General features: G+C 40.6%; 3 protein-coding genes and 1 pseudogene across 3 annotated transcripts; 3 read left to right on the top strand and 1 right to left on the bottom strand.

Annotated features, from left to right (window-relative positions):
• Window positions 1-4,923: 4,923 nt before the first annotated feature.
• Window positions 4,924-7,491, bottom strand: mAcon2 (Mitochondrial aconitase 2). Its single transcript, XM_017176681.3, has one exon. It carries the CDS (start codon window positions 7,380-7,382, stop codon window positions 5,028-5,030), a length of 2,355 nt encoding a protein of 784 aa, XP_017032170.1. The 5' UTR covers window positions 7,383-7,491; the 3' UTR covers window positions 4,924-5,027.
• Window positions 7,492-17,669: 10,178 nt separating this feature from the next.
• Window positions 17,670-19,228, top strand: LOC108081501 (UDP-glucosyltransferase 2-like; annotated as a pseudogene).
• Window positions 19,229-22,096: 2,868 nt separating this feature from the next.
• Window positions 22,097-24,267, top strand: LOC108081500 (UDP-glycosyltransferase UGT5-like). The gene is made up of 2 exons (XM_017176719.3): window positions 22,097-22,381; window positions 22,449-24,267. Exons 1-2 carry the CDS (start codon window positions 22,135-22,137, stop codon window positions 23,753-23,755), a joined length of 1,554 nt encoding a protein of 517 aa, XP_017032208.1. The 5' UTR covers window positions 22,097-22,134; the 3' UTR covers window positions 23,756-24,267.
• A 15,448-nt stretch (window positions 24,268-39,715) lies between these two features.
• Window positions 39,716-40,805, top strand: SdhCL (Succinate dehydrogenase, subunit C-like). Its single transcript, XM_017176686.3, has 2 exons — window positions 39,716-39,874; window positions 39,928-40,805. The coding sequence occupies exons 1-2, from the start codon at window positions 39,864-39,866 to the stop codon at window positions 40,691-40,693; spliced, it is 777 nt and encodes a 258-aa protein (XP_017032175.1). The 5' UTR covers window positions 39,716-39,863; the 3' UTR covers window positions 40,694-40,805.
• Window positions 40,806-63,135: the final 22,330 nt, after the last annotated feature.

Here is a 63,135-nt window from a genome sequence, read left to right as displayed (position 1 = left end):
TTGTCATTTGTGTGTGATTTACGTTTATCGCTTCGAGTCAAGCGTGTAATTTTCTTATTGCAGCTGACAAATGGGGAGGTCATTTTCGGAGGGATGATTCGGTTCTTGGTGGTTTCATTTGGCGGTTTTGGGGGAAACTTAAAGCAGTAGTGAAGAAAGACTTTAAAAATTTGGCAGCTTCTTATATTAAGACCAATGTGGATTACCTCATTTTAAATAATAATAAAATATATTCAATAAGCTGGAAGCCTAGATTTTATCAGTATTCGTAAACACCATGGATTAGAAATATTTACGTTGATAGTTTTTTTTTTAATTCAATTGTTTCAAAGGAGATAAATATATATTTGCTTTCAAAAGAATTGCAAATATAAGACAAAGGAAAAAACAATGGAATACATATTTCCAAGCGTAGCACAGTTTAAAGATTAAAAATTTATAACAAAAAACACATCAATCAATAGAAATATTTCTATAAATGCGAATTTGCAAGTCTGTGAAGCTTAAACATTTTCTTTGGATGTACATTTCCCTGCACATTCTTACGATTTAACAACCTTTCTGACAAAAAATTCGAGTTCAATTGAAAAATCCATTATTACCCAGCCAAGGAAATAGAAAATGGGAAAATAACATGTATTTAGGTGTGTGCTTGTGTGTGTGAGTGTGTGCCATAAAAATTGGCTTGAATGTTTCCGTTTTCATCGCTTTATATATCAATGAACTCGTCCTAGATGTGTCTACGCATTGACAAAACATTTTCCAAAAAGCAATTAAAATTTTAATAAAATAAACTAAGCAAGGAACCGAAATAACAGAAAAAAAGGGAGCTGCAGACATGAATGATACAAAGATGAGATGTGGAAAAGCTTCGATACAATAGATGACATTAAAAATCCATACAAAAGATAAACACATTTTTCTGCTTGCTCAGGGCAATACATACATCGAAGAGGAGCATGGAGAAAAGATTAAATTCACTTAAGTGCAAAGTATGCAAATGACAAACAGAGAAGGAGTGGGAGGAGGGCTAGGAGGGTACGGAGCAGACCCGACATATATGAAGTGCCTGGCATGCCATACACACACAACCACATGCCTGCATTTGAAGCCAGAAATATTGTAAATTCAAATTGAAATGCATGTGTGACATTTGCCGTGCACTCACCCACAGACGGGAGCGGATGAGGGCAGCAGGAGATCTTGCAGATTCAGAGATACAAATGCTTGTGGCAGAGCCAGGATACAAAGGAGCTCTGCCTTCCTGCCATCCTGCCTGCCTGCCTGCCTTCCAGTTGGAGCTCTGACAAAATTGAATGCAATTTGACAAAAATCATAGTCTATAATTTCGGGCCGCCAGCTTAGCTGACTTCTTACCAACTGGACCTCTGCCTGGGCCTTCTGGGTCCCTAGCTCCTCGTACTGCTTCCCAGTGCTCCTCCTGTGTCACACACATCCTACCATTACGAGTTAATAATTGAACATTTTTGGTTTTAGGCAGAGCTAAATTGCAATCATTTTTTGTTGGCCTTTTCGATTGAGGCTGTGGCTTCTTTTGGATATACAGTGCGTTTAACGAGTGCAGTGTACTTGTTTTGGGTCAAATTGAAATTTTATTTTATTATTAAAGCAATTTATTATTATAAATAGATGGATTCTAACATAAAGCTTACCATAATAACGAAATATAAAGATTACCATATATTACCATATTCATTATAACTTATTTGTTTTATTTAAGAGAGCTTAAAAAAAAACCTTACTGGAAATTTTTGTCTATTATATTTTTGAATGAGCCTTAGGAATATGTTTTCATTGTTGTTGTTAATGCTAGTTCTATAATGGATATAGCCAGATAATTATCTTTTTATAGCCTGTTTCATTATTCCCCAGGAAATCTTTAGTAAACCTTCCTGTCGAGTGGAAGACAACATTTTTTGAGCTCTATGGTACATTTACGTGCGCCAGAATTCTGACTTGGGAATTTTTAGTATTCAGAGTTGCATCTAAGCCCTACATACAGTACCGAAACGCACTGTAATGCCACATGCACCGCAGTCATGACCCGCTCATTCTGTCGGAGGCTGTGCAAATATTGCCGCAGAGCGAGACAGATACAGATATACACATATACATATGTACATATATAGACATTTTTGTATTTGCTCGTTGAACTTGTGCACTCTGGCTCCAACGTCTCTTTCTGTCTCTCTCATTCTCTCTTGCACTCGGCTCTATGCCCATCTCTCTCGCTTCTTATGTCTCTTTCCCTGGGTGCAATCCCTCCCTCTTTCTGGATTTTGTGAATGACTTTTTGGCACTAATTAAAAGTAGCAAATAATTTTCTATGCCAACTCACATACGCCCTCACTCACGCACAACACACACACACTAGTGCATGCCGGTCGAGTGCTGGAAAGAGAGGGAAAATGCAAATATGGCACAGCCTCGGCTCCAAAATTCCCCTTTCACAGACCGCCCCTGTGACAATGACAATGCATGTGACAGTTTCGGTTGGCACCGTTGATAAGCGTCGCTTATTGCGCTTCTCTCTCTCACCCACGCACCATCCCTTACTATCTCTCTTTCTCTCTCCATATATATGTACAGCTGTGTTCACTGAAATAGCAGTGCGACAGAAAAACAACTTCAAAACGTTTTTTTGTACATATTCCTTTTTGCCAGCTGATATATAGCACATTGTTTTAGTAAAATGGAACATAAAGATAAGAATCGAGAAAAAATTCCGTTAGATTTGCTCTATTTTTATGTTTTATTGATATTTTTTCACATATGCAGCTCGTTTTGGCCGATCACTGAAATAGCAGTTTTTAATTTTCTTTCGCAAAAAGTGCCGAAATTTCTTTTAATTTTGTAAAAAATGAGTTTAATTACGGTCATTATTATAGTTTATACTATAATACACCTTTACAACGCAAAAAAAATTATTTTTGTGGGCGCAGGACCTCACTGCTCCATGAGAGAAAGGTATCAGATAACTTAGCCTAGAAAGAAGGCAAAACATGTAAAGAGTCTCTAAATCTTTCAAATTGTTCTTTTAAAATAGTTTATAAATCATAAAATATGAACCGAACCCAAAAAAACCGAGGTATGATTCGCAAAAACCACAGTTGTACAGGCTCGACGCGTACTTCGCTTCAGCAAAGCTCGTCCTTTTGCATCCTCTAGGGATATATGAGCGGGAATTGGCATGGGAATCAGTCATGGGACCATTCGCCGGGGACTTATTGAATAAATTCTAAATTCGCGAAGACCATGGAAAATGTCACTGCTTGGTTAAAGGCATATCAAGGCCAGATTGGAGTTCGCCAATAGCCACTTGAACTGCCACTATTCAAATGGCGTTATATCCGTTGGACAAATGACTCCAAATTGGTTTTATTTGGTGGAATAGGACAAGATAATATGTCCGTCGACCTCCAAATACATAGTACCCCCAAAACCATACGCTGAAGACAGTAAAATACGGTGGCCTAAAAGTCATGGTATCGGTATACTTTTCATACAACGTTGTAGGTCCTGTATATATGATCTGCGGGATCAAAGACCATTATGTTTATGTCTAAATATTAAAAACTGTCTAGCAGCCGTATCCTGAGGAAAATATGCCATTAATTTGGACATTTCAGCAGTACAGTGACCCTAATCATACCAGCAAGGTAGCCAAAGAGTGGGTTCTTAATGAAAAAGTGGATGCAATGCCATGTCCTGCACAGTCCCCGGATATAAATCCGATCGAAAACTTATGGGGGACATCAAGGGCTACGTATTAAAGAAGTTTCCGACTTCTAAGATGTAGCTTTGGCAATTTGTGCAGGAGGAATGAGGCCATATTCCCCTCAAGCGTTGCTAAGACTTGGTGGACTCCTTGCCACCCATGTATGAGGCTATAATAGCTTCTAAAGGCTATTTAACAAAATATTAGATCATAGTCAATTAGAATTTAAGAAGAAATAGGTTTCTTATACGATATTTTTAAATTTATGAAGAATTTTAGTTTTTCACTGCTATTTCAATGATCGGCATAATATAGACCTTTTTTGTTGTTATTAGCTATATCTTCTAAAGGGTTTATGTTACCTAAATTAAATGATTGTGGTATTGTTAATAATTAAATACACTAAGCCTTTATGAAAAAAAATTTGATGAAAATAGTGTTTGTAATAGTATTTTCCAATCTGAAACGTGCAGGTCGTGTGGCACTGCTATTTCCGTGAACACAGCTGTATGTACATATCCCATTTGACAAAAAAGTTGGGCGGCTTAAGTCGGAAAATTTATTATTATTTTTCTGCATTGCAGGCTGTGTGCAATTTTAAATGGATTTTAATTAGTTTTGAATTATTTCGGTTTTGGTTCTTTGGCATTTCATGTGCCATTTTGGCATTAAACTTTTGCCCATTATAGTTTCCTGTGGTTTATGTAAAGTCGGGTTATTTTTGCAGAATATTAGATTACGAAGATATTAAACTATCACAAATAATTAAGTTGGCTTATTGTCAGCATTAGCCAGTTGTGGGTAAAAGCAAAAAACCGAGACATTTTAGCTCAATATGCTTATGTGAAATATAAAAGAAATAAATAAGTGTGACCGTAATGTGTAGTGTCATAATAACAAAAGAGCAGTCTCTATGTAGAGTTACAATAAAATGTTATTTTAATTTATTCGCTTTCCCACATTTTGATTATTTGTAAAGACAGTTATGTGTTATTAAACTTTTTATTCCCAACTCGTTTAAAAAATATATATTGCCAAGTGTGACCATATTTTAAGATATGGAATAAGGACCACCATATAATTGTAGGGCTAAAATTTAATTGAAATTGAAATGCTTTTTAGCTCGATTTAGAAATCTTTTTAATAATACTTACTTTAGGGTATTTAGTTTTCAATCAAAAAAATCAATTTCATTATTTTAATATTTACTAACTTTTAAATAATTTCCAAAAACATGTTTGTAATTATTTTAAACATTCTATTATATGTCGATACTGGCTAAAATTTGTTATCTCTTATCACCGCCCCCGCCGGCCGCCTGCTCCTTCATGAGATTCAAGGCGCTGCCGGCCCTAAACCAAAGAATCTGCCCTTCATTGAAGGAGTGGTTTAGTTGGATTTTTTCAGAGCTACCGTTGTTCTTGATCTCACAATCCACAGGTTTTCCGGGTGCAAGATCCTTCAAGTTGAGCAGCGATAACTTGCTCGAGGGCTGAATCTTATCATAATCACCCGGATTGGCGAATGTCAGGGCTAGCATGCCCTGTTTCTTGAGGTTCGTTTCGTGAATGCGTGCGAAGGACTTGACGATGATGGCTACGCCACCCAAATGTCGTGGCTCCAGAGCAGCGTGCTCCCGGGAGGAACCCTCGCCATAGTTGTCCTCGCCCACGGCACACCACTTGATTTTGTTAGCCTTGTAATCACGTGCTACTGCGGGAACGGCATCGAATTGACCGGTTTTCTGGTTCTTGACTTTGTTCATCTCATTATTTTCGGAATTGGTGGCTCCGATAAACAAATTATTCGATATATTGTCCAAATGACCTCGATACTTGAGCCAGGGACCGGCGGCACTTATATGATCCGTAGTGCACTTTCCCTTGATCTTGATTAGAACCGCAATATCAATGTAATCCTTCCCGTCCCATTTCTCGAATAGTTCCAGTATCTGCAGACGCTCCGACTTGGGATCCACATTGACCTTGACACTATCAGCGTTCTCCGGCGGAGCCTGGTAGGTGTCCTCTCCAGGATCAAAGCCCTTGGCTGGCAGCTCATCGCCCATGGGCGGTTTCAATTTAAAAGTTTTGCCATCTTTTCCCTCGAGTAGGTCACTTATGGGGTTGAAATCAAGGCGTCCGGCGATGGCCAAGGCTGTAACCATTTCCGGACTGGTAACAAAACAGTGTGTGGCAGGATTCGCATCATTTCGGCCGGTGAAGTTGCGATTATACGACGTCACAATCGTGTTCTTTTCCCCCATTTTGACATCCTTGCGGTCCCATTGTCCGATGCAGGGTCCGCAAGCATTGGCCAGAACCGTTCCTCCGAATTTTTCCAAAACTTCGATGATGCCATCCCTTGCAATGGTGGCCCTAATCTGCTCGGATCCGGGTGTGACATTAAAGGGTACGCAGGACTTGAGGCCATGGCTTAGAGCATCGCTGGCAATGCTGGCACAGCGACCCATGTCCTCGTAGGAGGAATTCGTGCAGGAGCCGATGAGAGCCACCTTGATGTCCATAGGATACTTATTTTTCTCGGAATCTTCGCCTAGCTTGCTGATGGGATGGGCCAAATCGGGCGTGAATGGACCATTTACCAGGGGCTCCAGTGTATCCAAGTTGATCTCGATGACCTGATCGTACTTGCAGCCCTCGTCGGCAGTGAAAAGCTTTTTGAATTTCTCGGCCTCATCAGCGATCTGGCCCCTGCCGGTGGCGCACAAGTAGGTGATCATGCGTTCGTTGAAAGGGAACAACGACGTGGTAGCTCCGATCTCCGCACCCATGTTGCATATGGTGGCCATGCCGGTGCAGGAAATGGAGTCCACGCCTGGTCCATGGTATTCCACAATAGCTCCCGTTCCTCCCTTGACCGTCAGAATCTCTGCTAGTTTTAGTATAACGTCCTTGGGCGAAGTCCAGCCACTAATCTTGCCTGTGAGATTAACGCCAATCACAGTCGGGCACTTGAGCTCCCAGGGAATGCTGGCCATTACATCGACGGCATCGGCACCACCGACTCCAATGCACAGACACCCCAAGCCGCCGCCATTCGGGGTGTGGGAGTCCGTTCCGATCATCAGCAAGCCCGGATAGGCGTAGTTCTCCAGGATAATCTGATGGATTATACCGCTGCCGGGTTTCCAGAAGCCCAGACCATACTTTGCGCAAGTGGAGGACAGGAAGTCGTAGACCTCCTTGTTGAGATCCTTCGCTCGGGCCAAATCCTTATCGCCGCTCACCTGGGCCTCGATTAAATGATCGCAGTGAACGGTTGAGGGAACGGCCACTTTCTTTAGACCCGAGGAGATGAACTGGAGGAGGGCCATCTGGGCGGTGGCGTCCTGCAAGGCCACTCGATCCGGGAGCAGCTTCAGATAGGATTTGCCACGTTCGATTTCCTGCTCCTTCGGCTCATCCAAATGAGAGTAAAGGATTTTCTCCGACAGCGTCAAGGGTCGGTTTAGGCGACCAGCCACACTTTCCAAGGTCTCCTGCATCTTCTTGTAAGGCAAAAAGTGATCTGCTTCGAAATTGGACACCGCCACCTTGCTGCTGCGCGGATATCGAGCCGCATGGAAACGCCGGACCAAGGATCCGGCCAAGAATATATACCTCTGTGCTCGCTGCGCCATTTTAAAGTATCCTTAAATGTTTTAATATGTTTGCGTGTAAAATATTGTTCGTGTGGCTTGAGCCTGAGATAATAATTCCGAGCTCTTTGAGTGTATAATATCGACTCCTTTGATATCTTCAATAACAGCACATACACCAGGCTTGATTGGCACTTCATATTCGAAACTGGATAATTAGGATTTAATTACTACAGCAAATACAATGGAACCAGCGCAAGTACAGCTATTAATTAAACACACGCCCCACTCGGGGTGACCTGATGCACTCATATTTATTGGGTTAGCTCATTGTTCCGTGCTTATTTGATGCGAGCCAACAGATGCAGATACAGAGTGAGATCCATGGAAGAGGTGAGTGTACACGTCAACGGAATTGATGTTGCAAGTGAATCAGGCTTGTGGGAGGTGCGGAGCCATCGATGGCATAGGCCAACTGACAGACGACTAGGGACGGGACTGGCGGAGGCGACGAGGACGAGGACAAGGACTAGCAAACTGGACGAGTGACAAACAGATGGACAAGGGATGCCAGGATACCAGGATGCCCAGAATGCAAGCTGGCTACAAAAGTGTCAACTGCAAGTGAAGCGGGCGACAGTCGCCCGGTGGACGCTGGGCATCCTGCATCATTCTGTGATTGTGTTTGGTTTGCTGGCAGCGCTGGCAGCGTGTCATAATGGACGATGTGGGACAGCGGACAGGGGACTCTCGATTCCGAGCAGCACACAGACGCGGGGGGACAGCGGTAGTTGGCTGCACCACATTCAATTGAAATCGACGTGCCTGTTGGCCACAATGCCACTGACGATCCTCTAGTCCTCCTGGCCAAGCTGATGGCTTCAGCCCACGGTAATGTCGTCCTTCACCACCACCTCTGCCACTTCCTGCCCATCACATCGTTGTCCCTCATAAGTACGAAGCGGGGCGGCGTAACGATGCCAAAAATTGATTGGCAACTACTTGACACACCCATTCTGGACCGCAAAACTATTCCTCCGCTGCCACAAGCACCTTACACTACAAAAATGTGTGGAAATTGGAGCACCAAATGACATTCATTGAAAGTGCTTTATAGCTACAGCATTAACCCTCTTTATTCTTGAACAGCATCACCAAACAGGCCGATCTAGCCATGCCTGTCTACCCTCTGGAAATAGGTTTAAGCAAAGCCTGTCTTCTTATCTTATAATTTTGTTAAGAAGGTACGACCAGATCAATGTTCTTTTAGCGTTCTAAAAAACTAAAGAACTAAACTATCCAAAGAAGAGATTCTTTGAGTGCATTAACTGTTCGCAGTTTGTTAAAGCAGCAAATATTGATTATGACTCTGTATAATTGATGGATTGATGCTTGTTCCGCTTTCAGCAACATTGAATTTCATTTTTAAAACTATGCAGTTATCCTGAGCTGGGCGGAGGGTGTTGGGTCAATTTGCGACTGAAAATGTCAAGGTTGTGCAAGTTTCATCTCAAACACATGGTCATTCAGTTCTGTGCGATGTCATTTGCCATCGCATATTAGATTTTCAATCCCGTGCCACCGTTTGCTCCTCTCTTGGAGTGGGAAAATGCAATTAGCTTGAATATATTTGCGTTTGTCCAGTGGCCTTGGATGGCAAATGGTCGAAGTCAAACTGCTGGCGATACTCATCCGCATTCGCATTTGCTTAAATTATGGCATTCGAGCTCTCAAACTTCCGCCATAAATAATGAAAACTTATGTCCAAAAATTGAGAACTTGCGGCAACCAGAAAAATAGGGACAGTAACATCCAAACATGGTTAGGGGAATCCTAACTAATGGATTGGAATCTGCTTATTTCTTAATATTTAAAAAATTGGAGGTATTGTGACTTTTATCAACTCGTAGTATTTGAGGCCAAAAAGTTCTTTTTATAGATTTGTCTTTATAGATGAATATAGTTCTAAAATGATTTAAATTCAAATTAAAAATGTGACAAATTCTACAATTAACTCTGTAAAAATCTTGAAACTCCAATCCTTTTCGGACCTACTTATATCTTATATCATTCCCTAGCCATGCTAAATGTCGTCCTGTGGTGCGTTTGGAAAATATACCATACTAACCGGCACGCTTCAAAGTTTCTTATACTTTAGTGACTTGTAGTCTGATTGGGCGAATGCCCGAAAATTGCCGGCTAAATTTATGTACTGTCCGGAGAAAGGGTGGGTGAGAGTATGGCCATATGTAGAGCTGATCCAGGGAGCCAGGCAGGGGCAGGAGGAGGAGCGGAAGTAGGTGTGGCTGCTGTGGTGGCAGTGGCCAAAGTTGCAACAAAACTGAAACTTTGGACTGGCAAAAATTTTTAATCCTCGCTTTCTTCTTCTCCTTTTATTATTCCCAGCTCTTTTCCCACTCCTTTTTTTATGTATTTTTTTGTGTTGAGGGTTGGGGGTGGGGCCGGGCGAACAATACGTTGGTTGTTTTTGCAGTGAGCTTCGGCACAGCTTGCGGTAAAACTTTTCAATAATATTCCCAAAAGTCCAGTCCAGACGCCGATGAGCAGGAAGACGAGAGAGAGGGAGAGACACCGGAGCTCCGGAGTGCCCAGTGGCACTGGCAGCGGAAGTGCCGCCATAGTTCGCCATCTAGCCGGGTATAGAGCACAGTTTTTGGCGCACTGGCAGCAATATTGCAATAATACCCGAAAAAAAATGTGAGCACATTTGGCAGCCTGTTCCCAGAAGTGGTTACACTTGGTTAACTCCAATGGAACATTTATTAACATGCATTTATAGATTGAATGACTGTATAAGCTAAATGTTGCAATTAGCTTAGTCGTTAATTTAATGCAATTTGGAAAGTAATTTATTGCCTGTATTATTGTTTAATCAGACCGATTGCCGCAACGAATGCTGTTGATAAAACAAATTTATGTTGCCGTTTGCTTTTTCTATTTTTCTAAACAATATTGCATTGTCATAAATTTGATTAAATAAATTATAATCTAATGAATAATAACTGTTTATTTTTCTTACTAACTAGCGCAGCCATTATTTTACTTGAAATCCTTAATAAATCAAAAATTATTATTTAAAACGTATTACATAGGAACATAGTAGGAACACCACATTGTAACATGTAATGTAGCATAAGTGTAAACAATCAATTATAAATAATAGACACTTATATCGATAGTAAGCAAGGGGGATCGATAGAAAAATATCGGAGATCTGCGATCTCTACTTCTGGTCGGTGTTTTGCAAAATTCTGGTATGTACAAATAACGATAATACTCAAATATAAAAGGCCTATAATAGTATTTATTTATTTAAACTTATTAATTATTTAAATATTTCGAGTTTTAAGGAGAGAGAATACTTAACCGTCACACAATGTCCATGGGAATTATCCAAATAAAAAGAAAATCGGTATCCAGTCGAATGCGTTTCCGGGAAAAGCCCCTCCATAGAGGGAATCTGGCTTTGTTTTAGCGCGCCAAGCAGACAAATTCAGCATTTCCTGCACACGTGGCTTTGGCGATTTCCTTTTGTGCAAACATATTTTACCGCAATTGCGGCACATACTCATACGTACACCGACACCGAGTTTCAGGGCGCCATTGAAGCATAAGTAACCGAACCGGGTCCCAGTTCCCAGTCCCCTGAGCCCAAACCCGATCCGGTCTGGTTCCCTTGTCCCCAGGACCAAATCCCCTGACCACTTCACCGTTCCCTGTCCCATTCATATATATAAATATGGATTTTTGCCGCGCGTCTAAGCCATAAGTTGACCGCTCTTCCGCTGGCCTCGCTCCTTTATAAACCCCGTTGGCTGTCCATTCATAAGCTCAATTCAGGCGCAAGCCCAGCTCAGGGTTTTCGATTCCTTTTTTGCACTGCAGGAAAAATAGTTTTAAGGAGGGATAAATCTTTAGAAATTTAACATTTAAGTCCCTTGTTTTTCAAAACAGATAACACTGACTTGTTTATTATACTTCCACTTTTAAATAGCAAAGATTTTTTGTATACTATCTAAATTTCTTGTTATATTAATAGTTTAATCAATGTTTTCAATGTATTTCCACCGTTTAAAACTTCAGTGTAGCTAAGCTCTTTTGTTTCTTACTTACTGCCCGGTATGTTCCTTGCTGGCCGCGCCACCACCATCGTCGTCGTCGTGGCTCCCTGATGATTTTCCCATTAGGAGCCAACTGGCTGCACTTGCCCACCTGGCCCAGGTCCTGTTGCTGCTTCAGGTGCAGCGGCAGATCCCATTTCCACGACTCGCGACCCTCTTCCCACTTTACTAACCCGGCTCAGTTACTGCGTCGCTTTTGTCTGCATTGTTTCAGTCAATAGACGCATTTGTGCGGGTCAGTTTGGCAAAAAGAAAGCCATGTCCAAGCCCAAATCCGCATTCCCCTGACCCCGCTGTACCCATTTTTCCCGGAAGGGTCGGCCGCACATAATTAGATTTAATTTGCAGCACACGGTGCGATCCAGGTTTCGGAGTCAACTTCTCCTTTGCATGCAATTTTAATGCATAAATTATGCTCAACATCGACGCAATTTAGTGGCATAAGCCTGGCAGCTTAATCCGTTCATGGATGTGCGTGCGTGGCTAAAGTTGTGCCTTTAGAATTGGTTAATGAGTTGTGCTTTATAATAGTTTTCAGCCAGACATGGATTTGGCCAATGGACCTTAAAGCAGTTTGTCTGAAAATAAATAAATACATTTTGCTTTTCATTGAAATTATTATAATAGCATTTGACGTATAATCTGTTTAAAAGACAAAGATTAAGAAGATCTTGTCTTACAGTTAAATAATAAATAAGGTTATTCGACTTTTCTATTTTTCTATTAAAATTAATAAATACTTTTCAGTCCCTATTTGGGCAACCAAAACTTAAATATTTTCAGGCAAAAGGCTTAATATCTTTCTTTGGACTTTTTCATAACTCAGTAGGAATCAGCTCAATATTACTTGAACCTTAAACCTTACTTAGCCATAAGCAACTTTTATAAAGAAAATACCCATTTCTACACATCTTTACGACACACTTAAATAACCTTTTTCGCAACTTTAAAACCAAGAGCGAAAATTTATAGACCATCCATTTTCCATTTACTTTCGCGGGCATCATAATGCCCTCGTCCATCGCGGCTAAACGATAAACCCTCTTGGCTTCCTCGGCTGCTATATTAATATGTACACAATAATTATTCCCCGGATGGATTACAATGTGAACTTGGCCAGGAGCAGCAGCTGGAAACGCAAAGCAAACGGAACACGGAAAAATTGTTGAACTGTGTGCCGTAATGTTGTTGAACTCCCCCAGAGAGGTTGGCAGGGGTAGGTCAGAGGTCGGGCCGGCCAGCAGGGCAGTCAAGCGCAGCGAAATGGACACGAAACAATGCCTGGGCATCTGACCATCTGATGACCCACTGGGCTTGAAGGTGAACCACGAATGCCGCCACGGTGGTTTTCTGGGCTACTTAGAAGCGAGCGCTTTACCTTGAACGTACAATTCTTGCATTCGCTGTTTACTTATGGGAACTGGGCCCCATTCAAACACACGCACTTAATTAAGAGAAAACTATTTCTTTTTTTCTTTTTGGTTTCCTGTACTCTCTGTTCACGCCCCACACTTTTTCAATTTCCTGTCAGTGGCGCTCAAAAATAGTAGAGTCCACTCCTAAATATCCTTTCGAGGCACAGATAAGAGTATTTCGAGGGCGAAAGCAAAGTGGAAATTTTTTGGGGAAAGGACACATTGAAAAATGTGGCTTAAATAAACACTAATACCTTTCTTACCTTTTATTTAGCCATCTACAATCTACTTTTAAATCTGAAATTCAAAATTCCTGTAGGGTACGCAAACTTCGAATTTAAACTTGCAATTCTTGCTTTTTGCTTTTTCTGCTGCAGATATTTTCTTAGTGCTAACCGGAAATTGTGCTTATGCAATTGCACAAGTCCTCCTCATCCAAATCCGGACGAGGTCAGTACGTCGAGAAGGGCGGAGAAAAAAAATGTCAAAAAGTTTTCGAAAGGAGAGGGATAAAGTCCCCAAAGAAGAGAGGGACTTCAACTCCACTCTGGAGCTGAGCTCTAGACAATGCAGTGTAATTTGCTGAAATGTTAAGCAAAACGTAATAACTGAAAGTTGATAAAGTCGATGGTGCATGGGGAAAAAATACAACAAGCTTGGAGGTGAAAAGATTGAAAAAAAATATATACAAGGCAGTTCTGAAATCCTTATTACAACTATTTCAATATAACTGAAATTCTAATAATAAGAGCTAAGGAAATGCCTAAGATTTGACTGATAACTTGTAGTACTTGGCATCAGTGCCACTTTTTTCCCCAGTGTATCCATGCGTTACTTCTTTCTTGTGTTGTTTTTTGCGCTGCTGTTGGTTTCTTTCAACAGCAATAAAAGTCGATTGTCAACGTTGACTTGCATTCTTTGAGCGAAAGAGTGGTGTGTGTGCGTGTGTAGAAAATTTTCAACATTGCATCTTGCCAAGATACAACTTTGGTCCTGGCGAGTGATTTTCAGGTATGCAAGAGCCGGATAACCAAGTCTCCTCCCTGCAAAAGTCCAGGTCTGCCCGTCACTTAACATTTTCTCCAATGATGTCCCAGGGCCGTAAGAGAGATGGAGCGATGGAGTCCGTTCCACAGACTCTGTTGCGGAAACTATGCAGAAATCAAAATGCTTCATAAAACGGAAATGAAAACAAATGAAAAATGATTTTTACTTATGGGCAAATTGTTCCTCAGCCCGGAGCCGGAGCCAGGGTTGGTGTTATTGCAGTTCCTGCATGTGCACCAAGTGCTTGTTGCAAATAAATTGCATTTGCACTTTAAGCACTGTCAATGTGGCAGCTGTTGCTCCAGATTCTTGCCCCCTCACACGTCTTTTTATCTTCGCCGCCCCGGCGCCATGTGTGGGCTGTTTGTAGGTGTGAAGGAATAGAGGACAAGGTAAGCCTGATTAATGTTGTTCAGGCTTTCGCTCTGACGAGACGACTAAAGGCCAACAGCATTTAGTACCAAAGCTAAGTTTTACTCAAGCTTAATCTGTGCATTATGATACACATATATATTTTAGTTGTTTCTTCGTGGCACAGATTAAATACTAATTTATTGTATTCCGAGATTGGAAAATTACACTCTTTTTAGCAGTTGTAGACTTTTAAACTAGTGAAAGAATAAATGGCTCAAGAGATACATGCCTTTTTCTGGCATATTTATTGCCAAACAACTAGTTTAAAGTCTATAACTCACTAGAAATGGAACCTGGGAACCATTTAAGAGACAATGTAAATAAATATATACTTAGAATAAATGTAAATATAAACACACTTTTAAAAGGAAGGTTGGAAACAAATATATAAAAAATATGTTGGACAATCAAAGGAGATAATTAAACATATTGAACGAAATGTAGATGTGTACAAAAGAAAAATAAAAGCCTAAAATAATAATAAAATAAAATTTAAAAGTCTTATTAAAATAAGCGTGACATACTGTTGAATTAGGTATGCTCTACGGCTCATCCTAATTCTCGAGTGCTTGATGTTGGCTTGTTTGCCTTACACTTGGCCATTAGGAAAAGCGCCCTTCCCGGGGTTATCCTTTGAAAAGTGAACAGCCTGTTGACCTTTTCTTAACCCCGGATCAGTTGTTGACTTGCCAAGAACTTGAGCCGACCCCTTTCAGTCCTGGATGATGATGAACCAATACAAAGGGCGGCACAAATTCGCAGCCCCTGCCCCAGAAACCACAAGATAGCCCTCAGTTGAACACTTGTAGAGCTCTCGCCTTACACATGCCTTTTATTAAAAAATTAAAATTGCTAACCAAAGAAAGAGAGAAAGGTATCGCTTTTTTGTAGCTAAAATAATCAGGCAACTTAATTGAATCAAGTTGCAAGGCGATCTGGGGCGGACCAAAGAAAAGTCCCATAATAAACGACAAAAGAAAAGGCCGCAGAAAAGTGGAGGCTGGAAACCCACAAAAAACGAAAAAAAAAAAAACTAAGAGGAAAAGGAAAAGTGGGGTTGAAGAAAGGAGTAAACAAGGTCTAAGGAGTGAAAATGTGCGCAAGAAAGCAAATAAATTGAAGTGAAAACAAATAGCCTGGGCTGTGGCGGTGCTGGTGCCGTTGGGTTGGAAAAGGGGTCTTCGGAAGGGACTGAACGGGACCGGACTGGCGGACATTCCATCAGAAGCCCACAATAACAACTCCACCTTATTTATAAATTAACAGTAACAATTTTTCCCGCCGGACATACACTTAAAAATTTTCGTGCATAAAAGTTTAATATTTTGCCCACTCAGTTTCCTTTTTTCCTTTACTTTCCTGCTGTTTTCATTCTGCCTGTTTCCATTCTTGTTGTTCTTTGTCTGGCTGTGTGTGTGTATGTGCTTTGTTCCGGGAAAAAAGGAAGCTCCGGACAAGGTCCTTTGCCGTCGCTTAAGCAAATAATTTCTTTTCTTAGGCAGCGCTTTGGCTTTTATGCTTCGCCGAGTTCCTGCTCCCAACTCTCCTCTTTTGCCACTGCCCACTCCCAGCTGGCCAGCTGCATTTGGTCCTCGCTTGAGCCTCCTCTGCGCCTCCGTCTCCGCCTCTGTGTCCTCTCCTCCTTCGTTCTTCAGTGCTGCTCCCTGTTGTGCGTTTTGTTTTTAGTTGCCTCCGCCGCTTGTTTGGCCTGCACTTCTCACGCACATTCTTTGGGGAATTTGCCTAGCACTCAGTCCAGTGGACTCCGGTGGTCTCCGCTCCACGGGAAGATCTTTAAGAGCTTGTTGGGTATTTGCCAACTTTAAGTCATTTCATCGAATTAAGGGACTTCTATTAGAAAAGAAATCACAACACATTAGATATGCACCCGTATTTCATTGATGTGATTGTATAACTGAGTTCATTCTAAGATAAAAACTAACCTGGTTGTGCCTTTAAGATAACATAGTAGTATTGGTGGTTAGCCCTTTTTATATTTTGTAAATTTCTTTAAAGAATGAAATATATGGCTTGTAGTTTATTCTTTTGACTGATTTTACTTGGTAAAGCTTTTTTTATCTAATATTGGTTAGCGAAACAATTTGTTTTACCTTCTAATAATGCTGATTATCATAGTTTGTAACGTATTTTCTTTCCAAGTTGAACTCTTCAAATAATGCAAAATATATGTTTGAACGTTTCTAAATATTCAATGGCAAAATAGTCGCGCCGGTCCGTGCCACTACTAATGCCCATATGATACAGTAATGCAGTTTTCATTAATTAGCTACTTCATTAGAACCTTGAAAGAGTCAACTATATGTGTAATTTTGTGTAATTTTGCTTGAATTTTGCTTGGATTATTTTGGTAATACGACTACGGTCACACCGACCGTAAAAGGTAAACAAAAAAAACGGCGGCCTTTCGCGGCGTATTATTATGAATTTCTGAATTCCTTGTCGAAGTATTATTGCATAAATAAATGCAGAATCCTTTAAATTTATGTTTTTAACCTATAATGCTTAAAATTTTTTTAATTATTACAAAAAAAATAATTTTAATTAATTTTACAGCGCAAGAACCTTGCTACCGCAAAACATATTATTTTTGCTAATTTTCTAATATATTTTCAGTTCAAAAAACAAGCGAAATGATATAAAAATAAAATTCTCATTGTGAGACCATACTGTCAATGAACTGGCTAATACATTTTTCAATTACAATTTTCTTCATTAAACCCGTATTTTGTTATCGAGTATCTAGTATATAATATGTAGATCTATCGATTACCGCGGCAATGAAGTAGCTAATGCATTATTCTAATGCATTAGAGCGCCATAGAGTCGTCTTGCTCGCACTTGTGTAAAACGCTATAGCGCTGTCAAATCTTTAATGAAGTCTCTAATTAATGCGGCAGTGTCATCCCACTATAATACCGGAATAAAGAAGACGATTAAGAAGAAATTCAAATCTTTGCCATACATTGGTTCCAACACGTACCAGGAGCGATATATGTATTTGTGGCCCCTTTTTAAATAACAAGTGCTATTTCATTAAAAAATAACAAATCTAAAAGATAATCTTTTACAGATACAAGCCATGTTAAGATGAAAACGCAACTAAACAGAACCTACAAAATACTTGGAGAATACCTAAACGTATTATCTGTGAAATCTATTTTCAAACATGAATAGTCGATTTGAAGCCACCTCAAAAGCTCGCTTGCTCTATCAGATAAGCTCATCACATATATATACAGAGTAGCTACTGCGATCTGCTGTTAGTCGTTGCTAGACCTCGTCGAGTAACAATGAAGCTATTGGCTGTGATCGCGTTGGTGTTCTGCGCTTTGAGCGCTAAACCTCTGGGGACGGAGAGTGCCAAGATCTTGGCTACCTTTCCGTTTTCAGGGCGCTCTCAGTACATTTTTTTGGAAACCTATTTAAAAGCCTTGGCCGCCAAGGGCCACCAGGTAACAGTGATCAATGCCTTCAGAAATAAGGCAACTCCGAACATGAGGTTCATCGAGGCTATGAAGGGTCACGAATTCGCAGACGGTTAGTTTGATATTTAAACTTTGACGTTTTGATATACCATTATTTTCTAAACTTTAGTAATGTTGGGTTTGCTCAATGAACCGTTCTTGTGGCAGCAACTTAAGGCAATGGACTATATTGTGGCTAAATTCACCGAGATAACACTGGAAGATGATGGTGTCAAGCAACTGCTGAACTCCGGAGAAACCTTTGATCTGGTGTTGGCAGAGATGTTTCAAATGGAGCCGCTGTATGCATTTGCCCAGCATTTCAATGCCACCCTGGCTGGATTCTCTAGTTTTGGAACAGACAACCACGTCGATGGGGTCATGGGAAACATATCTCCCATGTCTACGAAACTGTGGTTGAGGAAGTTTACCGGCATTGGGTTCACTTGCCAGCTATGGAAAAGATGTTCAAAAAGTACTTCCCAAACTCCAAGAAAACCATGACTGAAGTCTTGGACAGTTTTTCGTTCATACTGCTGGGCCAGCACTTCTCCCTGAGCCATCCGCGGCCCTATTTGCCCAACATGATCGAGGTCGGAGGAGTTCACATTTCCCACAACCCGAAGCCCCTGCCCGAGGACATAAAACAGTTCATTGAGGGCTCCCCCGAGGGTGTCATCTACTTCTCCATGGGATCCAATGTGAAGAGCAAGGATCTTCCCCAGGAAACTCAGGATACTCTGCTGAAAACCTTTGCGAAACTGAAGCAACGCGTTCTGTGGAAATTCGAGGATGACGAGATGCAGGGAAAGCCGGCGAATGTTCTGATCAAGAAGTGGAATCCCCAACCGGATATCCTGGCCCATCCGAATGTGAAGATGTTCATTACCCATGGAGGGCTACTGAGCTCCACAGAGAGTGTATACTTTGGCAAACCGGTGTTGGGATTGCCATGCTTCTACGACCAGCATATGAACGTGCAGCGTGCCCAGCGAATGGGATTTGGATTGGGACTAGATCTCAATAACCTGAAGCAAGAGGAATTGGAAAAGGCCATCAAAACACTGCTCACGGATCCTAGCTACACCAAAGCATCAGCCTCCATTTCGGAGTTGTATCGGGATCAACCGGAGCCAGCTCTCGATCGAGCAATCTGGTGGACGGAGTATGTTCTTAGGCACAAGGGTGCTCCGCACCTGCGAGCAACATCCCGAGATCTCACCTTCATTCAGCTTCACAGCCTGGACACCTTGGCTGTGCTTTTCGGTGTGCCTCTGCTATTTGCACTCGTCCTCCTGAAGTTAACTTGTAAATTACTACGCGGTAAAAGCCAGAAGTGCCCGCATGCTGATAAGCTCAAGAAGCAATAGAGTCTTTGTCTATAAGGCATGTTTGTTGTTTACAATTCTGATTAATCTTATCGTATACGAATGTTGATTTAATATATTTAATCAATCAGATGTTTGTTTGTTTGTGACGTGTTTGGAACAAATAGTTGGAGAACCCAGCTCCCACTGGAAATTTAAATACTGATTAGCTATCAAAATCGGCTTGATTGTATTTGGCAGCAGGGTTTCTCTTACACCAAGGCAGTGTTGCTCTTTCGAAAGCTGATTTTTGTTTGTAAAGTGGAACCTCACATTATTAAGCAGTTGACTGTCTAATCACTTTTTTGTATTGTTACAATTTGTTTATTTATACTGTTACATGATAAGATACAAGATAAAACTAAACAGATAACATATGATCGCAGTAATGCTGCATTTTAATAATCTGTATCTGGGCCGTTTTGCACTGAATTTACCATAACCCCTTAAAGATTAACCGAGTATAAAAGAAATAAGTGAATGCATTGTTTTAGTTTAATTTTCCCTTTTTTTACGACCGAAAAATATTTAATTTTTATTTTAAAGTTATCTTACCTTAGGTATTTTGTTACGAATTTTCTCTCGTAATAATAGAAAATATATTATATGGGCTTCAAGCGAACTAGAGTTCCAGTTGGCTTGGTTTGTCCAGACGCAGCATTAGTAATTTTATTCCCAGATCTGCTAGAAAGGACAAATATGACAGGAGCACTCTTTATTGGAATCACAGAAATCCGCATGCGCTCCATTACTCAGGTTTCAGGTAACTTTGTTCGTGCTTGATAAATACATGTGGGCTTCACTGCGATCCCCATTACGGTTTTTTTTTTTGTATATCCTAAGCTAAGCTAATCAGTTTGTACTAATAATTTACTTAGCAACCTACTACTTACTACTCTTTGTCAACCTTTGCCTACTGCTAGGCTAATAGTAAAATTGCTGACTTCGCAGCCCGTACTACTCATAACTACAGCTATACTAAAATGCTTTAAATATCATTAAATATTTTCCACCTTCTATTAAATGGAATCACATTCAACCCGATAAAAAGCAGTGACGTAAATAATGAATATTTTTATTTTTAAAATATAACGAGAAAGAAAGCTAACTACGGCACGCCCCTGCAGTTTCTAATAAGATCTTTCTGAATCGATTATGTAAATCTGTTTAAATTAAAAAAAAAAGAAACAGGTGATATATACAAAATATTTATATTTATAAATAGCACATAACAATTTGTTGTATACACTACAAGAAATATTTCACGAGACTTAAATAAAAAGACTGGATATTAATTTACGATTAATACTGAGCGTTGCTTTGTAGCCTTTAAGCAAGAATTTAAAATAATATTGCTAAAAAGTTTAATACGGAACAGTTGAGATTTATTTTTATTTTAAATATTTTATTTTTCCACTTAAATCTAATGATTATCTCTGAAGATTTGATTATCCTATAAGATAAACAGATATTTTGTGAACATTGATTCTGTAATTGCTACCGAGACATATGAAGTTGTCAAGTATTTATTACACATTAACTTATTTTATTTTTATACCCTTGCAGGGTATTATAATTTCAGTCAGAAGTTTGCAACGCAGTGAAGGAGACGTTTCCGACCCTATAAAGTATATATATTCTTGATCAGCATCAACAGCCGAGTCGATCTAGCCATGTCCGTCTGTCCGTCTGTCCGTCTGTCCGTCTGTCTGTCTGTCTGTTTCTACGCAAACTAGTCCCTCAGTTTTAAAGCTATCTGAATGAAACATTGCATATAGTCTTCTATATACTCTCACTGCTATATATGTCGGAACGGGCCGGATCGGACGACTGTATCATATAGCTGCCATACAAATGTTCGATATATTTGTAGAAAAAAAATTATAACTTTGCTGTTTTTCAACATTTTTGCACAATTTTTTAGATATGGCCATTCTATATTATTATAGAATTTTGGTAAAAATTTTATGAAAATCGGACGACTATATGATATAGCTGCCATAGGAACGATCGAGAAATAAATAGGAAAAAAATTATAGCTTCGTTGTTTTCCAACGTATGTTTATCTACTCTGAGATATAAGCTTTTTTTATTATTCTAGAATTATGGTATAAATTTCATAAAAATCGAACAACTATATCATATAGCTGCCATAGAAGCGATCGGTAGATGTAGAGAAAATGTAAAGCTGGGAATGTAAAACTGTAACCGTCAAACTGTAAACATAATAAGTCTAGGTAAAATGTAATAAAACTCTGTTTTGTGTGTGTTTTAAGCATTTAAATTTATAATATAAATATCAAAACCAATCTGCAAGGGTATACAAACTTCGGTGTGCCGAAGTTAGCTTCCTTTCTTGTTAGTTATTTGTATTTAGGAAAAATAAGAAGGACATTTTCCTCAATCTTTATTATTTAATTTTTTTTTAATCTTCTTAAAATATAATTTTTGTTTTGTTACGTAAATATCACCTGATCTTGGAATAAGTCCGAAATCGAAGTACACATTTTTTCAAAAACGCTGCTTCCATCACGTACGAGGAGCGTATGATCAAAGCCCATTTTGTAATATTTCAAACGAAATGTGAAATAGTTTCCTGACCGCTCTAGGAAGTGCTATTTCATCATACAAAACAAACGTGAAGGAGGATCTATAAAGATACGAGCATTGATCGGGTGATATAGCAACTAAACAACAGCTAGAACCTGGACTACCCTAACTTGGGGAACCCGCTCTAAAAGTGCCGACTCTTTCCTATGGGTATCAGCGGTGAGAACGCAGAAATTTATTTCATTCATAAGCATGAATAGTCGATTTTGTAAGCTTCCTCGGACTATCAGTAAAAGCTCTTCCCATATGTTCATATATAAAGATAATTCAGCGATCCGCTCAGTTAGTCGTTGCTAGAGACTCGTCGAGTAACAATGAAGCTATTGGCTCTGATCGCGTTGGTGTTCTGCGCTTTGAGCGCCAAACCTCTGGAAACGGAGAGTGCCAAGATCTTGGCTACCTTTCCGTTTCCGGGTCGCTCTCAGTACATCTTTATGGAGACCTATTTAAAAGCCTTGGCCGCCAAGGGCCACCAGGTGACAGTGATTAATGCCTTTAAGAATACGGCAACTCCGAACATGAGGTTCATCGAGGCCGTGAAGGTTCACGAATTCTCTGACGGTGAGTTTGTTATCATTGTAACGATAAGCAATACAATATAATAATTACATTTGAAATTTACAAATAGAAATGATGGGCCTGCTAAATGAACCATTCTTGTGGGGCCAACTAAATGCAATGGATTTTGTTTTGGCGAAAATTACGGAGATAACAATGGAAGACGATGGTGTCAAGAAGTTGATAAACTCTGGAGAAACCTTTGATCTGGTGCTAGCTGAGATGATCCAAATGGAACCACTGTATGCATTTGCCCAGCATTTCAATGCTACCCTGGCCGGATTCTCCAGTTTTGGAACAGATAACCGCATTGATGCGGCCGTCGGCAACATATCTCCCATGTCCTACAACCCACTGGTCACCTCTCCCCGCACCAATCGGATGACCTTCACGGAACGCTTGTCCAATGCGTACGAAAACCTGGTGGAGGAGTTCCATCGGCATTGGGTGCATCTGCCCACTATGGAGAAAATGTTCAAAAAGCACTTCCCTAACTCCAAGAAAACCATGGCTGAAGTCATGGATAGTTTTTCGTTCGTGCTCTTGGGCCAGCACTTCTCCCTGAGCCATCCGCGACCTTATTTGCCTAACATGATCGAGGTCGGAGGACTGCACATCTCCCACAAACCAAAGCCCCTGCCCGAGGACATAAAACAGTTCATCGAGGGCTCCCCCGAGGGTGTCATCTACTTTTCCATGGGATCCAATGTGAAGAGCAAGGATCTTCCCCAGGAAACTCGGGATACTCTGCTGAAAACCTTTGCGAAACTGAAACAACGCGTTCTGTGGAAATTCGAGGATGACGAGATGCAGGGAAAGCCGGCGAATGTTCTGATCAAGAAGTGGTATCCCCAACCGGATATCCTGGCCCATCCGAATGTGAAGATGTTCATTACCCATGGAGGGCTACTGAGCTCCACAGAGAGTGTTTACTTTGGCAAACCGGTGTTGGGATTGCCATGCTTCTACGACCAGCATATGAACGTGCAGCGTGCCCAGCGAATGGGATTTGGATTGGGACTAGATCTCAATAACCTGAAGCAAGAGGAATTGGAAAAGGCCATCAAAACACTGCTCACGGATCCTAGCTACACCAAAGCATCAGCCTCCATTTCGGAGTTGTATCGGGATCAACCGGAGCCAGCTCTCGATCGAGCAATCTGGTGGACGGAGTATGTTCTTAGGCACAAGGGTGCTCCGCACCTGCGAGCAACATCCCGGGATCTCACCTTCATTCAACTTCACAGCCTGGACACCTTGGCTGTCCTATTCGGAGTGCCTCTGCTAGTTTCACTCGTCCTCCTGAAGTTAACTTGTAAATTACTACGCGGCAAAAGCCAGAAGTGCCCGCATGCTGATAAGCTTAAGAAGCATTAGGGTCTTTATGTATAAATATTTGTACATATATATATTTGTTTACAATTCGAAGTGCCTAGTGTGTTGTTAATCTTATCGTATACGAATGTTGAAATTATATTTTTTATTGGTCAAAACTTGTTTATTTGTGACGTACATAAGGAAATAGCTGGGAAACACCGCTCTCGCTTGACATTAATATTTTTCTTCTGATAACGTAATGTTTCTCTTATGTAAACAAAATTTGTTTATACAGTGGGACAAGCACACTCTAAATCCGCTTTGGCTGTAAGGTAATTTAATTTTTAAAACAATTATGAATATTTCAAAAGCATTTTAAATTTTGTTGAAAATTATAAAAGTGTTAAAATTGAAATTTTATTTTGCCCCTTTAATTTATTAATGAGTTTAGTATAAAATGTTATGGCAAAGACTCAAAAGAGGGATTTTATCTGGTGTATGAATCCGAATGGCACGTTCATATATGGAAGATATGTTTCGTTTCTCCCTAATAAATCTGGTATTATATAATATATAGCTGTTTACTGATATTAAACAATATATAAATTAAAAATTTCAATCGGCTAACGCTACCCAAAGCTTAAGTACATAACTACTATGTAGATATATTATTTCTTATTATTTGATTAGTGAGAATTCACCAGCTGTGTTTTTCGCTTATTAATCTAAATCATAATATAAATTTTTGTTTCTGAAGGGTGTCAAGAGAATATTTAAAATATTAATGGAATTTACTATTAACAAGAATGAAAGCTAACTTCGGCACGCCGAAGTTTGTATACCCTTGCAGATTGGTTTTGATGTTTATATTATAGATTTAAATGCTGAAAACACTTGCAAAACAGAGTTTCATTACATTTTACCTATACTTATTATGTTTACAGTTTGACAGTTACAGTTTTACATTCCCAGCTTTACATATTTTATACATTTACCGATCGCTTCTATGGCAGCTATAAGATATAGTTGTCCGATTTTTATGAAATTTATACCAAAATTCTATAATAATAAAGAAAGCTTACATCTCAGAGTAGAAAACAATACGTTGAAAAACAACGAAGCTATAATTTTATTCCTATTAATTTCCCGATCGTTTCTATGGCAGCTATAAGATATAGTCGTCCGATTTTCGTAAAATTTTACCAAAATTTAGAAATAATATAAAATGGCCATATCTAAAAAATTATGCAAAAATGTTGAAAAACAGTAAAGTTATAATTATTTTTCTAAAAATTTATCGAACATTTGTATGGCAGCTATATGATATAGTCGTCCGATCCGGCCCGTTCCGATATATATAGCAGTTAGAGCATATAGAAGACTATATGCAAAGTTTCATTCAGATAGCTTTAAAACTGAGGGACTAGTTTGCGTAGAAACGGACAGACGGACAGAAGGACAGACGGACATGGCTAGATCGCCTCGGCTGTTGATGCTGATCAAGAATATATATACTTTATAGGGTCGGAAACGTCTCCTTCACTCCGTTGCAAACTTCTGACTGAACTTATAATACCCTGCAAGGGTATAAAAATACCTGAGGTAAAGTTGTATAATAATGTAGAAATTCTCTCGTTGCTTCCATCTAAGTAAGTTGTTGCAGTGTGCCTTACATATTTGTTGTATTATATAAGTATTTATACTAATTATAGGTTTGCATACAAATTATTTTTAGTTACATATATAGGGTAAGGTGGGGTAAAACCGACAGTGTGGGTAAACCCGACCTCCCTCTGTTTTCGAAAATCGGAAGCACTACGCAAACTAATATTATGATGGAAAATGGTGGTATGACAGCATATTATTAGTCAACATTGAGATGGTCAAACGACAACAAGTTTGTTTTCACAATTTTGACTTTCATTTTTGTGCATAATTAACTGCAGGATATTTCTTTTTGTCAAAGTTATCGCATGAAAAGGTAAGTGGATTTAGATTCTTTGAATAAAGTCCTACAAAGTGCACAAGTTTAATTAATTTTTATACCCTTGCAGGGTATTATAATTTCAGTCAGAAGTTTGCAACGCAGTGAAGCAGACGTTTCCGACCCTATAAAGTATATATATTCTTGATCAGCATTAACAGCCGAGTCGATCTAGCCATGTCCGTCTGTCCGTCTGTCCGTTTCTACGCAAACTAGTCCCTCAGTTTTAAAGCTATGTGAATGAAACTTTGCACATAGTCTTCTATATACTCTCACTGCTATATATGTCGGAACGGGCCGGATCGGACGACTATATCATTAAGCTGCCATACAAATGTTCGATAAATTTTTAGAAAAAAAATTATAAATTAGCTGTTTTTCAACACTTTTGCATAATTTTTGAGATATGGCCATTTTATATTATTTCAGAATTTTGGTAAAAATTTGATGAAAATCGGACGACTATATGATATAGCTGCCATAGGAACGATCAGGAAATTAATAGGAAAAAAAATTATAGCTTCGTTGTCTTTCAACGTATTTTGATCTACTCTGAGATATAAGCTTTTTTTATTATTCTAGAATTTTGGTATAAATTTCATGAAAATCGGACAACTATATCTTATAGCTGCCATAGAAGCGATCGGTAAATGTATAACATATGTAAAGCTGGGAATGCAAAACTGTAACTGTCAAACTGTAAACATAATAAGTATAGGTAAAATGTAATGAAACTCTGTTTTGTGAGTGTTTTCAGCATTTAAGTCTATAATATAAACATCAAAACCAATCTGCAAGGGTATACAAACTTCGGCGTGCCGAAGTTAGCTTCCGTTCTTGTTTTAATTCTATTATCTTTTATTACCATTATATAACATAACATTGATTGATTTATCATTGCAAAACCTATATTTAGGTTATATCTGTACTAAATCAACCAATATATAAAGTTGCGCCAAATTCTAACCTTTAATTTGGTATATATAATAACTTGATCCGATGTAAAATAAGCATTTTATAGCCAAAACCATTTACTAGGTCGGCTTTACCCCACCTTACCCTACGTTTTGCAAATGCAGGCACACCCCAATAAAGCTAGCTCTCTCATTGTCTCAAATTCACCCACACCTACACGTCGTATGCGCGATATTAATCAAATTGGCATTGAAAATTGTTTTTGCCGCTGTTCACCCGTATCTTTAACAGCTACATACATATACGTATGTATTAACACCTTCTCTCGTAGCTTGATTAAATGAAAGGCATTTAAGTATATTTATTTAATGAAAACCCGTCGCCGTAACCGCCTTCGGTGCCCTAGCCCAAAGCTACGCCCACTCCCAAGAACTTTGGGCAAAGTACACAAAAATTACCGAGTTAAAAATATCGCAGCAGAAAAAAAAACTTTATCTTAATTGCGGGTTACTTTTTTTAACTGGGCTGTAAGCTACCTGGCCGGAATTTTGGGCCAAGTGGGCGGCGGAGGGACAGGAACTCCGGTGAAAAAAGTGAACCCAAATTTGTGTCCGTTGCTAGCACCAGGACACGCCCTAAATCACTGGCTTTTTATCAACTTCAACTTGAAACGAAATTCAAATGTTTCGCTCGTTTTTCTCCACCTGCGAATGCGACTGAGGCTGACTCGGCTCCGGCTGTTGTCCCTAACAACAGGAAAGGAGGGTGGGAAAGTGGGAAAGACGGGAAAACAGGAGAGAAAAAAATCATATATATGTACACACTGAGAACAAACTTGACCAGTATTTATATCTATTGAATTTTATTTCTTATATGAATGGATACATCTCCGATCCCATCAATTGATCAGCATCAATTCGATTCGATTTAGCCATGTTCGTCTGTACTAATACCTAGTTATACTTACCTGGTTATCCTTCTCAGGAATACTTCTTTATTCGATATTCCCTCTACCTTGTCTACAAAGTATTTTCCAAGCTTTTAATATAATTTTTTGTGCAAGAACATTTTTCCACGTGCATTCAACACACACGCAAGAAGGAATCCTGTCCCTGGCCACTTTGCACTAAGTACTCACACAAAATTCCGTTTGAAGTTTTTGGGTGCCGGTGCCTGGGTTTCGGCCATTGCCGCACCTGTACAGTGAGCACCCTGCCGTCGGCAGTCACCTCTTCTATACACGGTTACACGTGCACGGTCAACGGGCCATCGCTGCTCGGCTTGTAAATTGTATCCGTTTCAGGCACATAAATTGTTGTCAACTTCCGTTGGCTGCGACAACGTCGCCGCCACTGACCACTTCTGTGTCCAGCGATTCACCTGCTCCACTCCGCCGGTCTCCGCCACTGACCCCCTTTTCCCGGAACTAGTTGCACCGTAGCAGCGTATGGCCAGCTTTGACTTGAGAGCATACGCCAGTGTCATGGCGTTTGTCTTTCTCCCTTATTTTCAGGGTTTCATCGGTTGGAGTATTAATCACAATTGTGATTTTTGGTATTTAAAAGTATTGAGTTTATTAAATAATATAAAATTGATGTCAGATTCAAGTTAATTTGACTGGGAAGTGGATTCTTATTAAGGTTATAGTACTCCAATTTCGAAATGTTTTTGAAAAGGTCATTAGCTTTATTTTGCTTTCAAATTTCTTTGTGCTTAGCTAAATATTTCGTAAAATTTGTTACATATTTAATTATTAGGCAGTATTTCAGAGTTTATATAATATAGTTTCGTAAAGGATTATAATAAAACTAAAATAACTACTAGACCCATAAGAGTATTTATAAGATCGGATTCCTTTGCATAACTTTTCTTCAGGTTGTTTTTTGCGATGGTTCAGCTTGGGCCAACTTTTGCTGTCCATGTTTTTTGCCTTGCTTTGCCCTCGTTGGGTTTTTTTTTTCGCTCTTTGCTGCTACTCGATGCAGCTTCCAACTCCAACGTAATTGAATTTTTAATCTCGTTTATAGTCAAGTGATCTCTGGCATACACTACCGGTGTACAACTGCGCATATTTTACGTGCCCGGTGCTTTGGTGTTGGCCATTCGCCGCTCGCTAGCTGCCTTCTGCTAACTACCGCCTTGTCCTGTTCCTGTGCCCACTCCACCGGCTCTGGCTCCTGTTCCAGCTCCTAAGCTACCTCGCTGAATAACAGGGGTCAAATACACACGGCAAATAAAGTTAAGAGCCCGCCCGCCTGTCGGGGACATTGCCTCATAATGAGAACCCGTCGTTATGCTAAATAGTTGGGCCAAAAAATGGCAACTTTTTCGACCCAGAACCACCCCAGACCCGTCTCACTTGCGGGTTAATATGCACACCGAATTGCATATTCAACTTTTCGGGAACGTAATAAAGTATATTTAAAACAATGCTCTGTCTGCGGGCCAGGCGACACAAAAGGACCCGGCATGTGAGCTATACAATGGCCCTGAAAAACTCTGCTTAAATAGAGTTGGGAGACGAAGATCTTACCCAGCAGTGGAAGCTAAACCTGCTCTTCGGAGAGTTAAACAAGCTGGTTTTGGGAGCAGGGTTTTCGGTGTAATCATGCCACGTCAAAGGCGAGCGACGTGTGCATCATTAACTGGCTTACGTGACGACTGCCTCGTTCAATTAAGCCTTAATTATAAGCACTCGCCAGAAAAGTCCTCGTTGCATATATTTTCTGCGGTGACACAGTTTTCTCCTCCTAATTATCGTGCCGCCCTTTCACGATTCGATTACGCATGGTGGCCGATTAGCAAGTGAAGGTAAAGAAATTTGGCTCCCACTTTACTATTTAGAAAGTCAATTTCTGCTCGGGTTTCCTTCTATATTAAAGTTCATTTATGTTTTCGTTAATGCTTATAAAAATCTAAAAGATTAACCTGTTAAAAACATATATATAATAAAATTCTTTAGCTTAAATGTGGAATTATGTTAATAACTTGAAAATGATATTCGTTAAGTCAATAGATTTAAGAAAATGAGAGTAAGTCACACAAAAACATTCATTACACCAATTAAAACAGCAATACTATAAAATTAATTAGTGCAAATCTGAAAACGTGAACGCTCACCACCATTCTGCGGACTTCTGGCATACAAAGACTTGGGCTGTGACCAAGCCAAATTTCTGGCAAAACAATTATGCAAGTAGCCAGGGCAGTGCATGGAGCTGCAGTCGGCCAATTGCAAACACGGTTTAAGCATTAATTAAATATTAACCAGAAGCCGACATGGAGTCTCCAGTTACCACTGCCAAGTGCATCCTGGGTGGCGAACTCTCTGCCTGCCCACTTGTTCTGTGACTGTTATTGTTGCATTTGGCAATTGTTTGATTTTCATTAAAACCACTCAACCGAGTTGCTCATCTTAATTATGAGATTTTGCCATAATATTTGCATTAGATGGGAGCCAATGCAACTGCTAAACAGCAACTGCAACTGCATAATGCGGCAATGCATCTCCACAGCTGATGTGCAGCTTATCTTACTGTGTCGATGCACTAAGAAAAAAGGTGGAGAAAACATTTCAATGAAAGTATTACTAGGGATATTGATTTGGGTAAAGTTTACAAGATAATAGTGTTTGAATATTTGACAGAAAATGTTCAGTTTTCTGCAGGGACTAACTTGGACTTCTAAAACGAGGGTTTAGGATTAGAACAAGAGGGATGAGAAGAGCTCTGAGTTTGCAACAGGAGAAAAATACTATAACTATCTAGCTGATGATATACCTGAGGGATATATTCAAGATCCCTTTTCATTTCTTTTATTTACTATAGTTAAAGCTTAAGATGGATTTCAATTCCCGATACTTTGGGTTGTATTGTGGAAAGCTTCTTTCAGTGCATCTTACTCCTTCATTTTACTGTCTCGGTCAATGCAATGCAAATGTTTGTGGCTTTTGCTTGAATTTTGCTAGGCAAACGTGGCGTATACGTAATTTAGCATATTCAAGTGTAACAATGACCTGACCCACTAGGGAGTTTCTGCAACGGTCAAGGATTGCCAGAGCCATTGCCACCACTATCACCACCGCCTGGCATCGTGCTAAATTTTTTAACTGCAATAATTATACGGCAATTAGCCAAATGTTCAATAATGCAGCACCAGCACCAGCTTCAGCTTCAGCTTCGGTTCCATTTTCCAGTTTCAGCTGCAGCCGTTACAAAATTTTTGACTGCACTCGGGTAAACTTCTAATTGCCATTAGCGCACTTTACTTTTTCCTGCATTTGCTGCTTCGATGGGTGGATGGGGGCTGTGTTGTGGGTGGTTGTGGGTGGCTGGGGTGGTCTCTGGGGTAGTGAAAGTGGGCGCTAAAGGGGAGCTGCAGGTGAGCGCGTAATTAGACCGCGCCGTTAGCTGCCGCTTGGTTGGCTGGCTGTCTGTAATTTAGTACTAATGGCGCACTTAAAGTGCAGGCAATTATTGTAGACCTATGCGGACAAGGTGTGCACTTGCACACCGCCCCGCCTCCGTCCGCCCAGCCCCTTTTCACCTTTATCTGCTTCCTCGGTATATATCCCTATATCCCACTACAGATCTGAAGCTTTTAGCACTCACAGTTTGCGCTCGAGTGGTTTCAATAACAGCGCCTAGTCGAGGAATTTCTATGTATTGAGGACCCTTCTCCTTTCCCCGCATTGTTGTGCATTAGTGTGTGTGTGTGTGTGTAGTATATTCACACACAGGGAAAAAATAATGTTGAAGAAAAAGAAAGAAAAGAGACAAGGGTCTAGAGTTTATAAACAAATTAACCAAATAAAGCAATGTATAAGTTCTCCGATTTATCAATACAATCAATTTAAAGATTAAACTTTTAAATAGAAAACTTTTCTAATGGCTGGTTATTTTTTTCTGTGTATCTGTGAGCTCTCGTGGAGAGGCTTAGGTTGAATGGATGGTTTGGCTGTGTTTCGAGTGGCTCGTGATAGAGTTAATACGCCACCAGACAAAATAACATCTCAGAGCGGCGTAAGCCAACAATGAAAACTGTGCGTTATAGCTCAAGTATCTGCGTATCTCTCAGTATCTGTAGTAGATTCAATCTGTGCAGATTGTTCCGATTCGCTTGTCCCGGCTTGTTTACCCAGGCTCTATAGGTAGGCCCTTGAGGATAATGGCTTACATATTTGCTGCCTGTCAATTGCTTTATAATCAGTAATCAGGTCAAAGGATGATCATTTGTGTAGCTATTACTGCTGAGAAGAGAGAAGAGTCGATAACAAAAAATACAAATATTTACATTGATGTAGAGGAAAAATCTCAGTTTTAATTAATACAAATTCAAAGTCCTTCAAAAACAAACCTTTTGAATAATATTACAATAATACAAAAGATTTACCTACTTATATATTCTTGACAACTTATTTAAGGCAACCTGCAACCCACTTTAAATATATTTAAGCAACTGAAACGTTTGGTCAAAAATCCAACATTTCGAAGGCCCTTTTTCGAGGGGCCCAACTAGGATTGGGAACTGTCGCGCAGTTAAGCTGTGAACAACGGAAAATAAAACACAAGCAAAAAATTGCGGCAGAAATGGACTGAGGGAAGTGAGAGCTCAAACTACATATCAGGAAAAAAGCGAAAAGAATCGAAAATCAAAACTTGTTTTTCTGCACTGTGCCGGGCTTCGCTCCCACCCCGAACTGTCAGTCATATAAATCTTATTGAACAAAAGTTTGAAATACTAACACTTGCTGCCTGCAATAGACAGCGAGGTGGGATGGGGCTCGGGGTCATCCGTCGCTGGGAAGATGGCTGGCAATTTACACGTACGTCGGATAGCGGCCCCGACAATCAGTCCATAACTGTGCTTTTATGTGCCAGTTCACTGGAGACTAATGCCGACGCTATCAGGAATATGCAAAAATCAACTCGGGCAAGTGTTGCTCCAGCCCCGGCAGAATCTGCAGCTGCAACCTCAGTCCCAGGCCGAATCGTAGAGTCGGTCTCCATCACGATTTCTGCTCCCGGTTCCTGCTTTTTGGTCTGCCAAACAACCGGTTAACAATATGCAGGGGCAAATTTTCTTTTTTGATTTGAATACCCTTAAAAAATAGGATCATATTTCAGGATATTTACTAATTGGAATAAAAACGCAGGTTAACTACATATAATCTGTATTTTTGGGAACAAGACTTGAAAAAAATCTATGCCAAAAAAAATTATATAAAAATACCCTTTTTTCCCTTTCTTTTTATTTTAAGATAAAAGCCTGTTTTAATTTGTTTAGAGAAAATAAAAACCTTTTATAATTTCAAGAATATAATTCTCAAGCCATCTTAAGGGTGTTTGATGAGTCGTCTCAACGATATACGGCAATTCAGAGCTCGTTTTTTATAGCAGATTCTTTACAAAAAAGGGAAAACCAAGTTTTGACAAGCTCCTGCACTCGCCCGTGGGCGGTGGTATAAAAACTGGGCGTTGCAGGGGCAAGGGCGGCTGGTAAAACAAAGTGATGTGTGCGGCATGTCTTGATTTGCATAAGCTTCGGCACTGCATACTCATTCCCTCTTTATGCACATATATGTGCTCCTTTTGGGCCCTCACTTTTTATGACAGCGACAATCGATAGTTAGACGGACGGCGGGAGGAGTGAGGAGTGCGCCCGGCTGCGAGTTCCACTGTTCGGGGAGTCATCAATCAAAATTTCATATGGACAATGGCTCTGCCGGAGTCCGGAGGCCAGGCTCAAGCCCCACATAAAGCCGAACCGGAGGGCCAAACCAAAGCAATTGCGGGTTGCGCTTAATTAAAATTCATGCGCTTCGTATTTATAAATAACATTTGGCTGCTGTCAGTGGGGATTAATAAAAATTGATAGGCGATAGGCCCAGACACCAAGGAGATTGACAAAAAAAAAGAAAAACTAGAAAAGGGAACCCCCAAAAGGGCAGCGTAATGTCAGGAAAATTGCCGTTATATCCAAGATATATAGCCATTAAATAGTCGACCCACTTTTTTGGAATTTTTTATATTAATTGTATACGACAGTGTTATATATATTGTTGTTGTTTGAATTAAAATAATAATAATTATTAATAGTAATAAATTTCAATATTATTTATATATTTCACTCTAAATCTTTTCCACAGAAACTTTATTTGTTAACTAGATTTGTGTTTTTATTTATAAATATAAAGATATGTGAGTAAGTCTTAAGTTTAAATTTAAATAGTTTTCAAACTGGCAGAGTAAGAATCAGGATCTATATGAATTTGGCAAACAATACATGAAGTAGACAATCGATGAGCGGGTATTCAGTGGTCGGGACTGCAATGTTTCCCCCTTATTTATTTTTTTTATTAACTTGCACGTTTGAACTTACACTAAAGTTTTGCCTTCAATGTATTCAGCTGTCGATTCTCCGCTGTTTCGGATATGTTCTTTATATTTTTTGTCCATGTGTGTGCGTGTGTCGTTGACGATGGCGGCACCCAAAGCGCTCATAAATCAAAAAAAGCTGTTGTTTGCTTGGAGGCAGCAAACCTCCAGCATCTTTCACTCCCCAACCTCCCATCACCCATCACCCCGCCACCCACTGTTCCTCTGCCTCGTCCAGCATCGCGCTCTGTTGTGTGTTTGTGTGATGTGTGTATAAATCACAAAGCATGTCCTTTGCCAATACAAACACAATTGAGCATGCATATGCAACAGCAGCCAGAGGAGAGAAAAGGAGAGGGAGATGGAGAGACAGAGACGGAGAACAAAAAGTATTCAAAGAAATTGCGTTAAAAAATTTGATTAAAAAGTTTGTCGCCGCCGATGGGTGTGTGTTGTTGTTCTGTACGTGAGCGGTGGTCGGTATGCCTGTGTGTGTGTGTGTGTAACTGTCACAGACACACACTCACCCGAGCGGCCATTGTGCTTATCGATACGCGGCCATTGCCATTCGGACACCGAGCTCCCCCCGCCCCACGGCCATGTTATAAATCTTTCAAAAGCCAAACAAACCGGGCAAGAATTCAATTTTACAAACTGACAACTGAGACAGGGCACAGACCGCAAAAGAAACTCGCCAAACAAGGTGCAGATTAAGGTTCAGATTCAACTCAAGGTGGTACTCTTTGTTATGAAGAGTATTTGGATTTATTAAATTAAAAAGGAAGTTTAACATTCAATGATCAATAATGCATTTGGCTATAAATCTTTACATAATTAGTAGGTAACTTTTTAGCTTAAGACAAAGATGAAGATTTTTAAATAACAACTTATACATATATACCAAAGTGGCTTACAATTTCTTGAGATTTTTATTTTAATAATTTTTTTAATTAAGAAAAAGAACAAAAATTTAATTAAAAAAGTGTTTATAATTAATCAAGAGGCGTTTGTCAAAAAGCTTGTCAATTGCAAATGTTTTTCGTGTGTTTTCTGTGGCCCACTAATTGGGATGGAAATGTTGGAAAAGTTTTGCTTAAACTCACACTCAAACTTACACACACACACTTGGAAACACCTACACCTGGACCCGCACTCGCGCACAACTTGAGCTGCGTTGGCCGTGTCACACCTGTCGTATGCGCAATTAAAAGTTTGCTTTCACTTCAATGTACCTTTTTTCGGTTCTCTTAGTTTTTTTATCCTACTGTCGAAATGTAATTGTCATTTTATATAGGAAAAACGTAAAATGTTAGCCACGATCTGTCCTTGCGCTCATTTACGTGTGTTTGAACTTCTGCTTTCTCTTTTTTCCTGCCGGTTGCCCTAATGAAATTAGCATTGTTAGGGCAAAAAGGCTAGGTGAAGGAAAACCAACAGTTTTCGTATCCATTGCAACAAGTTCAAGGTTCCACACACACGAGATTGTGGCATATGCGGCGCTAACAAGCATTTTCCTACTCATATCCACAAAGGAAATAGGTTTTCCGTTGCATTTGTTACAAAAAAGAGCACACAGTGGAGCAGCAGTGGCAAAGGGAATGTGGAAAAGCAAACTGAAGGCGGGCAGAACAAAAAAAAAATGGCTTTGTGTTGCAGAAGTTCCAAAAACCAAAAGCTTAGGCTGCCAAATGTGGAAAGAAAATCACGTCGCAACCTTGCACCAGCCGCAGAAAAAATGCGTAACTATGGGGTTAACGATAACTTCTTCTAGCTAAAAGCTTCTTTTATACCCTTGCAGGGGTTATTATTATATTTAATTATTTCCGACTCTTATATATAAGTATATTCTTCATCAGAATGAAGAGCCGATATTCAGATTCAACTTGATTGCCAAAGGTAAAGCCTCTTCACAATTGATGGCTCAAGTCCAAAAGCCAAGTGAATTTAGCGAAAAAATCTTTTAGCAAGTTTCTTTTTACCAAGGATCCACTGCTGAGTGCCACTTTAGGGAAGCGATTGGTTTCACTCGGCTTAACCGTCAACCCTCCGGTGCATTTTGTCATTCGATTCATCTCAATCTTTAAAGCGACAAAATATCCAAATTAGAGGTTTACGCCGATGGTTAAAGGCATCGGCGGCGGCGTAGAGGTCAAAATGACTCGGCGGCGGCGGCGTAGTAGTCAGAAAGAACCGGCGGCGGCGGCGCGTCAAATAAGGCAAAAAGGCCATTTTAATGAGTTATTTATTTTTTTTAAAGTTTTATAAAGAACAATGACACTGAAGGCCGCGCTGAAGCTGCGCCGATGCCGCACCAGCGGCGCGCCGCGGCGCGCCGTTATTTTCATAATTTGGCGGCGGCGCGTCAAATAAGGCAAAAATCGGCGGCGGCGGCGGCGTGGCGCGGCGGCGTATATGTCTAATCCAAATGCAAGGTTTCACATGGCAGACACATCAAGGCTTATTACTTTTTGCTTGATTCCCTTCTCCGTTGTTTATAATTTTATTGGACAGCCAAGTATTCAGGATCCTCGATGTCCTGGTATATATATGAGCCATTTTAAAGCCTCTCACTAGACGTTATAGTTACAGTTTCTAAGAAGTGGCATCTGGTAATAAGAGCTTTGACTGCTTGCAGGATAATAAGCTTTAAAAATGTTTCAAATATAACACAATAAAAATCAATTTTCTCTTGGAACTTACTCAACGGCCAAAAAATTTCGACTCCATATCATATTATAGCTTTTTGGAAAGCAGCTTTTTTGAAAATACACAAAATCAAATTCCTTGCTATCAATAGTTCTTAATGCTTATCATAAAACCCATATGGGGATACTTAAGCAATGGGTCTGCCACATGTTTACTTTACTGCCCGAATGGTTGATAGTTTTTATTTTCTTTTAATTAGTTAGCATGTATCGAAACATTTTAATTGCAAACTGCAAGGGCATACGAACTTCGGCGTTTCGAAGTTAGCTTCCTTTCTTGTTTAGAAATCGTTAAGATAATTTTTATTTAAGCGGAATGTATTCTAATAAAATTAAAAATAATCTGCAATCGTACAAACAGAAAAGTTTATCAGAGACTCGCTTTGCAATCTAAGTTAAGTACAACTCATTGACTAAGCATTTTGAACTTTTTATATTACGGCTTTTTAAATTCCGTACTTTCAAGTCATATTACAAAAAATTATTCTTCCAGTTGTTTTTATTTGAAAAAGAGGGTCAGAATCATAGAATACCGTATAAGTCATATGCATCATGCAAAAGAACAACACTTTTGTATTACAATACAACACAATTGTATTATTTAACAATACCAATTAATATTTGAAATTCAAACACATACTAAAATATGTCCTTAGGAAATGCCAAAACCAAGTCAATTTTTCTTAAAATATCTTTTGGTTGTTATAATATACCTAAAAATATAAATTCGTTTGAATGGCATAAGAAGTGCCATAAAAAGTACTCGTTTGCCCCATAGTGCAATGGCGGCGGCGTTAAATATCAGCCGGGAAGTATGCAATGCCAAATAGCAGCCGCCCTATTGGCGAAAAGGGATATCAAGCAGGGGAAAATGGGCAGAAGCTTAGTTTTGCGGCTGGCTTGTGCTCGCTCCTAGCTTTCGGCTTAGCTCGCAAAAGTTGTATGGCTAACTTTTAAGCCTGACTATGTGTGAAGCCATGGCCAAACGAGACTAGAACCAAGTGAAAGGTGGCTGTAGAACAGGTGCAAAAGTATATGCAGAATGGAAAATGAAGGGAGTTTTGGAGAAAGTGAAAGGAAATAATAATCGATGAGGCAGTTTAGAAGTACAACAACTTATGAAAATTATATAAAACATATTTTTATTACACTTGACATACAAATCTTGAGTCAATTCCATAGCCTTATTAAAAAAAAATTTATAATCAACCTATAATTATTTATTCAGCCCACAATTGTGGAGAGTTGATACCCAAAAAAGAATGGAACAATACCTGAACCGTATTCCTTGGCAATCATATGAATTTTCACCGGCACACGTTGTGTGTCCTTGGCTGAGATTGCGTGATATGCAAATAAATTTGCGAATCCGTCAACGGTTTGAGACCCGACTTGTCGCACACCGCGCATAGGTGAGAGCTTTCTCCGAGGAGAGTGCTGTAATTGAAATCGCATCGAGACGTAAAATGAAACGTAAAGTCATCGAATCAATTGAAATGAAAATTAAATTAAATGCATGCGCTCATACATGTATTCATATGCCAGAGACTCGAACGCACACACCGGCACGAGGACTCGTATACTGACGCGAACTCGAATCTTAATTAAACACGGATACGCATATTGAGTTCCTTGAAAGGCAACAGCAATCGTCTGACTTTTCTGTCTGTATAAGAGAAAACGGGGACCTGGCGGTAGCTTTTACGATTTTGCCTTTCAGACGAGAACACTCTTTTCACTCAAATGTGTACATGAACAAAGCACACCCGGCATATTCATATAATCGGAAAATAATGCCAGGCGACAGCTATTTTCAGTTAAAAGATATATTATAAATTTTAAAATTAAGACTACATTTAATTACATTCATCTATATTTCAAATAAAATATGACAAAGTGAAGAAATACAAATTATTATTATTCAAATATAATTAATAAAGTCTGATAAAGCATTTCATATGAAACTTACGTCGCCTGTGCCCTATCATTACATTGAGTATACGTATATAGGCTTAATGACTCCTTGGCATGCTCTTTCACACACACACACACACCAACTTTTCCATACTCGAAACACCAACAGCTACGAAAACTTCAGCTGGCACTGGCCAAGGCCAACTTTATTCAGGTTCTCTGAAGCCGTAATTTATTTTACAATTCTACTGATTCGATTATTTTTAATTTCATCAACCTGCCCTCTGACCGCGTTCGCTTGTGTGCTTTGACGATATTTATTTCGGGTTGTGTATGCGTTTGATTTATGAAATGTTTTCCCAGCAAATGATTGATTGATTGATTGATTGATCGATGGGCGAAAGAGTGACTGAGTGCATGTCTTTGATGTGTGGCAAAGAATAAATTTCGGCTTGGGACGAATGCAACGATAACAGATGCTAATTGAGCGTGAAGTTTTGCCAGCTTTCCGGACTCAGAAATTCATGCGAGCAGAGCCGAAAATGAACATGAAATGTGTCAGGCGGGCAAAGGAGAGCAAACCGCAGCCACGCAAAACTCAAATGAATTTTATTAAATTGAAATGATTTCCAGAGTGTGTGTATAGATGTTCCTGAATGCCTGTGCCCGGGTATGCCAGGGTATGAGTGTGTGGGCTGCTTTGTTGTGTGCGACGTATTTATTTAGGCAAATGATTGCAAAGAGCTGCAAATGAAATTTCAGTGGTTGAAGAAATGCTTTTAATGTGCCTTCCCATTACCAACATCAGACTTCGATTGGCAGCGAGTGAACCCGGGAGAGGAAGGAATATAACCGGTGGTGGATTAACTGCGACGGGATGGTAAATCCAAAGAAATCTAATAAAGCCGCCTGGCCATCAGCAAATCGAATTGTAGCTCATCCAATCGTCGCATAAATTTATGGCATATGCACAGGATGCTGATTTTGCCTTCCAGTTCCTGGTCAGGTAATGCTATTAAGGTGCCAATCGCATTTCCCACATCACTTGTAAAGAAATCACTAAAATAGAATGTAACGTACTCGATTTTAGCTTTGTAAAATATTTTAAGCTGGCGGAAATTTGTTTAAGCCGCCCCAGTCACAGTAACTCTTAATCCTGAAGATTTTTAAACTAAACAATATAACAAATGTGCTTTTCTATACTTGTGTTTCACTCCGTTGACTTTTGATCAACTGGGTTTTTTAGTTCTCCCACAGTGAATTTTGTTTTGAAGATGTACGCAAGGTAAGTAAATAATGTCTTGAAAACCCTTCTATAGCTCTACAATTTCTGAACAGCCGCCTATTGGCTAGAAGTCTGAAGCAAAAAAGTCCCCTACTGAGACAGCTCCTCAGCCAGAAACCGCTGGCACGAACGGGTGGCCTTCCGCTGGAGGCGACTGCTCGTTGGCTTGCAACCAAAGATGACAAGGAAGCCAGGGGAAGCGGACCCACGACAATTGGGCCGGACGGAAATGTTCTTGAACCGCCGGTCATCCTGAAAGTAATACCCTTCCGCCCGGTCCCCGATTTGCCATATGACGACCGCAATATGCTACTGGGACGGGAAATGTCGCCCCACCTGTCTATCTATAAGATACAGCTTACTTCGTTGCTGTCCATCTGCCTGCGTATTAGCGGTTTTGTCCTGGCTATTTTCGTTTGGGCCTTGGGAATAGCCGGACTCTGCATGCAGGGGGACATGGAGGGATTGGTGAAAAAGGTCGAGGATTGCGACTGCCCCGTAGTTATGACGGCCTCGAGGGTCATGTTGGTGGCGCCATTTGCATACCACGCCGTAGCTGCCACCCGGCACATGATCTGGGGTCTGAACAAGTTTCTGACGATCCCCGAGATCTATGCCACCGGCTATGTGGCTGTGGTCCTAGCTATTGCATTTGCTGCTGCCTTGCTGGTCATGGATGTTGAACAGAAGCCCAAGGAGCAGGTGGACCTCTCCAAGCCACCGCCGAAGGGTAAGCAGCCCCCGAAGGGAAAACAAGAGAAAAAGGATACCAAGGCTGATCCAAAAGCTAAGGCTAAGAAACATGATGACAAGCATTAATCTCAAAAGATTTATTTTACATACCGACGTTCGTGAAAACTACATATGTTGGCTTAGGCTTCAAAATTTAACTGTCTAAAATAAACCACGCATTGTTTAGTTGAACTAAAAAGGGCTTACCGTTTGCTATTTCAATATAAATATAAATAGTAAATAACAGATGATAAGTCTTAAGTGTCAACACCAGTTCCTTCAAAATCAAGGAGAAACAATTGAGTAAAGTATTAAGAAATTAAACCAGGCAGAAAGTTGTTTCGACCACGCCAACTTCAAGTCAAAGATGGTAATTAGAGTCCAAGGAAAACTTGGTCAGGCCCCAAGGAAAATATGAATATGTGTTGAGAAGTATGTCTATATGTGCATTTGCAATCGACAAATTATTACACAGAAAATTATTAGATAACACAATTTCATCTTTGTTTTAATGTTAATATCTAATGTTTGTTGAAAACAAAACAAAATATATGTTAAGTAAAAACAAGAAAGGAAGCTAACTTCGGCACGCCGAAGTTTGTATACCCTTGCAGATTGGTTTTTATGTTTATATTATAGATTTAAATGCTGAAAACACTCACAAAACAGAGTTTCATTACATTTTACCTATACTTATTATGTTTACAGTTTGACAGTTACAGTTTTACATTCCCAGCTTTATATATTTTATACATTTACCGATCGCTTCTATGGAAGCTATAAGATATAGTTGTCCGATTTTTATGAAATTTATACCAAAATTCTAGAACAATAAAAAAAGCGTATATCTCAGAGTAGATAAACATACGTTGAAAAACAACGAAGCTATATTTTTTTTCCTATTTATTTCTCGACCGTTCCTATGGCAGCTATATCATATAGTCGTCTGATTTTCATAAAATTTTTACCAAAATTCTGGAATAATATAAAATGGCCATATCTAAAAAATGGTGCAAAAATGTTGAAAAACAGCCAAGTTATAATTTTTGTTCTACAAATATATCGAACATTTGTATGGCAGCTATATGATATAGTCGTCCGATCCGGCCCATTCCGACATATATAGCAGTGAGAGCATATAGAAGACTATATGCAAAGTTTCATTCAGATAGCTTCAAAACTGAGGGACTAGTTTGCGTAGAAACAGACAGACGGACAGACAGACAGACGGACAGACGGACAGACGGACAGACAGACAGACGGACAGACGGACAGACGGACATGGCTAGATCGACTCGGCTGTTGATGCTGATCCAGAATATATATACTTTATAGGGTCGGAAACGTCTCCTTCACTGCGTTGCAAACTTCTGACTGAAATTATAATACCCTGCAAGGGTATAATGACATGCTACATTTCTGATCCCTTTTCTATTCTGAAGACTTCGGTTGTTTTCTGTTTAATATAAAATGGAAATCTTACGATTTTTTTTAATATTATTTGAAAATGTTTTGGTTAAGTTATTAAAACAAAATGACTGTTGTAAGTATACAAATTGAATGATCGGTTTACTTGTTTCGTGCTGATATTAAACCTTGTTTAAATGAAATAAATTGGTAAATATTTTCAGTGCAACTGGCCTTCTAGTGGGGACACGCCCATAGGTATTTTTCTACTCCACTTGGCTGTGGTTGGCCTGTGTGCGTGCAACAATTGTGCGGCCTGGGCAACTTGGCCAACTTTCAGGCCAAACTGCACGCAATGCAGCCACAGCCGGTTGAATGAGTTCAAGGCTTTTTTGGGGTTTTCCCCTTTAATTATGAACCTTTCAACGCCAGTCAAGTGTGGCTGTTGCCATTATTTTTGCTCTAGCTCCAGCATTTCTCCAGCTGCCGCTGCCCGCACTTGCCCTTGAGTTCAAATGGGTGAAAGTTTTAGTTGTGTTGTTTCACTTTTTTTTTTTTGTTGCGCCCCTCTTAAGCGAGCTCTGCCGTCCGTTTTTGTTTCATTTAGGTTGAGGAATAGGGGGATAGTGGGTCTAACCGAATGCGCTGCTTGGGTCGAGCTGGGAAATCTATGCTAGACAGGCCTCATTATGCTGCTAATGGTTTGGCTCAAACTTTTACAGGTAATTATCGACACTTTGCAGGGCATTTGCTGCTTGATCGTTGTTCTTGTTCTTGTTGCCACTGAGGCTTCCATTTGGCGCTGCAGTTGAAAAGTTAAGCACCGCATTCGGGGGGTAGCAGGGTCCTCGCCAATTTACGGAAGATATGGCACAACAGTTTCTGCTTTTTCTGACTTGGCTTTTCGGGTAATTAAGTGTGTGCCAAAACTGAGCATAAAGCGTTGCTAACATGGCGTATGCTTGATATTGTGTCCACAGGGAAGCAGACCACTTGAACTCGCTCAGCTGTAAAATGAGTTATGGAAAGTTTACTGTGTGTGCTTAAAAAACAGGGGCATTTAATTGCTTTAAACTCTGCAAATGACTATATTTAAGCTCTGTTTAAATGCATTTTTAGCTGAGTTTAACCATTGATAATAAGTTCTGAACTGTACTTACTAAATGAATTGATTTAAATATACTACGCGTTTTGATCATCAAAAGTGTATATACAATTTAATTAAATATCCTCCTATTCTTTAATTACCTTTGTAAAAGCTCGAACGAGCCATCTCATTCATGTTTCCTCGTTCACGTCTCAATGAGTCCTCTGTCCCAGCATCACTCCCCCTCCGTTTTGGCAATCGAAATACCTTCGTCTATGAGTCTACTAAATTTTTATGCGTGTCGCTAAAGTGCTGAGCAAATAGCCAGGCAGCGATTTTAATTGAAAAATATTTACCCACACTAAGCTCGCCAGCATGCTTGACATTTTGACGCGGAACTCAATGACCCCACTCCGCATTCTATTAGGTAATTCGATGTCAATGCACTGAGAGTATTCAGGGTAACTTCCAGAGCAAGTACATTGTTTTTTAGTAAAAATTCCCGAATGATCTTAGTATTGCGCTACATAGAATACATTTCAAGTAAAGATTATCGACAATCATACTTTTCTGAAAGCTAACAAGCACAGTTGACCTGGGATATGGAACTTGGTCCGATATAGATAATAATAAAGTATCCTTTTCATTTGTACAGTGTGAATTCAAGTTTAATTAGTGTTCGGCGGGTTAGCTACTTTTTGGTGCTGTGTAAACTTCAATTAATATGCGAATGAAATCCGCTTAAACAAAAGGCAAAGGCAGGAGCGAAATCGGGAGGAAAATGATGCCAATCAAGGACCTCCCACACCGCGTGCCGCCGACCCGAGTGATTTGCGACATTTTGTCATTTTCGCTGATGCAAAGCCGACACTCGAACTCGGCGGAAGAGGAGCGAAGAACGCTCAAGTACACTAATTAAGATCAAACGTTTTGGGGTCCAAATGAGATTCTATCGCAGAGCCGGGCCAGGCCGGGCCAGAAACTACCCTCCAAATGGGGCCATTGTTGTATGTATATTCATATTAAAATCACATAATGAAGTGTCAGCGAAAACGAAGAGCTCCATTGCCATCGCCGTCCGTCGTCCGTTCCCCGTCTCCCGTTGCCCCCTCCAATCAAAGATTAACGTCAAAACTTAGGATGCGAGTGTTCAATCAAAACCCTGGAGTGCCAGTCATCCCCGGGACCCCCATTGTTGTCGCAGTTTGTAATTTATTTGGCCGCAGGCGGCCATCAAAAGGTAAGAAGTGTCTTTAAGTGGTTGCCTTGGCTCGACTCGACTCATTTGGGCTCATCCCGGGGATTAGAGAGGAGCTCCCAGCGCGGAGCGGGTCGCCCCGGTAATTAATGAAAAGTAGGCATCGGGACAGTTGAGGGTAACTAATTAAAGCTCCTTAATAAAGTTAATGGATTTCGCAAAGACAGTGGCCAAGGGTCCAATGAGCTGCGAGCTCTTTTCCCTATTTATAGCCACACTTATTCTTCTACTGCCTCGCTAATGCTTTTGTCCCCTCGTTTTACTTTTCTTTTTATTTTTTGTCATTTTCTTAATAATTTTGCATTTGTATTAAATGAGGTGAGGCTTGGCAGAGCGACATCTAGTGCCCTTGTCAAGGGTATTTGAAGCACGTTCAGAATATTAACTTCGGAGCGGCTATATTTTTTGTGTTTGTTGAAAATTAAAGAAAAAATATATATATATTTAAGCGTGATATTGTTTGCTTGTTCACGTTTTTAATGTCATTACTAATTACGGAATCTTACTGAATGCTAACCTATTTGTATTCTTGGCAAATTAATATTTTCTATAATGGATCTTGCAAAGTAGCGGGGGTTTTATTTTTGAAGTGAATTACTTTCTATTCAATTAAACTTTTAACGCCATATTAAATATAAGTTAATAGTTAATGAGGTTGCCCATCCTAGCTAGCCGGGTTCCGGGTTTGTACAGAAAATTATATAATTGCAAGCTACGAAAGATCCTAGTGAAAAGATAAGTAATTAAATTTATTCCAGTTTTGTTTATGCGTTCCTTTGATTCCTGCGAAGAGAGAATATTGCCTCGTGTCTGCCCGTTGGATACCTTCGTTCGATGATTCGGTGATGGGTGTGGGACCAATTGGGGTTTGGTTACTGCGTACAAAGCCGGGAGACGTCCTAAGCTTGCTCCGTGCTACCCTGTATGCGTTTGGGGATTCCTAATCCCTTTCTACTACCCGTTCCTGAATGCTCTCAGTGCCCATTCTCTTGTACGCCTGTGGTCTAAGAGTCTACTGCCGTGCTACCCTGTGTTTTGTAGCTACCCTGGAGTTGGCAAGATTGAATGCTATCAGGAACTTTACCCTGGCACGTTCCCCTGTTCTCATCAAGATCAGTTTTCCGAAGTTGCACCTTGAAGACTTGCCTAGGTTAGAAAGTAAAAAAAAAACTTAGCTTGTAATTATCTATTATATCTATTATATCTTATAAAATAATGCGAATAGCAAATATTCACGATGCTTTAATATATTCAATATTCAATAATATTATTGTTTACCATATAAAAAGTAAATAGCACCGAAATTTGACATTTTGCAACGCCAAAATGTCAGCCTTAGTTTCAGTTACAGTTTGAGCTTTTTCTAACCTTCACAATGTATCAAAACTATGTGGAAAATTATATTATTTTTGACTGCCCTGCTTTGCTCATATATTTCTACATTTTTTTCGCAACTCAACCGTTTATGACACATTCATTCAGGAGCTAGAAGGCGAAAAGTACATGGAAACATATTGGTTACAGAAAACTCCTAAAAAATTCAAGCACAGTAAGTCCTGGAAGAAAATAAATTGGCAAAATATATGTGTGAATCAATGAATAGTTTTATTATATATACTAGTGCATTTTTCTCTGAATTTCAATACTCTTACTAACTTAAAAATTGTATTTATGGTCTACCATAGCGGTGCTCTACTATATCTTTACATATTTACTGTAGCGTATAGGTATGTGTCTGATTTCCCATCGTAGCTGAAAATTTAAACGTACATAAATATATGAAAAGTTAATTTGAAAAAATCTCTTTTGACAGCGAACAGCAACAGCCAAGGATGCGAGGTGTTGTTACAGCTCCTCCTCCGTTCTATTTGCTGCCCCTGCTGCTTTTGGTCCCGAGTCGCAAGTCAGTCACTTGCAGGATGCTGTCGACCTGCAGCTATACGCCAACACACTGAAAATAATATTACCTCTTTTAAATCAAAATTATAAGTAAATATATTTCTGTAAATTCTAATTTTTTGACTTGTTTTCCTTAGAAAGTTGTAATTGTTTTTTTATATTTAACACGAATTGTCTGTCTTTCCTGCCTGTTATACTACAATTTTTTATAGAACATATTTTTTTTTCAGTGTACGAAACACATCACAAAACACGCACACACACTCGCGCTGTAAACGATGAAAAATGTGCAAAAGCGAAAATATACGCGCTTCTTTGGCCCTTCGAGAAAAGGAGGGAAAAGGGGAGCTGGCCCTGCTGTTCCTGTTCCTGTTCCCGCTGTTTATATAGCCTGGTCTACGTGTATAAATAACGGTAACATTTTAAATCAGTCTAGTGACTGCAGGAAAGCGCCAAAGCGAAAAGCTCAAACCGGTGCCAGCATCTGCCAAGCGGCCCTAGTAGCATCCACAACCCAATCTTGGCATCCCCAGGAACCATTTCCTATTCTGTTCTCTCGCTGACATTGATGTGCATGTTTTCTTAGTGTGTGTTGTGAGTGTGCGTAGCCGCAAAAATTTCATCCTTCATACATTTCCGAGTGTGTGTGTGTGAGCTGGACTTGTCCCATTCGCCCTTCACGTTCACGACCATGTCCACTTCGTGTCTCCTTGTCGCTGTCTCGTTTTCCCAACTCTTTGGCTCCCTTTCATCTTTCAGCTCTGACACTCTTTTCACTTTTTCGTTGTTGTGTGTGTGTTTTTCTGTTTTTTTTTTTTTGGTTGCTCCTTCATATTTTCTGCAAAATTTATGTAATTTTAACCCATTTTTTCGCACCCTGCCATGCTGCCGCTACTGCTGCTGTTATTAAATCTTGTCGCAGTTGTAATTGGTTTTTTAAATTTTAATTAAAAGCCAGAATAAACGATAAGTTCGGACCGTGCGGGTGGATGGGTTTTGTCCTTATACTCATGTGTGATTTATAGCAGTCAGGGATTAACGATGTGTGCGCTGTCTGTATTTTGAAATAAATACTCTAGCAGAAACATATTTGCTTTAAAATACATTCCCAACGTGAGAGAATCGCCTCCAAGCAGTGACTTACAAACAAGAAGCTCTTGTTACACAGGTATATGTTTCCGTATATGTCAGATTAATGGATTATTTAAATTATTTAAAGTAATACGAAATATTATACACAGAAAAAATACCTGCGGTAAATCCAACCAATTTCACAGTCAAAGTGTTCCAGCCCGATATCATGGGTTTATTTTACTGTAAACTACATTATACCAACATAACGCGTTACATCTTATGACTGCTCTACAGTAAATCCAACCACGACTCTGCAGTAAAAAGGGCCAACCCACGAAAATGGTGAAATACAGTATTCTACAGTACAGTTACTGTAAAAAACTGCAGTTTGACCCACGATAACAGCATACAGTTCCGTTAAATACCTTTAATTACCACACAAATAAATTATTTTTAAAATAATAATAAAAATAAAAAAATGTAACATTCTTAATACCAAATGTTCATGCTGAACAAGGGGCAATATCGCCATTGGAGCATCACTGGGGAAAATGTACCTGTCGCCATATTAGTTGTACTTCTCTTTTCTACTCTGAAAATAAATTCCAAAGAAGACGGATCGTTTTGTCCTCCTCATCATCATATCGAACTCTGCCATCTTTTATTGGGAAATTTCTGGAATTGTACTTGCCACGGCCCCCGACAGCTTCACCAAACATTATTCATTAATTAAGTTTGGGTTTTTTCTTTTACCTTGTTGTGAAAGAATTATTTATTAAAATCTGTAATTATAGAGCTACAAATGGTTAATGAATCACTTAAATTAGTATATAAATCTTATTAAAAGCAACTTAACTTAACTTTCTGATCATCGGCCGGGACTCGAAAATTAACAGACCGCGTTTACCAACTGGGCTACTGGGGAAAATTAAACACCAAGGTCGCTAATAATACATAGACCAAAATAGAATGTATCTCTTTCTCTCTTCCTCCCACTTTCTCTCTCTGATCTACGTAAAACTAAAAGTGTCTTAACTGCAATTGACAGTAATTTAGAGTCCCCAAAAAGAACAACAAAAAACACACATCATTTGGAACGTAACGGTTACCGTAATTGGCTGTTACAACTGTTTCGTACAGTTAAAAATCCAACAACAAAATAAATTGACTGTAGTTTTACTGTAATTTAAACCACAAAAATAGTATATTCAACCTACGAACATTTTTCTGTGTAGACTGATTGTATTTTATATCACAATAATTACTCAAGTCTTATTTCCCTCGAATGTCTGCAGATTCCCGAACTTACTCTAACTAAACTATTATTCTTTACAACTTACTATTCACACTGCAGTTTTAGTTAACATTTAACATTTGTTATTTGTTATTTCAATGTGGGCTCCTACAATATAATACAATAATTTACTGAAAATTAAATGAATTATTTTTTGATTCTTGTAACTATTTATTACTTTCCTTGATTGTGATAATTAATGTTTTTCCTAAATATTTAGTAAGTAAATAGTAACTAATTAAAAAACAAGAATAAAGGTTTTCATAAGACCTTCCAAAACTGATTTATAGACGGCAGTGCGACTAATTAGATTTTCCAATGCCCATGAATTTTAGACAGAGACATTTCTGTAGCTATCCTCGTCCTTGTCTTTTCATTGATTTCGGCAGCAATGATTGCCAACTTTGTCATTGCCAATTGAACTACTGCAGACATAAATCAGACGGCCACAGGGCTCTGCAGCTGGAGCTGCAGCAGCTGCCTTTTGTGCCGGGGAAACCACAAAATGTCAGCCTTAAAAATGATCCGGTCCAGCTGCGACTTCCGTTGCCCATTAAGGCGGCTGTCGTGTCCGTGCCGAATAATTGTATTAAAGGTAGAAAAATTACAGGTAGTTAAGCCAGGACACGATTGCCGGTTGCAGCAGCTCCTAGCCAGCCGCCGTCTAATTGAATTTTTCTGCGCAACGCTCATTTATTAATCCGATTTCAATCGGCACAGAAATCCCCAAAACACCCAGTTGTGGGACATTGCAGTTGCCTCAGCGAATTAATGGCATTCATTAGCAGCATTTAGATAGCCATCAAAGCGAAATGGAAACGAAAATGAAAGGGAAAGGTAAGGCAATGGCAATTTTATTAAATGTTATAGAATTTCTTTTAAGATTTTGGGAGTTCTTTAAACTTATTTAAAATACAAGTTTTTGATTTTCCAAAATGTTTTTTGGTTTTCTATAATCTCCATCTTATTGAAAATAAAATTTAACACATTTTTTAACAATAATCCGGTCATGAAAGGGATTACTCATATTGCCACAATAAATTTACTTTGAAGAGTGCCTAAAGGAAGCGCTACTGGTTCTGTCGAAATGACGCATTTTCAACCACAGCCGAAATCTGTAAAAAATGTATTCGTCAAGACATTAAAATATTTAAATTTTACGCAAATCTTTAAGTACAAATCGCCTTTTAAAAAATTCACTTATTTTTGAGGATGTTACTTGGTCCTTGGTCTCTCGCTTGATTGACCAGGCTTGAACTACTTTCTCTGGATATCCAATTAAATTGGGTCAAACATCTCCCACATTTCCCTTTTCTTCCTCATGCGGACGCCTTTTAATTAGCATGTTTATTTGACTTTGCTGGCAGGCGGAAAGTTTTCTAGGGGACTACAGCCTGGGCCTCGTCCTTCTTGGCACACGTGCCGTATGTGTAATGTGTGTTTGGATGTATCTGGGCGAGTCTGAATGTGTGTGGGTGTAGCAGCTGGTTGTGCGTCGAGTGTTGATTAAACAAATTGCAAATGAGTTTCGGATTTTTTTTTTTTTTTTGTGCTCTTGTAGTTCCGTTTTGTTCTGGGCAAAAGTAAATAAACAAAGAATTGGGTAAGACATGCACTTGAACAAACTCTTATAAAACTAAACAAATACACGCAGCAGAGAGGAGCACTGAGGAGAGTAAACTGTAGTTAAATGCACAAATAAAAGGCACATGTACGACTTGTGCAAATGACAGTGAGTTATTTAAGAAATGCAATTTCAATTAAATATGCAAAATACTCAAAAGTCTAATTTAGACAATTCTCAATGCCGTCCGGGAAGGAGAACAGCGGACGTACGGCGAATGGCAGCAGCAACAATGCGCAGATACTTAAATATTTATATAACCGAAGGGACCGAAGGGTGCCGGTGGCGCTGGTGGCAAGCGGAAGGCGGCTAGAGGGTGGCCATGAAGCTGCAGCAACAAAAGTTTGTAATCAACAATTTGCATATTTGCTTTGGCAACGGCAAAAACTCTCCCAAGCCTCTCTCTCCTGCACCTTGCGCGCACTTCCCATTGTTCCTCCTCTGGCAGAATCCCTACTTGCCACACCAAGTAATCAGAGAAAAACTAGGGTATGTTGAACATTAAAGCGTGGAGTCGCAAGAATACACAGTTTTTCTCGATTGAAGGAAATATAGAACAAGGTATCGATAACTTTGGCTTTCTCATCATACCATCATATTGGGTAGAAAATGGTATTATTAGGTAAAGATTTTATTAAAGTATCTTATTTAACTTAATCACTTCTTCCTTAGGTATATATTCATTAACATTGTTAATTTCTTATATCAAATTTAGCATAACAAAAATCATTTTAATTATAATCAAAACAACATTTTCTCAAGAATAAGTGGCGGGTATCTTAAGGTCGGGACTCGTTCATATTATCATTCTTACATGTTATTTTTTTTTGTTTTATTTTATTTTTTTGTGTGTTAACAGTTGTTAGTTTTAGTTGTAGTTGTTGTTACTGTACTTTACACAGTTGTTTGGCTGCTTTTTGCACGCTTTTAAGCATTGCGCGGGCAAGAAACTTACTTCATTTGCGTTTATGTGATTTTCTGCTCTAATAACTTTAAGTAGAGAGAAAGGCTTACCCGACAATACAGAAAAAAACTACATAATAATAATAATAATATAATAAGAAGGAAAAAAAATAAAAATAAAACTCTCTGTCGACAATTCTCATTTAACCACCCCAACCCCAAATCCCACTTCAGCCCACTTTCCTGTGAACTTTTTCGTTTGCCTGTTTGCAGCTTTAATTTTTATGTTAATTAGGTATGTGTAAGGGGCAGGAGCAGGTTGAGAATATGTTTGTTTTGCAAGGTCCTGGGGCAATGTCAAGTATACGGTTAAACACAGCGCTTAGGAATAACTACAAATCCAACCAATTTCACAGTTAAAGTGCCCCCCAACCATAAATCATTTACTGTAAACTACAGTATAACAACATTACGCGTTACGTTTTATTTTTTGGGGTTTTCTTTAACTTTGTTGTAAACTAATTTTTTATTTTATTGATTTTAGAGCTACAAATGGTTGTTACCATACATCAATTAAATTAGTATATATGTAGATCTTATTAAAATCAAATTGACTTGACTTTTCATAATCCCCGACCGGATTTTCCGCTTACCAAAATGGCTACTGGGACAAATCAAACACTAATGCCGAATACGTGAATATATAGAGAGAGATAGAGATCAGAATAAAATGTATCTCTCCCTCCCTCTTTCTCTCTCTGAGCTACGTAACACTAACAGTGTATTAACTGCAAATGACAGTAATTTACAGTCCCCAAAAACAACAACAAAAAACACACATCATTTGAAACGTAAGGGCTACTGTAATTGGCTGTCACAACAGTACAGTCAAAAATCCAACATTAAAATACATTGACTGTAATTTAACTGTAATTCAACCCACAAAAATAGTATATTCAACCTACAACATTTTTTTCTGTCTTATAAAATATTCCACTAACTTATTCTGAAAATGAATGGGAAATTCACAACCGAGGGTGCAACCTGCAAATATTTGATAGTTATATAACGTATACGCCAGGTAAGCCACTTACCCCAAAATAATTTTATCATAGCAGCGATGTAATATTAGTATTTTAATGTTGCAATAGTTGACATTTAAATATAATTATCTTAATTAACTACTCTAAGCAAAAAGTTGTAAGCAGATTTCGTGAATGCTCATAACTTACCAGGACTTTATTTCAGTCAGAACTTACTTTGGCCCTGCTGGAGACACCGAATCAACAGCCTAGTTTTTGGCAACTTTAAGCCTTCATTGGCTTCTACTGTGGGCTTAAATGTGACATTAGTAGCATAGACTTGCCACTAAGTACTCGCAGCCACTGGACGCCACTAACTTACTCACTGGCCATGGGCAAGGGGGGTCTGTGCGTTCATTCATTCGCACTGCCCCATTCAGCGATTGTTGGCTGGATAATTATGTTGTGCGTGCGAGATTTATGCGCAGCCCCCCGAGGGCCGAAAAACATGGAGAACATGGAGGTCGGGGCCAAAAACGTAAACCCGCCCAGGATTAGAAGGTGCAAAGACGCCATTTTCGGATGCTTCCATTGCTGGCGCTGCCGTCGCTGCCACCGCCGCTGCATGTGTTGCAAATAAATTGACTGTCTGTGGCGATGGGCAAACAAAGCGGACTAGGTCCGAGCCCAATCCCGGTCCATGACCATGCCCTGTCCACGGACCATGGCCACTAAATAAGCAGGATCGTGTAGGTGCAAATGGCCCGCCAAGTGTGTGTGTGTGTGTATGTGTGTTGGGATATTTGGTATGCGTGCCAGGGGCGGCCCCTTCGAGGGCCCACGATGATTTCGCATTCATCGACTGGTGAAGAGTGTTTTGCTGTTTGGCTTTTCGCGTTTGTTGGGTTTAGTTGAGCTTGAATTTTGATTTAAGCCATACTAAGTCAGGATTAAGTTAAAAATGATCAAAATAGCTTCTTATTTTCCCCATATACATATATTATATATTTAATAAGCCTTTATTATTTATATCCAAAAATCAACTAATATTTCTGACACAGCTTGCATTTATTGCAAATATTTTCAGCTGTAGCTTATATATAAATTATTTCTTTCAATTAATTTCAGCTTTGATAACTTACATTAAGAAATACCCTCTTTTCCTGAACCCTACTACGTCCTTGCCACTTGAGTGAGTATCCGTGAAAGTCGCTTCAATATTCAATATTGCTGGCTCGTCCTGTGCGTGCGTGCTCTGAAATTAAATGTCGTTATAAGTAGGCATTTATATACAGAGCGGAGTAAGGCGGCCTCTATATGAAGCGAAACACTCACACGCATGTAATGGCATATCCCAGCACCAGGGGGGTGGGAGTGTGCCTGTTTTTATATACGTTTATTATTTATTAACTACACTTAACAAATACTATACAACAAACAAACTAGGTATTGACGGGGCCAAGGGCCCGCATTGTGCGGTACGGCCGCAAAGCAATGCTTCGCACAATAGAAGGCCGCTCAGCCAGTCCGCTCGTTTCGTACTCTCTCCAGCGACCTGAGGGATTTCATCAGCTTAGCTGCGAATTCCGCCACCGCATCCCACGTCCTTTGGTTCGACAGCATCAACGGCACCAGAGTGTCTACCCTGATCGCTGACCCCGCTACCGCCTCCAGCTCGTCCCTCTCCTCGTCGAATCGGCGGCATTCGAAGAATACGTGTCCCGCATCCTCGATTATCCCGGATCCGCACTCCGGGCATCCATCCTCCGTGTCGTGGCCGAACCTTTTCAAGTAGCTGCGGAAGCAGCCATGCCCGCTCAGCACCTGGGTTAGGTAAAAGTCTACCTCCCCGTGCTTCCGCTCCATCCAGGCCTCGATGTTGGGGATGAGCCTATGCGTCCACCGTCCCTTGGGCGAGGCATCCCACCTGGCCTGCCAGCTCACATAGCTCCTTGCCCTGGCCGCGCTTTTCAGCTCGGCAGTCGTGGCTCTTTCAGGTCCTTGTTGGCTGTGCAGCGCAGCGCGAATGTCCGACTTCTCGCTGACCAACTCCTTCAGTGGGACTAGACCGGCTAGCACCAGTACCGCGTCGTCCGAAATCGTACGGAAGGCGCTCGCCACTCGGATGGCACAGAGTCTATAAGTTGACTCGACTCCCCGCATGAAGGACTTCTTCTTCGCCGCCTCGGCCCACACCGGCGCCGCATAGAGCAGTTGAGAGGTGACGACGCTTACCAGCAGCCTTCTGGCATTCTGCTTGGGTCCTCGTGTATTTAGCAGTATCCGCGCGAGTGCTCCTGCTGTCCCACTGGCCTTCTTCTGGGCGTACTGGAGATGCTCCTTGAAGCAAAGCCTGGTGTCGAGGAGAACTCCAAGGTACTTCACAGCCCTCTGCGACTCGATCACGGCTCCGCCAACCTGGATCTCGGCCGTTTCCACCTTTTTCCGGCTCGAAATGAGGACCGCCTCCGTCTTGTGCGCCGCTAGCTCCAGACCAGCGCTCGAGAGCCACGATTCGATCGCCTTGATCGCAGCATTCGCCTTACTCTCTGCAGCCGTGCGCTCCTTCGCAACTACCACCACCGCTACGTCGTCGGCGAAGCCTACGGTAGTGGTGTCGCTGGGCATCGGGAGCCGTAGAACCCCATCGTACATGGTATTCCAGAGCAGGGGTCCCAACACGGAGCCCTGAGGGACTCCGGCTGAGACTTCGTATACTCTGGAACCCACATCCGTGTCTACAATGAGCACCCTCTGGCTGAAATAGCTCCTAGCTATCTCCAGTAGGTACCCTGGGATGTTCAGCGCAGCGAGGGACTCCAGCGTCCGGTTCCAGTCGGCAGTGTTGAAGGCGTTCCTTACGTCCAGCGTGACTACTAAGCAGTAATTTTTGGAGCCGCCTTTCCACCTTGTTCCTGTGATCGCCGTTTCCGCTATCTGCTTCACCATCTCGATCGCGTCCAGCGTTGATCTCCCCTTTCTAAAGCCAAACTGGCTAGGAGAGAGACCCCCTGCCCTCTCGATGGCGGCATTCAGCCTTGCTGCTATCACCTTCTCGAACACCTTGCCAGTGGTGTCGGTAAGGCAGATAGGCCTGTAGGAGGATGGCTCCCCAGGCGGTTTGCCTGGCTTAGCCAGCAGCAGGAGCTTTTGCCTCTTCCATCTCTCCGGAAAAGTACCCTCCTGGAGGCATCTGGCGTATAGAGTGGCGAACTCCTTTGGGTGAAGCGCGATAGCCAACTTCAGGGCCCTGTTGGGTACTGCGTCCGGCCCAGGCGCCTTTTTGGTGCGAACGCTCCTTCCCGTCCGGATCACCTCGTCCTCGGAGACCTCACAGTCGACGATGGGGTGGCGCTCCGCACTGGGCTGCGTCATCACCACCGGGGCTCCCCTCGGGAACAGTGCCTGCACTATGGAGTCCAGGGCTTCCGGGTCCGAAGGAGCCGTGCTGCCTGCTTTTAGCCCCTTGACCACCAATCTGTAGGCACCGCCCCAGGGGTCGTTTTCCGCCTCGTCGCAGAGCCGCAGAAAGCACTCTCTCTTTGCTTCTCTTATGGCCAGTTTTAGGGCCCTCCTGGCCGACTTGTAGGCTTCGCAGCACTCGACCAGTCGAGAGGAGCCACGTGCCCGGGTCATTTGCCTCCGAGCATGGAGGCACTTTGCCCGGAGATCGGCTATCTCTTCGCTCCACCAGAATGTTGGCCTTTGATTCCTCCGACATGTCCCTCTCAGCCGCATGCTCTGGTCGCAGGCGTGCTCCAGGGCTGCTGCGATCTGGTTTGCAGCCTCGTTGGCTTCACCCAGCGCCTCGGCTGACATGCCGTCCAGCGCGTTGGCGAATGCCTGGGTGCGCAGCGTGTCCGGCCGGTAGGCTTTCCTGGGCCGCAGCCGTGTGCGGGTGGTCCCCTCCGGCGCACCCACGGTGCATAGGATCGCCTCGTGGTCGCTCCCGGTGTAAGCGTCGCTGACCCCCCAGCTGGCGTCCTGGGAAATTGCGCTGCTCACAAAGGTCAGGTCGATTATTGAGGCGGCTCCTGCTCTGGCAAATGTGTGCCTCATCCCGTCGAGTGTGCCTGTGTGTATATGTGTGTGGGAGTTTGTCTTTCAACACACAAAACAAATATTGAATGAGAAATAAACGCAAGCTAAATAATACAGAATATTCTCTTCCGCATTCCTCGCACTTGCGAGTCGGGCCAGTAAGTCGATTCTAAAGAAAGCTGACGCTGTCATTAACTTCGATAGACTTTTATCTCTTCCCCCAGCGTCGCAATTTGTTTTGTTTCCTAAGGTAGCTGATAGCGAAGCAATTTCTTGGCGAATTATTCCAGAATTTGGTTTAATGTTTAATACAGAGGAGTTGAAATAGATGAAAGTCTGCCATATTTTAATGTGCATAATGAAAGGTTTGTAACTATAGATTTTACAAAGTTATCTTAGTGGAATCGAACAAATCAAACCAAAATGTAGTTTGGTTAGGGATGACAAATAATATAGGTAATTATCAAAAGTTGTTTCCTCAAAATTCATATGAATGCTGGTACAAATGAGTGTTTTTCCAAGGTTTCCCTATAAATAGTCTAAATTTACTTACTGCTCTTACCGTCAGTATGGTTTTCATCAACAACTCTGACGATGTTAGATTATTGTAGTCAATAGCCAGGGACTCGGTCCCCAAGACCCATGACACTCATCTAATTATTCTCTCAATTATAAACCGAGTTTCCATTCTCCCCGTTCTCCGTTGTGCGGCTGCCCGGCGCCCTGGAAATTAGTGACATGTCGCAGGCATTACTGGAATGCTCAAGCCATCGATAGAAGGGCCAATCATTGTCATTGCAGGGCACATAACCACACCCCCGAGACAGGACACGAGGCGAACGAGAAGGCAAACCCGAAACCGTAAGCCCAAGCCCAAAACCCAATACCCAACCAATACCCATAACGTAAAATCCGCAAAACCCCAACCCGAAGCTTTCCATGCAATTTCCGCACAAGTTTGCGGCCATCGCGGCCCCCTAGTCGTGTGCTGCAAGTGTAATGAGCTTTAATCATAATTGATTTAGTGTGTGAGCCCGGCTGGCTGTCATCAATGCCACGCGATTTATGCCCTGCAATAAACTTGCCAGACAAATTATGACGACAGTCGCCTGCCTCGACTGCTGAGTTCATTTTTCAACCGGCCAAAAGTTGCGCCGCTTTGCAGCTCAACACTCGTTTATTGACTTACAGCCCGGCTAAAAGCCAAAAGCAAAAACTAAAAAAAAAGAAGTCGATGCCTGCCACAAAAGCTAAAAGTTTTCGGGGAATACGCTCCTCCAATTTCTCCTTTCGTTTTCTCCGCGGCTGTATGCAAATATTTCCAGATAGGGCAAAGTTTTACAATGGAAGCCCTGGGTTTTCCCAGCGTTCCCAGCATTGTGTGCCTTTAACAACTGTTGAAAATCAATTGCAATATTGATATGGTCCCATCGGATTTTGTGATAGATTCAAAAAGGTTGGTTCTTGGCCAACAGAGGATGTTACTTGGCTTGAACTGTAAAGCCTTTCAACAGCGAAATAATATGTGTTTAAGCGTTTTTCTATGACAATTAGGCAGAGTTAATAAATTGCAAGTTCTGGAAATATTTATAAGATTTATAAATTACTTTATAATCATAGACACTTTAACAGACTAAGTCATAATCTAAATACTCAATTTAAGAGGAGTGACAAATTGCCGCTTACCAATAGTCTACAAATTTATAATAACTTATAAATGCTTTAAATATGACTATTTCAATGACCAGGCATAACCGTTGCAGTTTTTAATCGGATCATTAAGAATCTAGCCATTCTCGTTAAATAATTAGAAAAAAAATAAAAGGAAATATATAAAAGTTGTGTATTTATACATATCATGTAATAATTTGGTTTTGATATTTATATTATAAATTTATATTATAAATGCTGAAAACACATACAAAACAGAGTTTCATAACATTTTACCTATACTTATTATGTTTACAGTTTGACAGTTACAGTTTTACATTCCTATATAGTTGTCAGATTTTCATAAAATGTATACCAAAAGTAGATGAAAATACGTTGAAAAACAACGAAGGTATTATTTTTTTTTTTTTATTAATTTCCCGTTCGTTCCTATGGCAGCTATAAGATATAGTCGTCCGATTTTTATGAAATTAAAACCCAAATTTTGAAATAGTATAATTTGGGCATATCTCAAAAATAATGCAAACATATTGAAAAACACCCAAGTTATAATTTCATTCAGATCGCTTTAAGTCTGAGGGACTAGTTTGCGTAGAAACCGACAGACGGACATGGCTAGATCGACTCGGCAGTTGACGCCGAAGGAGAAGCACTTTATAGTATCGGAAAGGTCTGCTTCAAACTTCTGACAAAAATTATAATACCCTGTAAGGATATAAAAAGAAAGGAGCTACTTTAAAGTTTTCTCGACCTATTTTCATTAATTCGTGGCTAGGGAAATGAAGAGAACTAAACAATTTGGAAAATTAAGAATTTAAAAAAGCAAAAGCATGTTATTCTACTAAACTGATAACTGTTGTTTGGATGAAGCAGAGTGCTAAGCTTAAGCTGTTCAACAGATCCCCAAAGTATTTTAACAACGAACCGAAATGCGAGAACAATTAAATGAACGGCAGCTTGAGGGGCAATCCAAACAACGGACTAATTTCTACTGAACGTCGGAGTTAAATTTCTGAAAACACAAAACCGAAAATGGCCGAGCTGCCGAAATCAAGGCTGCCGGGGAGAGCGGTTAAAAAGACAGTGGACCCCGGCCAAGACAATCATTTGTCAGCTGCAGCTCTACTGATTGGCCATTTAGTTATGCGCCGTCATAAAGATAAGCATGCTGGTCCAAGTCACATTCGGATAAGTCTGGGGAAAATGACACCAGCATAAGGACCACAGAATGGACCACACTTGAAAACTAGATGGAAGAATTTGCAAATATTAGACTCATTGGTGAAACTTGATTATATAGCTAAGAAACATCTTATGTAAATTCTTTGTGAAATATCAGTTTAAAAATAAAATAAATACCATTCAATTTACATTTACTTTGTCAAGAACGTTTCTCTGAGTGCAAGAAAAGGAGCTGAGACTTGGCATTCATTAGCACTGGTCGAGCTGTCAGCTGTCGCCCATGGTCCAGGCTCCTGTCCTTAGGTTAGTTAGTGCAAAATGCAAATTTTCATGGCTGCACTTCACTAGCTTGAAGGCTCGATCCACTGGTCCCCCCTTCAGCTGACAGAAAGTTCTTGACTTTGGCTTTTTGTTTGTTTAATAAATTTGCCTCGGCAAAGACAATTTTAAATTCTTCTAGCAATTGGCAAACAGCAGCCAGAGCCACAGCTACGGCCACAGCAAGACGAGCCCAAGGGCAGCGGGACAGGATTTGGGTCCACAGCGGATGCAACCCCATTACCGAGGGCCGAGGACAAAGGAAACCAATTAACAGACGCCATTGTTTCACTTGGTAATTCAACTAAATTGCATGGCATTGCAGCTGTAAGCAAATCTACAGGAGCTCCGCTCCGCTTCCTTGCTTCCTCTCTCGCAGCTGCTGCATCACCTCCGCGCCTCAGCCCTCATCCTATTTCTCATCCGCATCCATTCAGGAGCGGAGCTAGTTTATTGGTACAACATTTCCAGCAATGTGTGTGTGCCTGCCGCTGCAGGACGTGTAGTAGGTGGTGCAAGTGCATGTGGAGTGCTGAAAGATAACTGGCAGCGGTAGCGAGCGGAAACAAGTGAGTTGGAAGGGAATTAGAAACGGGCATTGCGAGGAAAGGAGGGTGCACCGGCTTGGTCTTGGTTCCCATTTGATTTTTGGTCGAAGCCAGCAGGGTATTGCGGAGAGCAGTGCGAACAATACAAAGGCTTTACTTTGGCTGATTAAAACCTTTTGGGCCTTGGAGATCCTCAACAAAAGTGCAAAGAAAATATAGTTCTGCCTCTATTGCCTCACCTAAACGAAATGGAAACAGAATAGACATAATCAGTATACAGTTTTGTGATTCTAATTAATAATCTTTTATGAATCTTCAGGCAAATACGTCGACTCTCATAAAAATCCTTAAAAATATATAATTTTATTCTGAAAATGAGGTAAGGGATCTGTGTCTGGCTTCAAGCACTGATTTATACAACAATCCGATTAAAATTAGCACAGAGTTAACATTTCAAAACGGAAGCTGTGCGTTTTCGGCTTTTTTGGTAACCGAAAATGAAGCCGAAAAACTAATACCAAAACCCGCAGAACCGCAGCCGCAGATAGCAACTGGTAACGAGCAACTTTTCATTAGCATTTGCTATAACAAATTCCGGCAACTTCCATCCCAAAACTGCCACGCCCACACGCACACGCACACGCTCCATCTCCGAATCTCACGAATGGAGTCCTGCAGGGTCCTGGGAGCCTGCCGAGTGCATTGAGAGCGGGGTAAACATTTTCATTGGTTTTCTTTCTGGACGGGTTGGTGGCGCATTTGAAGCGCGTCGAAAATGCATTTGCCCAGCGAGCGATCGAAAGCGGTTGCCTGCCTGGATGATTATCCTGTGCAAGTGTTAGTGCCTTTGTATGGGCAGCGGTGCTCCTGTGAGGCTCTGTGTGGGCGTATGTGTGTGTGTTCCTGCGCCTGTTTGCCAGGATAAACGACGTAATCCACACGAAATGGAACTTTTCACATTTAACTGCTACTGCTGCTCCAGCGTCTCTGTCGAGGGGAGTCGAAAATTTGGGAAAAGGAAAAGTTGGTCAGGGGATTTTGGGGAGCAGTCAAACTTGGCCGGTGAAGAGTGTGAAGTGCCGGGGCTGATAATGAAAACTCGAATCATTGTAGGCAAGTTGCAACGCCAGGTTGGGCAGTGCCACACGAGCAACATGGCGAATGTTCAATGTCCTTACAAATCCTGAACAAGGCTATGCAATTATTAAAGAAGACCAAAGATGAATAATGCAGTTTTTGAGATAAATAATTACTTTTAGATGTTATTAATATAATTTATCTGGGTTTTATTCAAAAACAAACTCAAAACAATTGTTTAATGAATAAAATAGTAAAAAGTGAAATATGCTTGGGAATCTAAACATTTTTAATTGCCTATAAAGAACCAATATCAATCTCTTATTGTCCCTTCAGACATGGGAAATCTTTTGCAAGCCCATCATTCAGATCTCTACTCAAACTCTTTCCATGCGGCAGTGCATCGGGCAGTGCAGGCGAGTCATCTGGCGAGCAGAAAACAGCATGACCTGGTGGTCCCCGGACTCCGTCTCCAGACTTTTGCTCCCCCCCCTGCTGCAAAGTGTTTTCGTTTCGTTTTCGTGGTCCGTTGCGTGCCAAATCTATGAGAGCGTGCGATGGCCGCAAAAAGTTGCCGGACAGAATGAGGATGCCTGGCTGAAGATGGGCGTGCACAGTGAAAAAAATAGTATTAATATGAAGTTATTAGTATTTTCTAAATAAAATCTTTAAAAGGTGGGATAGAAAATATCACAACATATATTTTCAAGCATATTAAATCTAAAATAGACATCAGTTTGAACAACTAATTTAGCATTTTCTCTCTGTGCCAATGTGATGCTGATGGGGATTGGAGTGGGACTGGAGATGGGGGAAAGGAGATCGGGGACACTGGCCATTGCCTGCGTCAACCTTTAGTAGCCTTTTGATGACTTTTTGCCGGTCTTGTTGGTGGTGTTGTTGTTGGTGTTGCTGCTGATGCCACTGCTACTGCTACTGCTACTGCTGATGTTGTTGGTGGAACCGCAATTTTCTTGTTGTAGTAACACGCCCCATTGTTCTTGTTGTTGCTACTGTTGCCGGTGTCGTTGATGGCGTTCAAATGAAAACTTTTCCAATTATTGCGGTGAGCCGAACGACGAGTAGGGGGAGCGCGGAAGGGAGACGGAGTCACAGCGCGTCAGAGACAACGGCGGGTGGGAAAATAAAGAAAAAGGGAATCCCGGCTGAAAGAAAAATCATGGGGCAGACAAACAAGTAAATGAGCATCAAATCGAACTCGTGCGGCGCATAATGAGTGCTCAGTTCACCTAGTATTGGTTCTGCTCTTGGTCGGCGGGGTCCTGGTTCTGTCCGGTGTTTACCCCACTTTGCAGTGCCCCGCCCCAGTCATTAATCTAATTTGATGTCTCAGGTCTGCCTAAGGGCATCGGAAAATTTAAAATGATTTCCCGCCCGAATTCGGGCCGAGGTGTATATCGATCAAAGCTCGGTGCCCGCTCCACTGCTAATGATGATGACGCCCAGACAATGGGACAACCGGGCAGTAAGCAACCACAATGACACCCGCTAAGCTGAGGCACGCTTCATGACAATGCATTGTATTCCTTGCGCCGCCATGCTGCTAATACGCGACCGGAAGTGACGCCATATTGTTTTTAGTGCTTTCTTTTTATACCCTTGCTTGCTTTGTCCCAGTTTTTTTTTTGTTGATTACCTAAAACCGAAAATATGTTTGTAAAATATTTAAGATAAAATAAGAAGATAACTTTGAGAAGCTGAAGATGGTAATCCGAACTGAAAATCTATTATTAATTTCAATTTAAAGAAAAAAGGAAATGCATAGATTGACTCGGGTTTTGATTCTGATTTACATTCAGAAATTACTTCCTTACTGCATTTAAAATTTAAGACAATTGCGCATAAAATATTTAAAAAAAAATCTAAAATATTCGAAATAAAGTAAAAGCCTGTCAAAAAGTTTTTTAAAACCATTTCAATTCTTATTATTTTCTATTAACCTACAAATTCGTCTTGCCAGGGTATCGAGAGTTTCAATCTTCCAAAAAATGTTTCCCTTTTGTCATTAGTGCCTGTAGTTTCTCAATGATGACAATGTGCTTTCTTCCTCGTGACCTTCCCGTGGGCATAATTGTGGTTCTCTGCGGGGATAAGGGGCTGGTG

This window comes from Drosophila kikkawai, chromosome 3R (genome assembly GCF_030179895.1).
Source record: "Drosophila kikkawai strain 14028-0561.14 chromosome 3R, DkikHiC1v2, whole genome shotgun sequence".
Lineage (NCBI taxonomy): Eukaryota > Metazoa > Arthropoda > Insecta > Diptera > Drosophilidae > Drosophila > Drosophila kikkawai.
Note: the sequence above shows the minus strand (reverse complement) of the source record. Positions and strands in the feature narration are given on the sequence as shown.

Bases quoted from the DNA above. Each gene is read 5' to 3' on its own strand.
- mAcon2 (XM_017176681.3), bottom strand. From the start codon at position 7,382: ATGGCGCAGCGAGCACAGAGGTATATATTCTTGGCCGGATCCTTGGTC.
- LOC108081500 (XM_017176719.3), top strand. From the start codon at position 22,135: ATGAAGCTATTGGCTCTGATCGCGTTGGTGTTCTGCGCTTTGAGCGCC. The intron at 22,382-22,448 runs GTGAGTTTGTTA...ATTTACAAATAG, and splicing joins GGTTCACGAATTCTCTGACG to AAATGATGGGCCTGCTAAAT.